Source organism: Oreochromis niloticus, linkage group LG13, assembly GCF_001858045.2.
Source record: "Oreochromis niloticus isolate F11D_XX linkage group LG13, O_niloticus_UMD_NMBU, whole genome shotgun sequence".
NCBI classification, from domain to species: Eukaryota; Metazoa; Chordata; class Actinopteri; order Cichliformes; family Cichlidae; genus Oreochromis; species Oreochromis niloticus.
Genome location: NC_031978.2, coordinates 14,182,193 through 14,242,330, shown reverse-complemented (window position 1 = coordinate 14,242,330; position 60,138 = coordinate 14,182,193). Strand labels below are relative to the sequence as shown.

General features: G+C 40.6%; 2 protein-coding genes and 2 long non-coding RNA genes across 13 annotated transcripts; 1 reads left to right on the top strand and 3 right to left on the bottom strand.

The window, feature by feature from the left end:
- The first annotated feature begins 725 nt into the window (after nt 1–725).
- On the top strand, nt 726–4,525 carry LOC112841997 (uncharacterized). Its single transcript, XR_003213547.1, has 3 exons — nt 726–889; nt 1,107–1,182; nt 3,865–4,525. It is a non-coding gene; the product is annotated as an uncharacterized LOC112841997 (long non-coding RNA).
- A 5,298-nt stretch (nt 4,526–9,823) lies between these two features.
- On the bottom strand, nt 9,824–21,002 carry LOC106098250 (uncharacterized). Of its 3 annotated transcripts, XR_001224404.2 has the most exons (5): nt 20,871–21,002; nt 18,807–18,912; nt 16,715–16,788; nt 15,887–16,143; nt 9,824–10,116 (listed from the first exon to the last, which is right to left on the bottom strand). It is a non-coding gene; the product is annotated as an uncharacterized LOC106098250 (long non-coding RNA). The 3 variants fall into 3 exon arrangements; XR_003213545.1 differs by lacking the exons at nt 9,824–10,116; nt 18,807–18,912 and adding an exon at nt 13,194–13,301; XR_003213546.1 differs by lacking the exons at nt 9,824–10,116; nt 18,807–18,912; nt 20,871–21,002 and adding exons at nt 13,194–13,301; nt 18,257–18,285.
- A 7,664-nt stretch (nt 21,003–28,666) lies between these two features.
- gnrh3 (gonadotropin-releasing hormone 3) lies at nt 28,667–29,794 on the bottom strand. Of its 3 annotated transcripts, none has more exons than XM_025897673.1 (4): nt 29,772–29,794; nt 29,427–29,665; nt 29,208–29,288; nt 28,667–28,875 (listed from the first exon to the last, which is right to left on the bottom strand). In XM_025897673.1, the coding sequence occupies exons 2-4, from the start codon at nt 29,562–29,564 to the stop codon at nt 28,828–28,830; spliced, it is 267 nt and encodes an 88-aa protein (XP_025753458.1). In that variant the 5' UTR covers nt 29,565–29,665; nt 29,772–29,794; the 3' UTR covers nt 28,667–28,827. The 3 variants fall into 3 exon arrangements, with proteins under 3 accessions (XP_025753458.1, XP_005474297.1, XP_025753457.1); XM_005474240.2 differs by having other exon boundaries at nt 28,671–28,875; nt 29,427–29,569; nt 29,772–29,780; XM_025897672.1 differs by lacking the exon at nt 29,772–29,794 and having other exon boundaries at nt 28,671–28,875; nt 29,427–29,569; nt 29,641–29,665.
- Nucleotides 29,795–31,590: 1,796 nt separating this feature from the next.
- Nucleotides 31,591–54,402, bottom strand: LOC100702149 (receptor-type tyrosine-protein phosphatase epsilon). Of its 6 annotated transcripts, none has more exons than XM_005474243.4 (22): nt 53,995–54,402; nt 47,293–48,128; nt 45,146–45,427; nt 41,688–41,759; nt 40,303–40,399; nt 39,817–39,890; nt 39,263–39,399; nt 39,020–39,110; nt 38,786–38,862; nt 38,660–38,696; nt 38,479–38,576; nt 37,783–37,902; nt 36,229–36,392; nt 35,403–35,538; nt 35,065–35,214; nt 34,508–34,601; nt 34,059–34,135; nt 33,786–33,920; nt 33,435–33,560; nt 33,105–33,256; nt 32,033–32,168; nt 31,591–31,936 (listed from the first exon to the last, which is right to left on the bottom strand). In XM_005474243.4, the coding sequence occupies exons 3-22, from the start codon at nt 45,333–45,335 to the stop codon at nt 31,862–31,864; spliced, it is 2,238 nt and encodes a 745-aa protein (XP_005474300.1). In that variant the 5' UTR covers nt 45,336–45,427; nt 47,293–48,128; nt 53,995–54,402; the 3' UTR covers nt 31,591–31,861. The 6 variants fall into 6 exon arrangements, with proteins under 6 accessions (XP_005474300.1, XP_019222655.1, XP_019222656.1 ...); XM_019367110.2 differs by having other exon boundaries at nt 47,897–48,128; XM_019367111.2 differs by having other exon boundaries at nt 45,146–48,128; nt 53,995–54,092; nt 54,191–54,401.
- Between the last annotated feature and the right edge of the window lie 5,736 nt (nt 54,403–60,138).

Sequence of the window (60,138 nt, the reverse complement as noted above, 5' to 3'; positions counted from 1 at the left end):
GCGCACGCTTGGCTCGTGCATCACATGTGAGCCGAGGTTTGAGCCCTCCGCAGGCTTCTTTATGACGACAGTCGGTGAGATCTGCTGATCCCATCTCCAATGGGCCTCTGTAAACCCCTTTGTAACATTAGGCAAAAAACGCTAAATCAAAGTGTGGAGTCAGCCCAGTGTGTGTGTTTAACGTCCCCCTGCTCCTGTCACCAATGACCAGGGGCGGGCCGCCACGTGTCCTTGCCCTATCCCCCGGTGTCCTATCACTCCTTTATCTGTCCACAGGGCATGGCCGCTCTCCCAAAGACAACCACACATGCATGCTCAAGAAGGGCCCTTTTTTATTCATCTCAACACCCACAGAGAAAATCAGACATCCCAAATTGTTCCCCTAAAGCAGTTGTTTTATTCATGGTTGCGTCTCAGAGCTTTTTTCCACACTCACATTTAAACATATATCTACAATAATGATCATTTATATAAAGCAATGATTAAAAAATGGATATCCTTATAGTGAATTAGACAAATTTAGCAAAAACACAAACTCACGTTTAAAAATATGATGCAGAAATGTTTTCGAAACTGCAGCAAACTTATGTAGGACACTGACCTGTATTTCATTTTGAAGAGCAAAAGAAAAAAAATATACTTTTAAAACTCTGAAGTTCTTATGGGAAAACAATAACAGACAGTATGTTTATTTGCGATGAAGCTACACAGCACAAAGAAAGAGCAACCATACCAAGGGATTTTCCTGACTCTTGAGAAGGGTACAACCAATATTCCCAAAACCATGCCAGGACTTGTGATTTCGCTGTATACTTTTTTCCCCCCCTCTCTCCTTTATGAAGAATGATCAAATCAAGCATGGAAGTGTGTTTCATCAGTCTGTTGGAGGGTAAAGAGAGACTTTCAAAATAATCCCTTAAGTAGATGAGATTTTTTTTTTTTTACGTATTGCTTTTTATTGTAAGATGATGCATGTTTCGAGATAGCAGAGGAAATGACAATTATGTCGAGATGCTATGTTCCTGAATGGCAGGACCTTTTTCTGGAACCACGCACAAGACTGGATTGCAAGTCCGCACATCTGATCTAACAGTGTTATTATTCAGTCTCTTGACAGGTCATATTTTGTCAAATGAAATGCTGAATTGCTTCATTCTCTACACGGAAGCTGAAGTGATACATGTAAGTAGAATTAAATTACTCTATAGTATATTACAGCCACAGTGGGATTGTGGCTGTTCCTCCATTTTTAATAAGTGCTTATTTCCCAGGGGGCCTTGTTGGGCACCATGGGTCAACAGTGTCCAAGAGGGCAAAGCTTGTTCACCACATTCTAGAGCCCTTTAATTGCTTGAGGTTATGTGTGCTATTATCTTCCTTTTTCTCTTTCATTATGGAGGTGCAGAGGTTCGGATTGACCCATCCTCTCAATTTTGAAAGCACTCGCTGCGTTTAGCGCACTTCAATTAAGTGTGCAGAGGAGTGCTGTGATGAGATTTATTTAATTAATTATTCCACTTCTGTTTTGGCCCATGCATATATTCCTTTTTAAATCTTTCCTTGGGTGTCCCGGGTCCGCTCTTATTTATTCTGTTGTGATAATGTTACAACTGTAACAGCAATATTTTCGGTACTCCCAGGAGTGCTTGGTCTGACTCAAACATAATAACCCACGGCAGTGTCTGTCTGACTCTCAGCCATTCTCATTCCTGCTTGCAGCTGATGCCGTAACCCTGGCCCCTTCCCTGCAGGCTGTGCTGACGGCTGGCTCGGAGCAGCCACACACGCACACACGTATATGGAAAAAGACCTGTAGACCCACATTTGCATGGACACAAATGTTCACATGCAAACATATGCAAATGCGCTCATGTACATGCCAGTGTAGGCAGTAACACACAAGCGCGCACATGTCTTGATTCCCTTCCTCTGGTTTTAAATGAAAGACCTACACTATCGTACACTGTGGAGACACCAAAGTCGTTCCAAAGTTGTGCTAGGAGACCAGTTCAATGGTGGAAATTGTTGTGGTGCTCATTTAACTCCAAAGCGTAGCACTTGCGGGCAAACATTGTTCCCAAGTAAAGGATTTCACAGTACAGAGCTGTGGCTTCATAAGGGGATTTGATCACTTTTACCTGTACTGACAAGTCTTCCCTTCAGTTCAAAAGAAGCAAAAACAGATGACTGATCAATATAAATGCAGGTGTTTAGAGAGATGGGGATTGATCAGTAATAGTCCCTCAAACTGAAAAAAAGAACAAATCACAGGAAAGAAAGTGAAAAGTTAAGTAGGACACTGTCAGGGATTCCCTGGGCACGAGTCTTGGAAAAACTGCACAGCACAAATGAAAAAGAACAGAGGAGAGCTGGTTGGGGAATTCAAAAAAGAATAATTAAAAACTCAAATCGGGTTCTTAACTGTGAGAAAGAGAGAGAGAGGGAGCGAGAGTGGGTTTTTTAAATCCACCAACAAGAATACACTTGGATGATAACTACCTCAGCCGTAGGCTATTAAAATATTAACCACCGCTGTCCGAGCTGGGACTTTCCAAACGGTACTGAGCAGTATCCTCCCCGGATACTGGGCCTGAGAGAAAGGCTCTGCTCCTGTTCGTTGCCCTGTGGGAGGCTCGGGCTTGCATGAGGAAGTGTTTTAATGTTTCTCAGATGCCTGGCTTACTGAGAGAGCTTTGACAAGGCAACTATCCTGGGTGTGATTTAAAGGTGTGCACAGAGGGAACCAGGTACTGGAGCTGAGGGCCTGTTAAGCTACCGGGTGCCTTTCTAGAGAAAAAAAGCAAACTTAAAAAAAAAAAAAATTCCCCAGCTGCTGAGCAGACCTTGGTCCCTTAAATCCAAACCATTCATATGATATTAAACAAAAACTGTAATGGTTCTGCTATTTACGTTAATGTGCATCTGACAGTGTAATACTTACAGGATATACGTTTACAGTACATTAACTTGTTGCCAAAGATAAATATGTGAAATACCGTGAAACGTTCAGAAAATGAAAAGAAACCATAATATTGATATCTAAATGATTTTGGGCCAAAACTGCATTTGCATGTGTGTCTATTTCCTTGCAATTTAGTTCAATGACTGATGCTTCCAATAGCCTGCAATTGCCTGGAGCTTATTACACTCATAATGTATAAGCAGATACTTAGTGAGCGTATATCTAAATCATTTAGCGGGACTTCGTTTAGGGGGGAACACATGGCGAGGAGTGCACTCTTATCTCAAATAGTGCAATTGTAGAGGTTTTATTGACTCTAACAGATAACAGCAATTATTTCTCTGAGTGTGCTTTCTGGTGTCTGCCAAATGTGAGCTGGCAGATTATTAAAAAGACAAGTGGTCTCTTTGATACTGAGACAAAATACAAGGGTGTATTTTTAGCAACTGTAAAGGGTTGCCAGCTTTGTTCAGGTGAAATCTCTTCACAGAATGTAATATACGTTCATGTGCCGCTTGTAGCAAAAAGTCGCCGATTGAGATAGGGTGATTGAAAAGTTGTTGAATATTCAGAGTGGCAGGTTCTTTGAATGTTTTATGAGATTACAGAGCCACGGCATGTATCGTGGCATTGACTTAAATTGTTAAAGTAGCCTGAAGATCATTGAAATGGTCAAATCTCTAATTTTTTATTCCCCAGCTGTATAGCAGGGGAATCTCTGTCTATCCCACTCTTGTCTTGCCGTCCGGTGCCTGACACCCACCCATTCTTCGGTCCGGCTTTGCTCCCACTCCAGCATCAACCTGTGTCATTCTGCCTCGTCTCGGTTCTTCACACTTTCCCCCGTTCACTCCTGCTGTCTCCTCTGTTGTCTCACATCCCCTTCTCCCCACTTCTCCCAGTAATGTCCCGTCTCTCCCTGGAATCAGAAGCTTGGCTGCTTGGCAAGCAGATGGGACAGATGAGGATGGCAGGGATTGGCTAATCCCTAATCTGCTGTCTCCTTGCCATTCTGGACCACAGAGGAGAGAGGGAAGCAAGCAAGAGAGAGAGAGTGAGAGAGAAAGAGACGGAGAGGGTGATGGAGCCAGCTAGATGGAGCCAGCTGTCAGATGGAGAGTCTTTCATGGTCCTGCGCACACAACAGCTGCACAGGGCCCGCCTGCACGGCTCTGCATTATTAAGCATCTTTTTAGTTGGTTCCAGATGCAGACCTAGCTGTGTTTACCCAGGCTTTGTGCTTTCTTGCTCCCCCACCCCACTCTCCACCTCCTCTTCCTACTTCACTGTCCTGTCATTTCCTCATTCCCTTGTTGCTTTGTTGCTTGATGTGGTCAAAATCATTGGACTTTTCCTACATGTTTTTTTTTTGTTCTTAAAAAGTAATGTGATGTTGAAGCCTGTGACCCCCGTGCATGAAGGTAGCATTAGCGCCTCAATAGTTTAGCCCCATTAGATATTTCCATTTAGAAGTATTTGAATCATTTAAACATGTGGGGACTTTTTTGGGTCGATGTGTTTTCCTTCTTACGGTGAATTAATGAAAGTTAAGCTGTGGTGCAGCCCTGCCAAATAGTTGCAATGATATCTAATGACATCAAATGAAAAAGAAATCTTTGCTGTCGACACATATGGTAATGGCAGAGAAGTAAAATGTAATTACAACATAATTAAATGGTTTCATCGCTGTAATTACATACCGTTTAATGTGCGGCTGTCATTACGACTGTACATGTCTGCATATAGTATGTGCAAACAGGCAAACTTGTTTAAACACAAATGCACAGGCACACACAAACACACCAACATATGCGCGCACACACTCACACACGCACCACTTCACACCAATGTTCGCATATTCACAGCAACCTTTTGCAAAAGCCAGCTTTGAGAGGCTAATCTGTGCCTCGGTCCTGTCTCTTGTCAAGTTCAAGAGGGTTAACAAATCTTTACCTCCAGAACAGCCCTCCTCTTCCCCCTTTCATGTCCACATTTGTTCGCTGTATGTCCAAAAATCTACAGAGGCCCGTCCCGACTCAGTTGGGATTGGTTTAGCTGAAGAGCTGGAGGCTTTTCAGTTGCTGGCATCTGTTGTTCCTCTTCCCAGAGCTGCTGGCAGTCAGTTAATGGCCATGCTTGGGACCCAGAGAGAGAGAACAGTGGCTGATTTCCCCATTGCCATCGCACCAATCCCGGCACACCACCAACTGCAGATGAGCCACCAGCAGCTAGAAACATTCAGGCTAATGCTCCGCTTCTCTGAGAGTTCGGGGCAGATGTTCCACACTTTTTGTGTTTTGTCACGTAACTTAACACTGTCAAGTTTGTCTTTTCATTTAGAGTGTTCGCAGATTTTTTCTGTTTTTTCGGTTTATCTAGTAAAAATAGCATCGTGATTAAAAGAACATTTGAAATCTTTATACCCCGTACGTTTTTACTAACCACAGCGATACCGACCGACCGACCTCCCCGGAGTTTAAAGTTTAATGACAAAATCAACAAGTTGTATTTTTTCTGCCTTTCGTTCCTATGACCAATACATGGTTAATTTTGACTCAGTGTGGATCATGCATCTTATTATTACAGGCACTGTGGGCTTACTGCTCTGCATCTGCATAATACTGAAGGAGGTTGCTACAGTTTAATCAGTATCTTGTTACTCTAGAGAGTAAGGCTGGATATGTTATCACTAAGGAGGAAGTTCAAATGAAGCTCGATAAATAAATTAATGCCTTGATGATTAGCTGTCACATAAGCAATTAAAATGACTTCAAATTATTCATTTTCAAACAGGTGCAGTGAAAGGAGGGTGTGATTGTTGTAGTAATTGTCAAAATCAAACAATTTGTTTTGATGAACCTTCCATATGCACCTCTTATGAAGAATTCAACGTGGTGTGCACAAAATAATTCAAAGGTATAGAATAACAGATTTCCATATAGTGTTTGCATCATGGTGTTTTTTAAATATATATATATATATATATATATATATATATATCTGTTGTTTCGGTCTTTCCTGGGCCTTTATTTTCTCTCCTCCCTCACGCTGCTGCTATAAATGTTCTGGGCTCTGAAAATCGCCACGACAAAACTGTGTATAAAACTCAATCACATTCTTTTAGCAAATTATTAATTGTGACTGTCATAGTCACAGCATCCTCCTGACAATCACACAACTGCCTCAGAAAAATACACTTGACAGCTCAGGACCCCAAATCCCACAATGAATTCGTCCTTGACACATCCTTAATGACGATCATCTTGATGATTGTAAATACATTATCATATCAGATCACGTCTGTGTTGCAATCATCACCTCCATTTCCTTTTAATTAAACAGCAAAGCTGACACCACATCTGTCAAAAAGGAAGTGAGACTTTTTTGAAATCGGTGTGAACTTCTCCTTTTTTCCTTATTCCTGTTCCACAGCAAACAATAGAGAGGGAAATAGCTTTGAAAATAACAAGCTCTATCAGTGCCTATCTCCTCCTTGCCCTCTCCGTCTTTCTTCCTTTACCCCTTTCTCCTCCCCCCCTCTTTCTCCCTCTCACACACTCTCACCCTTTCTCCCATCTCTTTTCTCTCCGTCTCTCCCTTTCTCCCACCACTTGAAAGGCAGGGTAATGAGACAGCTAGAGAGCAAAGGAAGGTGTCCGCGGAGCATCAGTTGTGCACGGAAGAAGTGAAAATTTACTGCAAATGAGACGATGCCAGTAAATTCATTTTTATTCAGATTACTGTCATCATACATTACGGCTTCCCTTGTAAACATTTGGCCTCGGTCTTTGTGATGAGGTGTCATTATTTGCCAGATTACGTTATTAAGCTATTAACACGTCAAGCACGGCGGGCAACAATACAGGGGCACGCTTAAACAAGCTGAAGAGAATGGAGGAGGTGTCACTGGCTTGACATATGAAGGCACTTAATAGCTACTGCTCTGAGGACAGACGAGAGAAATTAAATAGACAGCTTTCAGTGGAGAATGGAGAGCGCTATTCACAAGTACTCAGAGCTGACTGAACTGTCGTTACAGGGTGATTATTTACCAGGCCAGCAAATAAAATGCCGCAATTTAAGTCTATGGAAAACATATTTCCTTTCACATGTATGTTTATAGCACCTATTTACATGTTATTGGTGTCATTATTAAAAAGACGGCTGAGTTTGTTTGGAATTTGAAGGCCCAGGAATTCAGCTGTTGGCTTTTATTGCACTCTGAATGATGTGGTGCAATCTTTTAAAACGTAAAAAGAGGTTTTTTTCAATTAATTTTGTTAAAAAAATTAAGTTAACATGAAAACGGCGGTTTTAGGTTGTGCTGTTTAAAACTGTGCAACTGACGAAAAAGTTTCTCTTTGTGTGTGTTGTTGTGTTGAACTTTAATTTTTCATCAAATCTTCTCAAAAAAAATGTCAGCGTTATGAAATAAACAGAGGTCCCACTGGTGACATGAAGAGGCTGAACATGGACAGCCAAGTCAGCGGTTTTGAGTGGATAAATCCATGGTAACCTATTGAAATGGTTCAACCACAGCCAAAATCGGCTACGACAGCCGACGGAGCCAGAGCCCCCGTTCAGCCAGCACAGCAGCTTAGCAGTCTTAACAGAGAATCCACCACTTATCATCATCGGCATCCAGCGCCACAACACTCCACCATGAAGAGGCTTGAGTTAAGCCGGTTAAAATAACACGAGACAATACATCAACAACAGCTTCCTCTTCCCTTTTGATGCCTGCTTAATTTGAATGGTACAATGGGCTGAATCCTGTTCTGGTGCTCGACCAGAGGACCACAGAGCTCTGTCCATCTCTCCTTCACATCAGAGGCTGCTGGAGGAGCGGGGGGCCCCCTGATACTGTGTGGGGTTGGCTGATAAAGGCCTTATTTCAGGGTCTTCCAGTGAGGGGCTGGATTCTACTCCCCAGCAGGGACGGCATGGACCGTGCCGGTTAAGGGAGATGCTAGAAACTGCAGTTAGAGCTGAAACACTGAGAGGGGAGGGTGGGACGGAGAAAGTAAAAGGGGAAAGCAGGAGAAGAGATTGAGGGAAGAGGCTGAGTGAAAGAGAGAGGTGTTGACTGATAATAGATGCTACCAGGAGAGTTTGCCATGCATATGACACCTTTGAGCTATAAATTGGAGAGTTTAAAAGTTCAATCTTTTCACTTTCTCTTTTGTTTTGGGAGCCTATAAATGCGGCCTCATGGTATTTGACTTTTCTTGCAGGCGCTGACACATGACTGAGGTCCCATTACCTCCAACCCTGTTTGCTATTGAGGCAAACGATACCCATTGACCGGTACGGGCCCTGTGAAGCATTTTACCTTAGACTCATCCAGGACTTGACATGACCTTTGAACCTGAGGAGCACAGCTGTCAAATGTCTCTCCTGTCATTCCCTTTGGAGACCCACTGATTCTTCACAAGAAATGACACACACACACACACTCTGTTGCCATGAATCAACAACACACACACACACAATTTCACCACATTTCTTGCGTTGGACTAAGAAGCTCACATACATCAAGTAGAAAATCAAGATTAGGCATACAGTGCATATGGAGCAACATTAACCATTAAAAACATGTTAATGCTGCACTGAAATTCTAAATCTGAAAATACTGAGCATACATACATTCACTTTTTCTTAATTTTGCAAAATGCGCTGTAGTGGGACTTCATGAATATCTTCCATCATCTTAAACATGTACATGTAGTGGGAGGGGAAGACGTGTATCGGCTAATGAAAAGTGGGTGTGAAAGACTTCTAAAATTAGCAACAGCAAATACAAGTTTCTATTGCAAAAGAGGCGAAAGGAAAAACAATTTCTCAAACATGTCTTGCTCTAAAAATCTAAATTTGCATCATTGTGTTTTGTGTTTCCAACGCGGTTTGGAAACTGCCGAGAGTGTATTTATGCGAGTCACAGAGATATCCAAGCTTGTGAATTTACTGTGACAGGAGCACCACCAACTGGTCAAAACACGCCTCACCATTAAATACCTTACTACTCTCTCCTCTGATGTGCATTGAAAGATTAGTCACATGCATCCAGTTGCAACCTCTACATTTAAACAGTCTTGATTTATTCTTAGTGTGATCTGAAAAACAAGCAAGGTTTTTTTTTTTCTTCCACCTCAAAACCCCCTCGGAGAGGTTGACTTCACGGTATCCATCATCATGCATCTTTAATGACGTCAGGCCAGGAGCATGGGGTAAAATCACAGTAGTGGCCCGAGGCTAAAACCAGCTAAAATGAGGTTCCTCTTACCCCTTCCCACGCAGCGAGAGCTCCACATAGGCCGAGAGGGAGGGTACATCGCACCCATCGATCGCTGAGGCGGCTTGGCGGCTGGCGGCCACTCGGTGGGGTTGATGGATACATTTGTGCCGTAAAAACTCAGAGTTGAACGCGGTGGGCCTGAGCAACGAGCTGGGAGACAGAGGTGTGACAAACGATGGATGCCTTGATTTATGGGTGCTTCTGTGAAACTGAGAAAAGGACAATCTTCTTTCACCCAATTTGATTTAACTGTAAAGGGTCTTTGGGGACCCACGGCACAAAGCCTAAAAAGTAGAGAAACTTCTCTATATTCAAAACACATGTCAGAAACTGGAGCACTGTAGTAACACTAAGCTTTTATCCCAGCCTCCACCTTCCCCATTAGCTGTAATTCTATTAGTCACTGCAAATTCACAGACGAAAAAAACCCCTATATATTTTGACGTATATATATATATATATATGAATGTAGTTTTTCACATTATAGAGAAAACAAATAGACTAGAGCTCAACTCAATTACATATGGTAACCCTCAAACAAATAAGTCAAATATAGCTCAGGGCCAAAATGCATTTTATATCACAGAGAGCAAAACAAAAGAGCAAGCAATAAAAAGATCTCCCACATTTCACAGCGTACAGTATTTCTAAGCTATTTCCTGTAAAACTCTATGATAGTCTGAGTGTGGCTTGGAAACATCTTTCAGTTGCCGAGCCCCCAGCCTTGACCTCAGGGGTCAAAGTCAGTCAGGCTCTTCCTGTCTGTGGCTTTTCCCAGGATCCCCTGCCTGTCGGCATGTCAGCACCTCTCCTGTCTCCTCACCAACTCAGGATGTTGCTTTTGCCTTCCAAGAGTTTCCTGAAACCGGAGGAAAAAAAAAAGATCGGTTTCCATGCAGGGGTCACTTGATGTGAAAAAAGAAACGCCATTAAATACTGCTGTTTTGTATATTTGACTCAATTTTACAAACTCACTGCCCTTTGACTTGTGCCTATTTGTGGAAGTGAGGATGTGTTAGCCTGTGGGGAATGAAATGTGAATAGAAAGAAATGTTTTTATGAAGGGTAAACACAAGATCCACCTTCCCTATTTTCATATTTTTTTTCACACAGCAGCTTCTCATTCACCTTAGCTGCTTTTTCAACATGTAATATGCATTGCAAACGATTTTTTTTTATCTAGTGTGGAACAAGATGTCTTTAATGTTTAAGCATGAATCTAATGGAGACCATGCAAAAAACCTTCGCGATACTAGTCCTTATAATAATTAAGTGAACACTAAAACAGGGTCATGTTCTGATTAGAGGGCATGATGGACAATTAAGGGTGACGCTGCTAAAAAAGTGGACTGCTTTTGAGCAGAGGTGACTGGAAATGGGGCACATTATTAAATGGGATGTAGGTGCCTCTCTCTTTCTTTCTTTCTTTCTTTCTCCAGGTACTGAGAGGAGGAATGAGGGCTAAATGACAAGGTTGCACCCCCGGCAACAGACGTCCTGATTACTTTTTGTCTCAAGCTTCACAGCAGACCCAAATAAACCAAAGGCACTAAACCTATACACTCAATTAAAAGCCATGTTTATGATGCAGAAGTTAGCTATGCACACCTTTGTCTAAACTTTGATATTAAGTCTGTCATGGATGCTTAAAAATTCTTCTTAGCCCCTCCAGTATACCCGTAACTCTTATTCCCTTGTTGAGCAGCCCAAAGAGTATGTGTGTATAAATGGAAGGCCTGTCATTTCACATTCATTAAAAGTGAAGTTCCAAAATTAATAATGTAAAAATATGGGTTTTAATTAGTCTTCTATTCTGCCCAATGTACTTAAATTGGATCATCTGGTCCCCGATGCCCTTTCACTTAATAAAGAATTAGCCTGTGATGTTCTGAGCTTGACAGGTAGGATAAAGTGGAGAAAATCACTGCTGTTATATAAAGGATATATCCGTTTGTACGTAATTTGCAGCTTAGTCAATTTGACAGGGGGGAGGTTCCCAGCCATGGATCCCATGCAGGTTTCCATTTAATGCATTTCTATCATGTTATGGCGTGACCACACCAGCGCCTTGCATCGTTCAGTTCTGCCATATAATTAGTGACATTAATCCAATTTGATTGGATATCTGCCTCAGTCTGGTAAGAGTATTACTTCTGAGTAAAAGCTGTACCTACATGTAGAAGGTTACTGCTAAGTGTGATCAAGTGTGTTAAAGCTCTATTTAAAATTTTGAGTTTTCGTGTAGCATGCAAAAAAAAAAAAAAACAGCCTCATTTAATTATTTTTTATGATGCAGAAGCGAGAGAGTATGCATTTTATATACTGCAGCCATGCTTTGAACATGCAGAGATTAAAAAAAAGGGAAAAAAAAGCAGCTTCTCCTCATGATCGTCCAAAGCTTGAAGGTTGTTGTATCTTAAAGGTTAAACGGTAGAGGGGGGGGGTTAAAAGGAGGCTTCAGTTGAAAGCATATGGCATCCATGAGTGATCCTTTACATTCAGTGGTCATATACTGGTGTTTGTGTACGGGTGAGTGGGTGTTGTCGCGTTATTCTCAGGCAACAGACAGCCCTCACCCTCTCCTTTCCTCTCTCTCTCTTTCTTACTCTCTCTCTCTCACTCCCTTGCGCGGGACAGGCACAGCTGTCAGATCAAAATCAATCGCATTTTAAAGGACGTGCGAGCTAAATATTTCATTCTTGCCTTGGGAACCAATTAAGTGCTACATATGAAGTCAGAAGGACTGGTTGAGCCGGAGTCGTACTGGTGCGTACCAGCTGCTCCATTGCTTACACCAACCCCCCTTTACCCCATGCAAATGTGTCAGTGTGAACATTCGAGTTCAATTACCTAGTGATGTTTTAAAAATGCACCAAAGCCAGACTGGCAGTCCGGAATTGGAGGGGATCCACCCCAGGTATGTTGTTTATTTAGTTGTTGTCTGTTGTGCTGGCTGTAACCCATTTGCCCTGATTGCAGATGTAAAGGATAGCAGCGATAGGAGGGACCGAGGCCTTCAAAGTGCCATGTGTCAGAGAACACCTCACACCGGATGGCAGGGAGAACTGGCATCCATTCCTCAAACCTTAACCCCTGCCTCCAGCTCCCATTACACAGCATCAAGAATCTTAAAAATTAAGTTCTTTCCGAACTTAAGCTAAGTGAACGTTTCCTCTACGTGCCCTTTATATTTTTTTCTCATGCTCATTTTAGTCCTTTTTATTTGCTCTTTTGTCCACTTCTCCATTTCTTCTTCACTTTATTCCCTGGGCATGATAAATCACGGTCTATTTATTCCTGCTGAAGTTGGAACAACGTATCATGTCCTTCCAGAGCATCTGCTTTGTCAATTTAAAGGACAAGTAAAAAACATTTTTTTAATTTAACTAAAAGTTTGTACTAAGACTGGAGCATGGTAGGGGTGAAACAGATTAGAGAGCAAAGAAAGAAAAAAATAAGTCACACTAGGAAGGTTAAAGTGTGTATATGTGAGGGAGGGGGGGAGCTGAAGGCACGTACAGAATGTGACTGAAAACGAAAGAGCTGGTTGTCTAAGTGGAAAAGAGGATATCTGAGAGAGCTAAGAGAAAAAGTGAGAGGAAAAACAAAAGCAGAGAGTAGAACAGGGAAATACAGAGAATGAGGTAAAGTGAGAGACAGTGCAAAAAGGAAACAGTGTGAAAGAGAGAGTGGGAGAGAGGAAAAGTGGTAGAGAAAGAGAAAGAGAGACAGGGAGGGAGTATGATTGATAACGGTGCTGACAGAACCCCTCTGGCCATGCTCTCTGTGGCAGTTTGGGGAGACAGGGCCTCCCCGCGTGAGACCGAGCTGCCCCTCGCCACTGTCCCAGCACACACTCCACATCTGGTGGGATCGCCCACGCTAGGTCAGGGGTCACGGCACCATGGGGCTACTTTCGGACTCACATCCCCAGAATGCTTGGAGAAAAACACAAGGCCTGTCGGGTCCCTGCAATAATCAGCATTTTGAAAGTACAAGCATGAGCCTAATCAGTCCTCAGGAATATCTTGGCTTTGCACTGACCTGAGGAAAAGGTAGAAGGAAAAACAACGAGAGAAAAAAATGATTATTTTTTTTGTAGCTAAATCATGATGACATCGTGTATCACAAAAACAAAAGCACAGTTGAAGGTAAGCAGAGATTAATGTGCTGATGTGCAGTGTGGGTCCTGCGTGTGTGTGCATGTGTGCGCTCACATTGAGTATGTGTGTGCATTACTGCCCGTGTGCAAGGAGAAAACACTGATGAATTAGAGATAAATAATGAAGTAGCTCAGGGACTGATTTGTGATAGCAAGTGGGCCCATCAACAGAGAACACTAATACTTTTGAATGCTATGCCGTTTGATGTTGATCAAGTTCAACTCGGCTGACAGGGCTGAGAAGACTGTGGGGAGCACAGGGACCATACTAGAGAACCTACTCAGACAGGTGAAAGAGGAGAGGGACAATACCACTCAGACACACTCACGTACGCTGCTACTCACACATACAAACACACACCCGATGACTCACACACATACACGAATACAGAGAAACCCTTATCCAGTGTACAGTTATTTAAGCATTTTAAACAGGAAAAGGTCAGCATGTCATTTGTGTACTAAAAGTTAATTTCTTCCTCTGCAGAGGTTTTTTTTTTGTTAATTAACTTTGTTAAATTCTTAAAAAAAAAAAAAAACAAGCTCAAATTAAATGGCATAGTCCCCTATCATTTTCTGTCCATAGACATTCATGACATGCCACTGTTCCTCCATCGCTTGGGGCATGGGTCATTTTGAAAGTGTCACCATTTAACCAGGGGGAGGGCTGGGTCTCCATACCTCCAGCATTAGCCCATGTGGGCAGAGTTCGGATGTGTGGAGAGCGTGGCCTCATTATGAAGGAGATAAAGACCGTTAAGGCTGTTTGGTCTTGGGCCGGCTCCAGCCCCTATGGTGAAACACACCTGCTCCCCTCTTTAAAAAGCCCTGCTCCAGTTTAGCTCTTGGCCACGGACGAGTAATGACCTATCCAGGGGGCCGTAACGCCCGCTTCGTTTAGCCTGTCGTTAAGACCCAGAGTCAGCAGCATACTGCGGCACAGTACCGTGCCAAAACTCAGTACAGGGTGTCCTTGCCAAAGATCTAACATCAAGCCTACTCTGTTAGAATATGGATAACTAACTAGCTAACCACATTAATGAAATGGCAGAATAAATTTGGCAGCATTACGCTCCACTTGAAGAATTTCTTTTAGACATATTGTCAGATGGGTTTGATACTTTGATAATTCAACTGAATCATCAACATGAATATAAATCAAAAAAGAGGCCCTTGTATCTCAGCCAATAGGAACACACTCAAGAATACAGTATCCACTTAGTAATTAGAGAACATAAAGTTGCAGCTTGACACTGCTTGGTTTCCCATTGTTGTCCTGTCTTTGTTGTTACGCACACGCGGGCTCTCACAGACATGCACAATCGCACTCACTGAATGGCACATGAATGCATAGACATGCCTGAGCAGAACACGCGCGCGTGCGCACGCACACAAACACAGACACGCGCACGCATGCATGTGCTTTTACACACACAAATGCACTCACACACATATAAAGATTTCCCAGTTTCCCAGTTATGTTTTCATCAAAGCTTTTCTTTGGCACTACAGAGCAGCGTCAGTATGGTAATGTGTTGTGCTGCCTGGAAAGCTGTCAAAAAGCTCCCACCTTGGATGAGAGACCACGGTAATTCAACTGGGCTCCTGTCTTCTGTGTGTTCAGGTCTCCTCATTATTCCGCTTTGCGGGGTAATGGCGTCTTGCACTGTTTTATCTGTCAGCTCACAGCAAACTATAGTTTTTTAGCCCTGTATATTAGATGCTAACATCAAAGGCAGCTGTCTTGACACAGGAGAGAAAGAAAAAAATTGTTGCGTAAAAAAAATGGAAACACTCCCGGTAGGCGAAAATTGAATCTCTTTACGTCTAGGGTGATGTGTGTATTGAGAATAGATTTGCTGGTTGGCGTCTATGTGTTTGTTCTCAAGTAAACAGCAAGGCTTGTTTGGGTGTAACTGTCAGGTATATGCGTGTGCCCCGTGTGAAAATGGGTTTGTTGGCAAAGTGGGAGTTAGGAAAAAACAGCAACACAAATTCACTCTAGCTGTCTGATCAATGGGGATTTAAGTTACCAGTGACAACTGCACAGCAGATGTCAAGAGACACAGACCCTTCGCATAGCGTAGCAATGCTAGCCGCATATTCTATCCGCAGGTTTTGTGACTTGTCTCTTTTTACCCAGCTGAACGCCTCTGAAAAGTGATTTGTACAGGCACTGGTTTGATCATCAGAGCAAGTTTCAAGAAAAGTGTGCCTCCAAAACTATAGTCTGGCACCATCCTGTTATCCCCCTCCTCTGCACTCACCTCTATTTGGGCATGTGGGGCTTTTGCCCCCTTGGGTGGTGGCAGACTTGTATACAGTATGTGTGTTTATTGCAAGTGTGTGTAACATGAGGTAAGTTTATAGGAATAGATGAATGTGTGTGCATGTCTGTGTGTGTGTGTGTGTGTGTGGTGGGGGTAGGGTTCTTCAGAAGACGCGGGTAGAGCAAATTAAAACTCACCGCAGGAAATGAGCGCCCTTGGCACTCCTCTTCCCAAGCAGCTGCACACACCCCAACCATCATCTGCCATTTTGACACATCCACGGGGCGTAGCAGGCAGCGACAAGGGTGGGGTGAGGTGGGGTTGGGGGAGGCCGAGGGGTGCCAGCGCGACACCCACGGCTGCAAGCATCGCCGGGCCGCAGCCTCCAGCCAAACAGGTGTGTGACATCATGCCGCTGGTTCCTCTTCGGGGGCCCGGGGAGCTGGCTGGGGGACTGGAGCAGAGAGGGGGGTGTGGGAGGAAACAAAGGGAGGTTAGGTCTCTACCTGACAAGCTCATTGATAACGTTTGGGACAAGAGCCCTGAAGTCGATGGCAAATTGCCTCTAATGTCTCCCGGAGATCACGGGCCAAAGTCAGGTGCTGGGCGCTAAATGGGCTCATTAGTTATGATTTTTTTCTTTCTTTTTTGGACTTTGCAAGGAGTTTTACACACACGTACACACACACATACATGCACACGCACACACATCAGAGATAGTTGAAGCCAGAGGGCTTTTGCAAACTTGGGACGTCATCATAACTCAAGACAGGGTTATAGCTGAGCCCAAGTGTTGAGACCTTTTCCTCACAGCTTTTGTAGCACTTACACGAGACATTTTCGGTTTGGAGTTTGACTATATCAACAGCTGAGACACGCAGAGTTACACCTGGGGAATACACAAGTGAATTCAAAAATGATCTGAAATCAATCCCACACAGGAGGTGAACACTGTAATTTTTTTTTTCATCAAATTTGTAACCAGAACAAAACTTTACACAGAGATAAATGAAATCAGCACGTACCTATTTAGAATTCTCAGCATGTCTCCTGCATACACCCCTCTTCACACTTCAGTCGAATCCCCCAGCGACAGATCCTGTAACAGAGGAGAAGGAGGCTGTGAGTAGCCTGGGGGGTTCCTAAAGGCACCCGTCTGGGACCTGCTTCATAATCAGTGGACAGAGAGGATAGTGGTGGTACGGCTTCCCAGAGCCACTCTCTCCCCCTGGCTGCCCGGACTATGTTAAGCACCCCAGGGCTACCTGTTAAGGTGTTCCCCCTGGTCCAGTCTCTCTTCCTGGGCAAAAAAACTCACATGTAGGCTGCTGTCGTGAACACGATCTAAGGTCTGACTGCATGAAGGTGTTTTTGCGTGTACGTAAAGGTGCATTATGCATGTGTGACCAATGCGTCCACGTATACAGATACACAGCAGACACACACACACATTCCAAGTGTGCCTCTACACATCTTGTGTGTGATTTCTTGCGCTATTAAGAGGAGGTGTATTATTGTTAGTTGTCAAGGAGACATTGCAAGGGAGCTAGAATTACTCACCCACATGGACATAACTGCATGCCAAGAAATAGCCTGGACAATACAAGTCTCTCTGCAGACCTCTTTGGCCCTTATCAACAATAATAGTTGTAAAATGGCTCTAATTAGTCTGCAGTGAAGTTAAGTGCTGTAGTCCAATAACAAATGCTCTTCTCGATAATAAGATAAAAATGCATATTAAAAAAATATTAAAAAAGACAGCAGCTAAGAAATTACAAACCCTAAACTTAAAATTAAATCTGTGGCTGTTGGATTTTTATTTTTTTAGCTTCTTAAAAAAGTACATTATGACATGTTGTCTGGGATCTGTTTTATCTGTCTGGGTTTTTATTGTAGTTACTGTAGGTATATGTAACATTGGCTGTTTCTGTTTCCATAGTCAGGTAGAATATTCCCTTGACTATGCCTCAGGGTATCTCCTCCTTTCCGCTTTTCCACAGCAGACCTCAACATCACTGCTGTTGTAGATGCAGAAAACTGTGTAGTGGTAAGCAACCAGGGAGGCAGGTCTGGGGTTGCAGCCGTGGACTTTCTAATTCAGGCCCTGGCCAAGGGATCTGGGAGACATCGTCGATTTTAACAAACACACTGGCCATTTCCAAATCTGCCTTGTGTGCTCAGCCGTCCATGGTTCTCCAAGATATCTGGAGGAGAGGGAGGGTGGGCGTGAGGCTTCTGGGAGGAGGGGTGTACAAGGCGGAGAGAGCCAGGACTGTGCCGTCTCTCCAGTTTGGTTTGGTCCAAGCACAGAGCCAGCTGGCCTCATTAGGACTTGATGGGAGGCGGGCTGGCATGAGACGTGCACATGCATGCACACATCAACAAATGTAGTGTGAAGCGTGGCCTGATGCCCGTGAAAGACCCACACGAAAGTTTTTTTTTTCTCCCCCCCCCCATCTTTCTTTTTTTTTTTTATTGAGTGCACAGTGGCTTATGGGCAGAGAGAGTGCATGATGTGGGAAAACATGATCATTAGTTTATGTCTCTCTTTAAGGTGCTGTCTTTACCTGGCTCACCTGGGCGATCACAGTGCGCTTGAGTGCTTGTTTGAGAAAAGAGCGAACCATGAACAGGGGCGATGAGGGCTGGGTTGGATGGAGTGGAGTGGGTATAAAGGGACGAGAGAATATGATTCATGGTAGGGTGGGTTCATCACGAGAGACGGCCACTGACCTACAGTCTGAGGGCCATTGGACCGGAACCAAGGCCTTGTTCCGACAGAGCGAGTGTAGCGTGAGCTGTGACGGATGGCGCCGGTCTGTTTGAGAGCCCCTGAGCAGGTGTGTGTCTCGCTCACATCTGCAGGCAAGCACAGTGAACCGAGACCAAATGGCAGACGCATGGGGCCCATCGGGTACCTGTGCACTGAGACACACTAATGATTATGGATGCAGGCCTATTAACGGTCACATCTGTAAGGGAGAACAACAACCAGCGCACTGGGAGTGAGTCAGCAGTTTTAACTCCCCTCTGAAACATAGACATGCTGGTGTCAATGTTGGGATAAAAACTCAAGTCAAAATGCTGCCTTAGCCTGAGCTCAGGTACAGACCTTACCTCTGCTCGGGCTCTGCTGAAAATGAGGAGGCTCTCTGGCCTCCTTGAGAGAAGACTTCAGGAAGTTTACTTGTTGAACTTGAAAACTGACACATGCTGAAGGACACTGTAAGTAGCAAAAAAAAAAGGAAAGAAAGAAAAAAAAGGCTTCCTGTTACAACTCAACACTAAATTATCTAATGAATTCATCAACTTAAAAACAGCGTTAAATATTCATTCTAAGAGTATAGGTAATAAATTAAATATTACTCATTGACTCATTATTTAAAAATGCATAATATGATTTGCATAGTTTTATCCTGATAGGAAATAATAATGGGTAGTTGTCTTGTAGCGTCTTTCATGACGGATGAAGCTTGCGTCTTTTTGTTCCCTCATCATCCCTCTATCCTACTTGCTTCTCATTAAAGTTTTAACGGAGGCTGTTTTAATTGTCAATCCTTTGACAGGTTGATAAAAGCAACTTGACAATTAAGTTCATTGGCTCTGCTATGCATATTAATTAGGTCTTATTTGGGTTTCTATTGTTATTGGAAGGAGCACTCATGGTGTAGCAAAATGTCATCCATTAACTTCTCTCTTCTCAGAACTTAATGTAATTAAGCTTGCTATTGTATGACTACGAGAGGAGACTCTAGAGAGAGGAACTTTTAGTATTCATTGTATAAATGAGTAATGCCATTCCTGTGACACTGCAACAACGCTGTTTCCCCAAAAATCAGCCATTCACAACTTTATTATCTGTAACAAGTGCTGCCTGCTCTTGTTTGGTTAATGAACAAAGGGGGCTTGCTTTCATGTCGCTACATGTGTGTACGCACATGTGCGTGCGCTGCATGTGCGTGTGCGCTTGTGCGTCTGCACATGGGTTTGTTTATGCCTGTGCAAAGCAGGGATGAAGCGAGAGAGGGAGCGCGTGTCAGAGGGGAAAACGGGGCAGGACATAAAGGGTGCGGAGAGGCTCGGCATTGGGAGGGAGGGGAAAGAAAAATGAAGTAGCGCTGGGGCTCGAGGTGGGATGGGTGTGTTCTAGCAGATTACCCAGTGCACCTTGCTCAACTCTGCAGGCCCACACACTCACATCAAAGTGGTACCCCCTATCTGCCCGAGGCTTAGTCGGCCCCTGTCCACCCCCCGTGTCACTCCATACATCCTCGTGTTCGTGTTGAATAATTGACAGTTCTGTTTTACATGCTCAGCATTTGCCAGGACATGGAAGTGTGGCTCCAAACAGGGCATGACTCTGAGAGGTGCCGCGTGTTGGTTTGACTTCATTAGAATGTGCCCTACTAATGCTCTGCACGCACCCTGAGCTGAATACCATCAAGCATAATCCACAGAGGAATGTCTGTGGAATCAACAAGGTGGTTGCGGTAATAAAGATGCGTTTTTGCTGCGCTTTTATCGCAACTTAATTGTCCACATAGCTTAAAGAGTTTCCCCTTCCCACATGTGAGCAGACAGCAGGTTTCATTTCCAAGCCAGGTTTATGAAGGGAGCAGCACCTCCCTTCATTACAATGGGACTGTTTCAGCTCCTTCTTTGAAGATACTACGTACTGTCTGGTGTGCACTTACATTCGGAATCTGCTGAACTTGTTGGATGTCACTCAAGACTGCCAGAATGGCCGTGCATAGCAAAGGACAATGACTGCCATGGGTATCTGAAGGGGCTAGAGTGTTTGTGCCAGGGCGATCTCTGAAGTCAAATAAGCCATTATCAGTCTGTCAAGCCAGGTCTCATTTCAGGTCTCTTAATAACAGTTAGGCAGTTTGGTGAAGTCTCTATCAATGCCCCAGTAATTGCTTTTTACAACTACTGTAGAGAAATGAGACAAAGAACTGAAGCGATAAAGCATGGTTGCAACAGGGTGGTGAGATTATAATCTCTTCTTGTGTTTGAACTGAAATAAGTAAAACAAATCTTAAGGAATGCATGTGGTTCTGACTTTGGATCACACAGGTCTGTACGGAAACTTAAGTGTAACAGTAGGAGTGTAGTATGGTATAGCCTAGTACTCAAAGCAAAGAAGGGAAAGGCCTGGCTGTTCATTTGATAGTTTACCTTGACCCCTGAAGTGTGTCGCTCACACCCCGAGGGCTTGGGCTGGCAAAACCTTTCTCAGTCCCCCCTGGGAATGATAATCTCAACGTGGGCGTTTACCACGGACACCAGACACAACACCATTAGCCACAGCTCCGCTGCTGCTCATTAGGACCCCCCGATCGATATAGGCGGCCACAGAAATCGCCAGCGCTGCGGAACCAGCTATCACTCTTCAGAGTTATTATCGTAAACAGCTCTGGCCAAGATTTAGGGCAGTACCCCACTTTTGCTGCTTCTATTGAAAATAGAGGGTTGGGAGGACCATAACAGAGTGACCGAGACCTTTCTAAGGACATTATATTGTATGACTTGTTCTCAAACTTTGTGCTGTGTGGAGTCATTGCCTTGCTATAAAATTAGAAGCAGTCAGGAATCATTACAGTGTACGCTGCGCTGTTCTCTGGGGCCTGGTATTATGACATGGTTGAAGCAGAAAAACACTGACACAGAGGAAGTTCACTCATTACTGCAAAGATATCTGAGCTCTGATGTCTCCCTTATTGAGTGTCAAAAATAAAGGATTCAGTTTAAGCACAGCTACACAATCTGCTGAGTTTGCAAAGCAACTTTCTTAATGGCATATATATGTATATATATATATATATATATATATATGTATAGGGTTAAAAAGGGAGCAAGTAAATGTAGAATGACTGGGTGCTTTCAAAATGTTTCTCCACGCACGCTCTGTTTGATATCAACATGACAAGATAATTTAATTATTTTCCCATTCTTTCCCTTGAAACACGAGGTGTGGAGACATTAGTCACAGGAAATTGTAGATGAAAAGACAAAAAAAACAGGATAACCCATTGGTTTCTGGCAGTAGGAGAGAATAATATTGAGGCAAAATTGTGAAAATAAGAAAAAGGGGAGATGTATTGATTTTTGGTGGAGCCAGGGAAAGAAAAGAGAGGGAATAAAGAAGTGCTCTTTGGCCGATGTGTCCAAATGATGTCTCAGGGGAGGTTCTTAATGGTAGGGGGAGGGGTGGAGGGGGTTAAGGGGGTGAGGTGGGGGTGACGGGGGCAGGTGCCTACCCTGACTAAGGCATGGAACTGCCCTTAGGCTAGGGCTAATGGTATTGGCTGAGCTTACTTTAAGCAGCTCTTTCCTAATGGCCAACTATGAGTGTGCCACAGGATAGACAGGTATTGATTGGTTCAAATGCTCTTGAGTTGACAAGAACTGAAAGTCCCTCAAGCATATACAATCTTGCAGCAAATTATGTCACATGGAAAGGTGATTAAAAACAGAAGCTTGGAGCAGGCACACTCATTAAAAGTGTATATAATATTTCTCTTGTTGTCCTTGTATCACTGTCTCTTGTTTGTGTTTACTCTTTTTTTTTTCTTTTTGTTGCAGGGATGAGGGGGGGCAAAGCGTTTGTCTCTCTGGTGTTAGTATGTGTTTTCTGAGAAATGTCTGTTTGTACAATGTGGAATTCCACTAGCAACACAGTTTTCAAGCCTATTTTCCATCATAGGGATCCACTGCATTGACGGTTGAACCTCCATTGCATCAGTCAAAGCGGTGCACACATTGTAGTTATGCACTTCATCAGCTGGGCTCAAAATTGTCATTTGAGCAGAGTCAAATGGTCAGACACTCCCCCTCCTCACCATTTAAATGTATGCAGGTGTGATGGTTATATTCACTTTTAAAAAAAAGGTGCAGCATACGGGTATAGTATACAGAGAACAATGCCATATATTTGCTTTGTTGTCATGCCCCCCTTCCTCATACACACATACAAAAAATGCTGTGTACAAGATTTTCTCTTATTCACAAGGGGCGCTTTCTAGACTGCTTGAGGCATCTGCTTTGATTGCATAATTCCCAAGAGACGAACAACACAAAACAAAAATACTGACTGAATTCAGACTTATAATATACCGAACAAATAACATACCAGCTCCACTCTTCAAAACCATAGTTCTCTAAAGAAAAGGAATTGGAGAGTAAATTCAAAGTTGAAAGCTTAGCTCTTTCGTGGTGAATGCAGGGATGAGGGTAAAAGATGAAACAAACTTTTTCTCCTGGCTGAAAATGTGCAGTATTACTAAAACAAATAGGCGATAGCATACACATTTGCGTACACTTAAACTTAAGAGGCACATATCAGAGATACTATAAAACCCTTTTTAAGCCTTAAATGGTGCAGATATTTCAGGAATGGAAGCCGAGGAAATGTATTATGATGCGGGGGTAACACAACAGGTCCTTTATGTCATCTGGTGCTTTGCCAAATGTAGCATGACAGTTTCAAACAAAGTAAACACTGTTGGTGAAATGAAAATTAAATTAAATGACAGGTCCATTTTCTTCAGGAAAACTCAAAAAAAGAAAAAAAAAGTAGGGGAGATTTTCTGCATCCAAATGATACGGCTGCTCTCAAAGCTCACAGTTTTCTTCTCTTTCGATTAAATGCTCTTTCTCTGGCTGTTTGTGCTTTACAGTGGAGTGTGCTACATCGCTACTTTCTTCTCTACAGGGGCCCCTGGGCTCCCCAAGCAATAGGAGTAAATTAGAGTGCACCTGTTCCAGCTCCAAGATAAGCCATCTCCAGAGGATTTCCTCTGAGTAAAATGAAGTGAGTGAAGAATAAACAGAATATCACAGCATTACTCCGCCAAGGTGAAGTTGCTGCTGCTCTGGGGACACGGTTCGTTTTGCACAACACCCAGCAAAATATCCTCTATAAACCTCTGGATGTAAGACTGTAGGAATGGTCTCTGCTCACAGCGGAGAGAATAGGTGCTGCACTTTTGTGTTCCAACCAAGGCAGCGCGTCTGCTTCTCAACTGTATCTACTCACAACCTTGACTTGAAATGCTGTTATTTGTGGTCTGGGTTTTGTGGTTTGTTTCCAGCATGTTTTGACTCTGTGTCAACACATCTGCGATAGTCAAACATCAAACCACATACTTTCCCTTTTTCCGTTCCTGTACCGCTGCCAAACATTTCTGAAAGTATCTAATTAAGTCAACTAAGAAAATTGTCAGTACATCTTTCCCCTCTTCCCATCAGCTTAGCCACATGAGTAACTCCTTGTATGTTTCTTAGAGGAAATAAAAGCTGTAACCCCAGTGTGATGCCCAAAGACCACTGACCGTAGATGTCTAGAATGCAAAATTCACTCAGTTGGTTTACACATAAAAGGCACGGATAATTAGAGGAAAAATGTAATTCATCATACGTTTGATAATCAGTCTGATTTGGTCTCCTATCTGCACTAGGGCATTCAAATAACCCCCCTACTATTAGCACCCCTCTCTCCCTCACACCAGTAGTCTGTTTTACCCTCTCTTTGTTCCCCTACAACACATTATCATTATTGTAGCTAATTGCATGGTTTGCCTTGAAGTCGGGCTGGAGACTCATGATCTGGGGTTGAAACGTGGACAGGGATCCAGTCTTCTCCACAGCTTGCTTTACTCTGCTAATTGCTGTTACCACAGGATAAGGCGTGCTCCTCGCTGTGGCCAGCCGGACAAGGCTGGAACAAGCATGGGGTGGGTTGGGTGGAGGGATACTATCACACAAGGGTGGTAAGATGTGGGAGGGAGAGCCAAGGGTGGCATAACTGACGTGGGATGGGTAGACCAGATTGGGGAGGGAAAGGATAGCGGTTGGAGGTAAGCGGGGGGGATGGAGCCGGTGTTAGATGTAGGTCAGCAGGAGTGGAGAACCCTAAAGATTACAGTCGGTTAGTGCGACCCCTCTCTGACAGGATCTGAGACCTTATTCCCAGCAGAGGTGGAGCCTGGCATTTGGGGAACCCAGCTATTAGTGAGGCTAATAAAGCCCATGCAGAAAGTTTTGAACCTCCAGTAGCCCAGAGACATTGTCCTGACATGAGTCCAAAGGCTGAATCTTAGTTAATATAAACCTAAATGACTAAAGAGAGTCTTTAAATGACTGTTAATTAGACAGCCGAGCCGTGCTGCGGAGTAAAACACATCTATAGGCACCCATTCTCATTTACAGTCTCTCTTAATAATTGTTTTTACGAGCACCTCTTTTTATTATCGTTGTTTATTAAAGAAGAGTAATTTAAAAGATGAGTTCATCTAACTCTAAAAATCTGAAATCTCTCTGAGCGCTGACAGTTTCCTAATTCATATGGGAATGTTAGTTTTACACCACAGTATCAGCTTCCAACTTTAAAATGAGTCAGAGCTCCCCGATGGGGTTTTAGAAAAGGAAATGGAATCACAGACATAACGAGTGACAAAGCCTCCATCACCTCATATAAGATCTCATTCCATCTGTGAGAACTTTGGGTCTACCCTAGAAAAATAATAAATATCCCCCTCTCATGGCTGCCGCTCTTTTTGTTCAAAAGGTGTTTTCAAGACCAAACAAAAGAAATGGTGTCATTAATGATATATATTATGAACTAGGGCCTCTTAGAACAGTTTCCTACAAATGCATGGATAAGGGGTTGATCTCTCTCCTAACAAAGGATCTCTAAAATATGAAGTGAAAAGCTACCCAAGATGAAGCTGGTAAAGAAACAAGCGAGGAAGAGCCTATTTCCACAACACAAACAGATTTCCTGGCCTTTAGCAGTCTCTTACTGGGATACTTTGAGACATATCCATCAAAACACAGCTGTATTCATTCATATTTCATATCTCCTCCTTCTCCCAGTGCTTTAACACTGTTCTTTGATCAAAGGAGAGAAGTCGGATCACAACAGGAAGGTTCCCTGCCAGCCAAGAAGGAGAAGGAAGGCCAATCCACTACTGTACATGTTACCATATAGCTAGCTGTAGTTGAAGACTTCACTCAATGAAACAAGGGGAGAAAAGTAGAATAAAATAAATGAATGTCTTGCAAATGCAAAACTAAGAACACTTCAGAAATTCATGACTTTCCATAGATGAAATACGAATTTCCACATTTTACAGAGAGCTTAGCTCTCGGCCGTGTGCAGGCCTGCTGCAAAACCGTGCAAAATAAAACACAAACTCAGACACTCGGATCAAAAATGAGCAATTTTCGCAGAGTTTGGGATGATTGAATGAAGCCTTTGTTAGATTTAGAGGAATAACAGTTTCTCCAACTTAAGTGATGGAATTGCTGAGAGATGGGCATCCAGGAGCTGGTTCAAAACACACAGCTCAAGAGTGTCACCATGTGGAGATGAGGCGACATAGCAAAAAAAGGTCCCCGAGCAGCTGTCTACACAAATGCTTTACCTCAGAACGTGGCTCTAGAAAAGCATTAATATTTTCATTTCTTCTATTAACCTTTCCCTAGTCTTTAAAATACATTTTCTCCAATTAAATTTCACCTGTTTTACATTAAGCCTTCAGCCACTCTCTTTACCTGACGTCTACCATATCAATTCCAAGACACAGCCGTTCCAAAGACCCTTTTCAGTAAGGCTCTGGGAAAAAAGTGTTTGAAGACCTCCCTGACATTTAGACTCTCTCTGAAGATGACTTTGCCTTCTACTATAGCCTGCGGGAACATAGTAAGACCCACACTAAACTTCAATTGATATGCAGTGCCAGATTCCTCCAGGGGAAATTATCATTCTGTTCATAATAAGAGCCACAACAAGCACCTGGAAAATGACTTTATTATACACTCCGCTTCAATAAAAGTTTCCTATGACCCATCAGAAACACACACGGTGCAAGGGGCATAATAGTGATGAAATGAAAACTATATTATGCATATGATAGAATGCTTATTTGATGGTAGGCAGCGCGAGGATGCACATCTGCTCGGATGTGCTTGATTGGCAGGTGTGTTAATGCTGCGCCGTAGCCTTGGATGGTGGTGCTCTGAGACCCCCTTTTTCCTGAAGCCATTATCCAAATATGTTCTGTTTTTCAAACAAATGAATGGCACAAAAATCAAAGTATCAAAAATGTATTGCCCTTCATAATGGAATTCCCTCTGAGCAAGGACATGTAACAATGGGCCATTCTCAGCTTCCTGTGCTTTCCCTCTCTATGCCAATGGACGTGACCTCCACTGCTTTAACAATGGGGCATCCAGCAGCATAAGCACTTGGCTTCTCTCGCCGCAGCCACTACATGCAGTAAAGCTGCTTTCATCTTTGTTGTTATATTTAAGGATGACATCCTAGCCTGTCGGCCTCTACTATTGTCTTCGCCGTGATTATTTTCTATCCGTTGTTTAGCCCCAGTTGTGGCTCTTTGATGAAAAGGTCGCCACTCAATTGGAAAACAGTCATTAAAATGCGGTGGGTACTATTCACCAGTGTGCATGGGGGAACCAACTCAACTGAGCTGGTTAATCAAAAGTTAATTATATAATTTTCATGCAGATGAGGGAAACATTCAAATGAATCCCAACTCTACAATCATTACAAAAAATAAATAAAGAAATAATTCTAAAATGCTATAAAATGTTCAGGGACCAGGAGGCTGTAAACAATATGAAGTTTAATTTGAGGTAAACAAAGTGAATATCCACCAGGGGGTCTGGGAAGGAGAAAGTGAGGTTAAATCAAATTTGGAAACATAGATACCAGCAGGTTTTGTTGTCCTGATATACGTGCAATTAGGCAGGTCCTTGATGAGGACACTGGGAGGGAGAAAGTTGGCTTTCACGGCAAATGCTTTGGGATTATTTAAAGGGAATTTATGGGATTTTATGTTTTATCTGTAAACATTAATTATCCCCACAAAAGTGTACCAAATTGAATAAAAACAGTATTTTAGGAAATGTTATAAAAGCACGATTATCTTTTATGAAGATGTTGCAAAATTACTGAAAACGCCACGAAGCATAAACTCAAGTAAATCAATTCAAGGAAGTCTCATCGTGACTTTCAGAAGAAAATACCCAGGATAATAGTTTCCCCCGTAACTTTGTCAAAGGAGCTAAAGTATAATATAACACTTCAAAAATACTTAAGTCTTTCCTCATCAAAGGAAATGATTGTGCTATGCAAAGTACGACCATGAATATTAAACCAATGACGGGAAGTATCACAAATGAACAAGCATTGTTCTGGAAGTGCAATGGAATGTGGTTTAATTTCTCTTTAATTCTATGTGCTTTTATAATGTTCACCTTTTCCCAGTTGTGCCAGCGGGTTTGGGTTCATTGGTGTGCATTACAACCACGCTCTAACAATGCCGGGCCTCCCCGGTGTCAGCACAGTTCATGAATCCTAGCCCCTTATGCACCAGGCGATTAGTATGGTGCTCTGTCTGTGGGGCTTTGCCAGAAAATGAGTTCTCTTTAAAACATATGCCCCCTGCTGATTCTTTTCCTTTCCTGATATGAAATTCCAATTTTTTTAATGAACACCAATTTCCTGTACAGAGAGGGGGGGAAAAAAAAGTTCTACTCTTGGTCTGTTTTGGATGACTGCAGTTATCCTAAATTAGCAGAAAGCAGTTGCGGACATTAAAAGCAGAAAATATTTAGGTAGGTGTCTAATCAATATTCAAGTGTGAGCAGGAAAATCAGCTGGTGAGATTTTCCATATTGCATATGCAAGTGACTGGTGTGGCAGAAAATGGAATTACCAAAACTGTGACAAATTCAATTAAGTCATTGATTTCTAATAAATTGGCTTAATCACCAGCTGTTGTCATGCTAAGATTGTTGTGTCACAAGTTTGTCATGCTTGTCGGTCGTGTCTGCTTTACAAAGGCAGCTGAATCTATTTAAAGGCTTTAAAAGAGCATTTTATATCATTTAATCTCCAATAACAAGATCAACAAGATCTATAAAAAACCACACTGAGCAATACACAATTAGCTAATCTGGATTTTAAAGTTTATTACAGTTTTACAAGGCTTTAACCACCGATAACAAATAATTAACATCTGCGTGACAAATGATTTGCTGAAGTCACCATCTTGTTGCCGGGCGATCTTTCCCTTGTGCTGCTGATAATGATGTAGCTCTTCAATTATTAGGGAACCTTTTTTTTTCGGTCAAAGTGACTGGAATCATCATTAATCTGAAGAGATTAAAATTAAACACGAGTCAGTCATTCGAGCTGCTTCTTTAAATATTTAATCTAAAAATATTTCAATTTGAATTGATATGTAGGCGCAGTTGATACCAAACAAGAGAGAAAAATTTGCACTACATCTATCACCACTCCCAAAACTAAAAGGAGTCACACCCATATTCTTTCATGCAAAGAGGGAAAAATAAAAACAGTCACTGAGCAGTTTGTATATTGTCATTGCCGCTTTGGAACACACTGGCACACAGTGGTGTAGTGTACATTAATATTGTACAATTGAACTAGACATTGGTGATAAATTATGCATAATAGGCACTTACTATATTGTATGGTCTAAGTCTCTCTTGGGTTTGGGCATTTGCCTCATCGGGAAGAGACACCACCTCTCCTGTGCCCATCATCTATGTAGAGTAAAAGAGAATTTAGAAGATGTACCAATCTGATCCCATTAACAGCAGGTTTGAAGTGTTTTAGTCGTTCCTGTTACATTTTGCCCTTATTTAACATTTCATTCAGTTCCACATGTAATAATTACTCACCCTAATGGTTGCCTCAAGCTCTCCCACACTTCTCTTTCCACCTGGTAGCCATCCATAGGACCAGTGCTGGGACAGGGTGACCTGAACCACCAACGCCAGCAACAACACCTGCATTATAACTCTGCTGCCTGCTTCCATTAGAACTGCAGGGGAAGCCAAAACTGTAGTAAAACCCCCCAAAAAGAAACAGTAATGCCACAGTATCCTTACTCACAGCTCCTTGGCTTGCAGAGCAGGGACTGTAAAGCATCACCAGACACTAGTAAACATTTTAGATAGTAATTAAGGAGAGGAGTACTTTTAACTTAATGAACATTGAACAAATTTAAGTGACTACTGACTCACCTCTGTATTTGCCTTGTTAGCATGTGTCGCATTAGGCAGTGGGGGGATTTTATAGGTGTTGTACAAGGCTGCTGTCAGGATTATAATCCCCATCTGCAGGTGTGACACATTCACTGACTAATGGGACACAAAATACTACTAATGGAGTTGGCTAAGTGCTCAGATATGCTGACATCACCGCGACAGTTCACACAGCATTAAAAATATAACAACAAACATCACTGCGCTTGCAGTAAAGAGGCAGACAAAAAGACAACATTAAGATGAACTCCGATGTTCTTTACCATCAATTATTTATTGGATTCAGCTTTCAGAAAACAACGTTCAAATCCATACAGATGGAAAAGGCAGAAACATCACTGAAACAAGATGCTTGTGCATTTCTAACATCTGCAGCAAGGTCTCACTGTCAATACCTTTACTTCATATTATTTCTTCTGCATGACAAAAGATTAAAGTCAACATTGCAGTAAACCTTAGTGATGATCACTGGCCACTAGTATTTATGTACAGACTAAATTAACTGAAGAAAATGATCAGTGTGTCATGTATGAATCAATCTTACAAAGTTAAGATAATGAAAGTACAAACACAGTAGAAAGCTCTTCACCAAAACTCCCGAGCATACTGTTGAAAAATAATTAAGTAGAAGCCTTGCAAAAATATACGCTTTGTTTTTGCCATTTAAATATGAAACCAAGACAACTGTAGCTATTACAGTCAAAAAACGCCAGCGTGTGCATGATTCATATTTTGCCCGAGCATTGTTATTTGAGATCAATGCTTTCTTCTCGCTTCTTGCTTCCTGTGAATGAAAAAGGTTTAGCTGCATCAATTATCAGCTGTTTCTACTGTGTTTTTCCTTTCTTTTCTTACACACTTATATATATAATTTATATTCTGAAAAGTGTCTCTACAAACAGTTAGCCGATGATCCATACATGAGACCACCATTGAAAAACAATGCATTTTTAAAAATGTATATATAATATCTAAATTAAACATACAGTAAACATCTGTCTTATCTTTATTAAAATTGTGTCACTTGGTGACAAGTCTTTCACGACTAGAACTTCTAATCAGTATGGCACTGCTTTATGCAAACATGCAAAAAGGTGTATAAAAATGTTTTTTTTTAAGTAAAATGTGACTGCAATGATACATCTGAATTCATGTAATAATACAATATTTTCTGCCTGTTCCAATGTGGGCTAATTACATTTTGCAGAGTCAGGCATGAATCCACTAAGTAATATTGCCACAGGCAAAAAGAAAGTTGGTGAAGTTGAATAATATTGCAGCAGGCAGCAGCTGTTAAGTTATTCCCAGACAGAAGTGAGGTAATTTGCAGCGTCTAACAGAATGAAATGTGTCTGAAATTTTATGTTTTACTTTGAAATAAAAGTAGATCATAAATACTAGTTACACATACTGGTCAATATTATTTTTGAAAAAATATTATTAATTGTATCCTACTTTATTTGTGAAACACACTTTTTTGCTCTTTACACCTATTAAACATATTAAGTGTGCAACATAAAGAACAATGTAAACCCAAGGCATTGTGGTCAGTAACTAAAATGAAAAACTGGTGCACTGTACAATGCACTGGGTATTTTTCCAGGTTAGAAAATACCTATACACACACACACATATATATATATGTGTATATATATATATATATATATATATATATATATACATACATACATATGTATACATATACATATACATATATTATTTATATATGTTGATAATGTTGCAGTTCAATTAATACTCCCTTTAACAATTCTAAAATGTTGTATTTTTGCATTATAAATTTTTTTTTTTTTTTTTTTTTTTTACAATTTATCCAAGCCATTTAGTAAAATTACTACATTTTACATTGGGGTACTTGAAGATCAAACATTCTCATAACAGACAGACTTTTTTGTGGACCACATGTTTTCAGTTATATTAAAGTATATTACACCATTTAGTTTAAATCTGTACTCAAGTGCAAAATACTAAAATTGCTTGCTTTAGAAAACAACATTCAGAAAAAAATTGCATATGTTAATTTGACACAAAGCATACAGAGCATTATTACACTATTTGAAATTGGCGTAGTCTGAGAAAATGTCAACAAAATCCTGGACCACTCTGTAGCAGAAGTCGTATTGCTCCTGCAGAGAAAAGCGAAAGAAAAAGTGTCACCGTGCAGAATGATTTCAAACATGTTTATGCACAGCAGGTTTGATGTTATGTAGTTTTTCACCTACCACGGTCTGAACCATGTGTGGTCTCTGCATGCGTAAACTCTTGACTGTCTGAAAAACGTCCAGGAGGCCTTCAGCTTTCACTCTTTCCAGAATGTTACTGAGGGCTATGAAGGTCCCCGTCCGTCCTGCACCGGCACTGAGGTCATTAGGACAAAAATATTAGGAATCTCATCATAAAATGTGGACATTAAAACTGTGCAGAGGAACTACAGATAATTATGAAACACACCGCAGAAGATGAACAACAAGAAAAGGAATTCTAACAAACATTTCTTAAGAGTAAAACTGCAATGAAACTCTTGTAATCTCACCACATCCTTTTTCCATTTAACTAAAAAAAGTTAGCGGGAGAAAAAGGTGACCTCTGTGTAATGGTGCTAATAATTATCCCCACTTAAAGAGAGGCTAATCCAAACGCTAACACTAATCAGTCTGGAAGCTCAGTGTTTGACTGAGTCAATGTTTACAATGATGGTGGGATGGAGGGAGAAAGACAGAGAGAGACAAGGAGTGAGCGCGAGAGCGATGTGCGATTTGGAAGAGAAGTGCAGAGAGACGTTAGGGATTGCAGCGGGTTAGCCCCATTCCCAAGAGACAGAGAAAAAGCTTTAAAAAGCCCCTCTTAGACAAGTGGTGATGAAGGAATAGAAGAGAGTGATGACACCATTTCCTGTCGTTAGCTCATCTTATCAGATTAATCATAGTGGGAGTCAGAGGAGATTTCACTTTGAGAGGTTTTAATTGACTGTGAATCAGTGGATTGGATCAATCCCACAGGGGCATGCTGCTTTAGAATCACTTCACCTGAAGCTAGGTTCTGATCAAAGCTTTCACAGCTAAGTCTTTATAAGGGATCACATAAGTGGTTTAGGCATAGAACACCAAGCCTACTGAGGAGAGGAAAAATGTACAATTTATTGTAACAGACATTTGTAGGAGCAAAAAGTAGGGAAAATGAAACGGGTTATATTAAAAAGCATGAGTGGACAGCCACAAAGTGTAATATAGTGTATATAATTTCCATCTGATGATGTGCACCACGCTGCAGAATTCTCAAATTGAAGTTCCTCACCTGCAGTGCACAATTATGGGACGGTTTCCAGACTGCTGCTGCTGCCTCTGCACAGCGGCAATAATGTCAATCATCCCTCTTCCCTCGGCTGGTATTCCAATCTCAGGCCATCCGTGGAAGTGGAAGTGTCGGACATGTTGTGACTGCTTTTCCTGGTGTTGGGAAAATCTGATTGTTATTTTCATCTAATTAAAAAATGTAAATGGAATGAAATGACATGAACTTTAATTTGCTTTGATGATAACAGCACAAAGAAAACAGGGTGGGAAATTTGTTCAAGTGAAATGTCAATTTTAATATTGTTAAGTGTTTTAATTAAACATTACGCACTGGTCTGTAGGTGAGAACCATGTCTTTGAGAGTGAAGGTTTCACACTGTGTGTCTCCAGTCAGCTCCACCGTATAATCTCCAAATGTTACACTGCCCTCTGATGGCCAATACCGGTAACACTTTTCCTGGTTGAAGAGTTCAAATGGAAACGCAGTTAGACTACAGTTAACTGGTTTATATAGTGTTTGGTTATTATAACATGGAAATTAATAAAGACAAAACCACAACACACACTGACAATTATGCAAACTGTATGGAAAATAAAAATGAAAAGTTGAATAATAAACACATGGTTTAAATGTTCAACTCTGCTTTTCAACCTGTACTTTTGCAAGAACACCATACTGTACCTGCTCCCTCTCTTTGAGTTCGGTGAGCATAACGATTGAATGGCACCTCCACTCCCACACCATCCTCCAGAAGTCCTCCACTGTGTGAGACAGTGGGCCCTGGGTTGCGATAAAATAGTCCTTCTGCCTGTAGCCCTGGAGGGCAGATCATCTGGTAAACAACACTTGAGAGTGCAGCAAACATAATATTTTGCATTGTTTGTAAAGGAAACAATGAGCTTTATATATACTTCTATGGGAAATCTATACAGGAGGTCGTGAGGGAGTGCTTACATCAATAAAGGAGGCATTGATGTAGTCGGTGAACTCCTGTCCTCTTTTCACTGAGAGTATTACTCGGTTGAAATCATCTGCAAACAGAAAAAAGGAAAATGAAACTTTTCACAAGTGATTCCTAATAAAATAAAACTTTGAAAGGGCTGACGAAAAAAAAAGAAAATCCTAGCCGAGCTAAAACTTTAGCTGTGTTATTAAGGCCAAACGCGCTGCAGTCTATATCTGTTTTCAGTGTAAAAAGTTGTACCCAGGCTTACTTTTCCTACTCCGACTGCAACATAAAGTAAAGATAGAAGCCCAATTTAAATGTTACTGATCACAGAGACATGAGCTGATTATCCAGATATCTGTGTACGGCATCTATAAAATCACCAGCAGGGTGATACTTTGATGTTACTTAGATGTGATGTATTATGAAACTGTTCCGAGTATGAGTGAGTCCTTACACGGAATGATCTGAAGCACACGGTTCTTCTTCATGTTGGCAGGAAGGTTCCCAGTTCTCATGTTCTCCTTCATTATGCGAACGTTGGTCAGCTTCTGAAGGGAGAAAACACGCACAGACGGAAATGATGAAAAAGTACATATAGAAAAGTACAATGCTAATAAAGCTGGTGATTTTTTTTAAAAGCAGATGACGCTGGAACATTTCCATACTTGTAACAAGTAAAACCCAAGAAGCTGGACAAAAAACATTAAGGTAGAGACGAAGAAGAGGTGAAGAAGAGGCATTGGGGAATAATTCCTTCTAGTGTGTAGGGAACTGTGAAGATACTTTGTAGCAAAAACGTGAAATTTTCACAGAGCTACAGTAAATTCTATGAGGCAGATGGTGGTGCCTTATAAAGTTTAGTTGATCCAAAGCATTGTTATTTATGTTACTACTGCCAAGAGCTGCACCCTGGGCAAGTTTTCCATGAAAATATACCCATGCAGGGCGCAGGGTGATGGGGACGATTCATTACTGACTGAAATGTTTAAGAGAGAGCTTCTTTCTTCGTACCCTGAACTCCTCCTCCAGGCCCAGCCTGTCGTGGGGAGCCCTGGTGTTGTGAAGCCTCTGCAGATGGCCCTCCAGAGAGCACACATCTAGCTCTGTATCTCCATACAGATAGTACTCCAGCAGAGCCTGGTAGATAAAGGAGTACTGCATCTAAGAAAGAGGAAGACAAGAAGACGAAGTTGTAGAAGTAGTTGCTTTGGTTTGCCAAACTATTTCCCACTATTTTTGCATCACAGACATTGTTGTTTCCTATGCCCTCGCTTGTTTATGCCACGACCAGAGCAGCGAGTTGAGCTGTCAGTCCAAGGTACAACAGGTCGGAAAGGGTCAATACTTACATCTGTCTGGATCAGTTGACAGCGCTGTTCTCGTATTCTGCTCACAAACCCAAAGACATCCACTCTCTGTTCTATGTGCATCATGTCGATCATGCTGTCAATGACAATGAATGTCCCAGTCCGCCCAACCCCGGCACTGAGGAAACACAAACAAGAAGCCTCAAGGTCTTCTCTGTAACAAACAGCAAAGTGTACAGAACACCGAAAAATGTGTTTGGAAAGGGTTGAATGTAACATTATATTTACATGTGCAAGAGCCTTCACAGGAGTGAATGTATACATAACACAAACACCTGAACATTTCATTTTCTAAGCGCCTTTTTTTTGGCATACGCTATTATATTTCTCTCAACATAGAAGTCAATTGTGAACAGCTACAACCATATGTAGAAGTACTTCACCTCTGAAGCCCAAGCACAGCCCTAATAAATTTACAGGGGTCATTTCAGCAGACGACACCTCTGGGAGCACAGAGCTTGGATTCCACGGTGGGGTGTTGAGGTCTTTTCAATGGGCCCCATTCAAGAACAACAGTTCCACCTCCCTGAGCACCTGTTGCAGCAGTTGCTACAGTTGGCTGCAGATTTCTTTGGTGGGGCTTAACACCGGTTGGTCAGGCAACATATACACACCCTATGCAAGGAGTTTTATTCGTCCACAATGGGCTTAACTGTAGTTTTTATTAAATTTGTTACCTTTACTCATAACTATGAGCACTGAAAAAGTCTTTCCTGCACCCTAACAATGAAATGCATCAACTCACACCGGATTTATATAACTGTGCTCAGATGCCTTCTTCTGGCTTCCTTTTTACTGCACATTTTACCTGCAGTGCACAACAATAGGTCCAGCGTAGGATGGGTTGACAGCTTTGACCTTCTTGAGGAATTTCAGCATGCCGATGGGTGAGAATGGCACTCCGAAGTCTGGCCAGCTGGTAAAGTGAAGCTGGGTGACCAGTCGGGGAGCTCTGGGACCATCGCTGCCCTGCTGTGAAGCAAAGACGCACAAGGTTCATATCGGTGCATAAATAATGCTTTGAAGGCACAAATAAGTCATCTGTCTTTTTATTTTTTACAAAAGCAGCCAACCACAAACTGATACCTACTAGAAAAGGAACTTCAGTTTTATTGATTTTTTTGTCATTTTGCTTTTTGGGGTAGAATGTAATTATTAAACACTTTGCCTCACTTTCATTTCTCATCGATACTCTAGAGATCAGAATTTCATTCTCTTGAACACTTGGTAGCTTTGTGTTCTGAGAGCTGAATGTTAAAGCACCCAGTCTGTCAGCTTGTACTGAAGAGCTACAGCAGTCACAGTTTTTAGAGTCAGAGAGGATATCTGTGCTCGTCTAGCTTCAGATGGAGAGGGAACAAAGTGAATTTTGGAATCTGAAGGCTTCGCAGTACACTGAGTTGGCATCCAACTCGACAGTCAAAAAGACAAGAAAAAATACAGATACTGTATGTGTACGAATTTCGAAAGATAAAATGACGGAGCCAAACACTGCATATTAATACAGTTCTCGCTGTATTTTAAATACACCTACATATTTATAATTTATGCTGTGTCTGTTATCTGTAGCCTTTGATATTCTCTAATATGTTTCCATACTGGTTTTTCATTTATTTATTATATTTTGGATCCTATTAACGTTTGCTAAAATGCTCCAATTACCCCATGGGGACCATTTTTGCACCATCTCAACGCAGCTTAGTTTCATCTTCAATATTTAATAAGAATCTAGCAACTACACACATAGGTTGTTACATTATTACAGTAATTAAGAAGAATATTAAGAATAACTTGTAAAATTACACTATTACTTTTAAACCATGTGTAGATGTTTAAATAAAAGCAGTAATGTAAGTTTATTTTTCTTTTCCTTACAGTAGAATATTTAACAGCTGCAAAACCATATCACACATGCACACCAGTGTGTGAAATATACTCCTGGAAACACCTACTCTACCAGGAATTACCACAAAGATGTTTTTCAGTACTTTGGCAGGTGTTTATACACTATATGGACAAAAGTGTTGGGTCACACCTCTTAATTTGTGAATTTGGGTGTTTTCAGTCCCATTGCCACGGCTGTATAAAATCAAGCACCTCGTCATGAAGCTTTTGCAATTTCTTCCCTCCTAGATATTCTGCTATCACGTATAAGTACTACAGTTTAACTACAAAGCAAATGCTAAGGTGCATAGTGTGTAAAAGACTCCAACGCTGTGCTGACTTTAAAACTAATAGTTTCTAAACCTCTGTGCACTCTGTGCTTCGTGCCATGGTTTACATGGCCCAGCAGCTCCTGTAAGACTAACGTGCAGGTGGTCAGTACATTTGTAGTATATGTAGATTCACATATTTTACTTACATATTGAACACAGAATTTTCTAATGGTGTAGTCCACCAGTACAATGACATCCTCTAACGCCACCCTGATGTTCCCGTACATCCAGCAGCCTTTTTCTGGCCAGTACTGATAACATTTTTCCTGGTAATGGAGAAAAACAATACACATTATTTTTGTGGTACTGGAAGGAAAATGAATGCCTCTAAAAATGCATAGGAGTTCATTTGTCCTTGCAATTGTAGCTATAGACATGCATCTATTTTGTACATACTATAGCTACATATAAAACTATCTATTTGATGTGTGCATTTTAACAAATTCAAAGGCACTCACTGCGACTTTGTGCTACTCTTTCAGTCAATAAGATCTTCACAATGACGTTTCAACTCATTAAATACATTCTCAGACTAATTATCATGAAGCCTCCTAGGATCTTATCAACAATTATTTCATCATTGATCCCCATTGCCTCTATTCTGCCCCATCAAACCTGCTGTTGAGCGCTCAATTGATCATCCCTTTGAGGCAAAATTTAATGCGATGCTAAGTAATCTGCTGGGTGACACTTTGCATGGATTCTCAGTTAAGAGAGGGGGTCGAATAAATTATGTCCATGACTTTGGGTCTTGAGAACTTAAAAGGGTTTTCACTAAACGTGCATCGGAGGCACGGGGATTTTAGATTTCTTTAGAATAATGCAGTGCAGAGAGAGAATACCTCCTTCCTTTCTTTTAAATTCGTCAGCATTACTATAGTTGCTGTTTTCTGTTCCCAAATCATCCGCCAGAAGTCAGCCACTGTCTCAGGTTTTGGACCTGAAACAGAACCAAGAAATGTAGTAAAACCAAAGTGAGAATGGTTATAAACTTGGGTAAGATGAGAGAAAATGTGCATTTACCTTGAGCTGCAATGAATTTGTTCTTTTCTTTATAACCCTATAGTGATAAAAAAACGAAACAGTAGTGAATGAACATTTTGATGAGGATATTTATTCACTTTATAGCTTAACGTAATTACTACTCACATCTATGTAAGATGCATTTATGTAGTCTGAGCACAAGTGTCCATCGAGATGACTTAACACCACCCTTGAATGATCGTCTGTGGAACAGAGGGGAAAAAAGGTAAATAAAAGTGGTTCTTAATTTTCATTTCAGCCCACAGCACGTTTCCTTATGTTGGCTATCAATAAGTCTGCAAGCCAGAGGGCTTTTTCAGAAATACTGTCTTCAACTGCAGAATATAGATCCTCACTCACATGGTAAAATATTTGGATATCTGTTTTTCTCTCTGTTGTGCTCTCTGCTCGCCTCCTCAAAGGACCCATGGTGGTAGTAACACGGCAGTGACTATAAAGAGAGAATCCAATCCTCATGAGATAAAAATAAAACCAAGGGTACAAAGGCTGCTAACATATAATCTTAGTACTGTTTTTGTACACTTTTTGCTGTATGGTTGCAGAACAAAGATCTCAATCCACACCAAATAAATGCATGCTTACATTGAACTCTTCTCTGAAGAGCTTGCCATCATCTGCAGAGCGTATCCGGTACTCCTCCTCCAATGAGTCCAAAGGGATAGGGAAGTACCTCTTGGATGGTGAAGGAGATCTGGGGAGGAGGACCACTGTCTGCTCTCCTGTGGTTAAAAGAATATATGGTGGTCAGACTGCTAATGTCTCCCTGTAGAGAACATTACAAGCTCTTACAGCACCTGCAAAAACAAGCCTGATAGCTATTAAGATTTCCTACTTCAGGGGGTATATCACGACAGAAATGATTTCTTAAGCCATAAACATGCCGCTGCTGCACAAAACTGTCTTAACTCAGAATTTGGCCTTTCTGTTTATTTATGTCGTTTTTTTACTTGAAGTGAAACTTCATATGGTTCCCTACAGGGTAAGAGCCTTCACAGCTACTTTGGACTCCAGATCGTGAAATCTTTCTTGTCCATAAAGAGATTGAATTTACAAACCAAATAAAAAAAGGCTTAAAAAGCAAAAAGGTTGCTTTATATTTTCATGCAGTGGTTATATTGAGTACAGCACAGACGTACCTTGCTCCTCCAAGAAGCCGTTAGGAATTTTTTTATCCACTGAGGTAACCAGAGCTTTCCTGTGGTTTTTGAACCTACAGTAAAGACAGGGTGAGAGGTGAAGAAAAGCACAACCATCTATTAAAGAGGGAAAAAAGAGCTAAGTTTGATCTCTACAATGGTGCCACTAAGCACATAAGTAAACAACAAATACCAAAACCAATATCAACCATCTCATAGCACCAAAGCTGCTCCTCCTCATGTTGTTGTCAGCTGGCTGGTCAGTGAATGAGTGTCTCTGGCATGACTTGACCTAGCTGTCTTTGTTTACTGTCTTAGTGGAAGAGCAGCTGTTTATCCATAAGCCACCGCTGACCGCCTATTTAAAAACCACCCCACCCCGATGCCCCGACTTGATGTATTCACCCTGATGCTCGCGCACATACACGTTAAAAGGGAGCTGGAATGAGTGAGAAAGTGTTAATGTGTATGTACAGATTTATTCACCTCAGGCAGTAGATTGTCAGCAGGACAACGATGATAAGAAGAAGGGATAAAACCAGTGTTGAAGGCAGCACATGCGCACCCTGATGGGTGGAGTTTCCTAGATAAAAACAAAGTGAACAAAGTATATTAGTTTACAACAAAACAAGCTTTTAATTTAGATATCATATTAAGGAATATACTATATCAGGGATGTCAAGGGCTACATGTAGCCCACTTTGATCGCTTTCTGTCAGTGTGAAGACATTTAACAACACATTTAAAGTGCAATTTGAACAGTACATCTCAGTTTTTCTACTTGATAAACAAATGTTGGTTTAGTAAATGAAATAAATGTGTCATTCGGAATAAAAAAATATAAGTGTAAAAATTTTAAAAGTTCTGGTAGCTCATTGTCCAGACTCTCCTGTAATTTCAAAACTGAAAGTAAGTTATGGATTTTTTTTTACTGTTGACCCATTGTAAAAAGAAACAGACATGTCTATAGTACAGTAATGAAAAAACAGAAACTCTTCTGTCTTTTATCTATTATTAATCTATTACTTAACTACTTTAGTGTAGCATTAATGGCAATGGGGAGGTCTTCATGAATAGGAAAAGCTATAAAACTTATGAAAATACAATCAAAAGTCCAAAATCTATGCTCGCCTTCACATTTTCCAAAGCCATCCAGCTGGCCAGATTGGAGTCTTTGCTCAGTTGATTCTGGCCCCCGGGGCTTACTGTGTGTTTGACAACCCTGGACTATATTAAAGAAATATACTGCAAATACATTATTTGCACATGAAGCAGAGCTTAGCTCGGTTTTGTTCTTCAAAGGTTGAAATCAACTTTTTTTTTAACCTTTAAAGATCACTCATTCACAATTTATTTTTTCCTCGTTTTATTTAAATTTAATTCAAATTAATTTGTAAAGTGGTTTTAAGGGCATTTCCTGGACTATTTTTTACTGGAAGTCACTAATCACTGTCTAGAAATAGTCAGTGCAATTTTGTGCTCATCTAACTGGTGCTAGTATTAGATTTGACAGACAGATGTGAAAATGATCAGTCCATCTAACTTAAGAAAGAACATTATTATGTGAAATGTGAATCTTTTCTATACAGCATGACTTTGTACATTTTTGAAACATCGTAACTGAAGCCATAAATGACAATGGCACATAAAATAGTGTAAAATATAGGGTAACAGAAAAGATCAGCAATATATGTCTCAAGTTTGTTAACTAAGGCATAAGGTACGAGACATACAAGATCGAGTAAAGGTGAATTCAAGTCAGTTTATCTAGTTTTCCTTTATATGTGAAAAGAAAAATCGTATCCTTCTAGAGTCTGGCTTTAACATTTTTTTCTTAGACAATATAATTGCTCAGTTGTTTCATCAGTTACCTGCAGTTTGGTTCTCATGAGAAGAATTATTCACAGGAATAGAGATCCCAATCAGAAACAACACCATTGTCACTGTGGATAAAAGAAAAAAAACCCAAAGCAGTCACTTCAACAGAAAAAAACAAAAAATAACAGAATAAATCCTGCAATTCTACACAACCTCCACTAGACGGCACCAAACTGACATGAAATGCACCTACAGCTGGATACAAAACATAGAGGGCACAAAGGGGAGCTGGGCTTTGAAGATGTCTCTCTGCTGAGCAGTTAAAGTACTTGTGGGAAATCTGCTTGCTGTCTTGTCCTGTCAGGCTGACTTGAAAGAGCAGCATCAAATAACCTAATATTCAGACATCAAACCAGAGAGGAGGCTTTAACCCACAGGTGACAGTAACCATATACCCTATGGACCTAGAGGATTTGGCAGTGGAGCTGAGCTCAAGTAGTATTTGTTGGAGACCATCTTGTTTTGCTGTGCTCTGTTTGATGTACAGCACTATGCAAAGCTCAGCGGCAACAAGACATACGTGCTGTACTCACTGTACTTTGTATTTTTATAAAAGTAAGTTCATGTTGCACATTTAAATAGGTTACACTTCTGCCTCACTGAACCTTCTCCCATATTCTCCATCTTTCACCGTTTCTTTCTCCACTGAACCATAATTTTACTCTAAACTATATTCTAACTCTTTCCTTTGGCTTTATAGCTGAAAGCTTTTAGTGATGTATTTGGGGCAGAGTGCCACAGAGTGTCCTTACAAAAAGGAAAACAGTATGTCAAATTCCTTACAACTTCGCCAGAATTAAATTAATTCCAACACATTATTTCTGTCTTTTTTTTATCTACAAAGTACCAATTTCTCCAAAATCATATCCATTTCTTCTTTCTTTCCCATCCTCCAAATGAGAGGGTATAAAAATCACAGAATAAATTGGGCAAATGGGGCAAATCTGTCTAAATGGCTTTGATGGAATAAATGGGAGAAGCAAGAATTGAGTGTCCTAATTTATCCTCTGTTCTACCTCCCCGTCTTGTTATAGAGGCCACAAGACTGGATGGAATAATTCATTGTGTCAATTTAGTTCTTCTAGAAATGGGTCATCTAGGGGCCTAATTTGTGATGTTTGAGAGAATTTTTTGCACATAACCCAAGGGGGGTTTTATATAACTATGGCTCCCAAAGCTTTTGTAGAAAAATGAGCTACATAATAATCTTCTAACAATGTTCCCAAAACAAAATGTATGCCAAAACCTATAAAGTACTATTGGACAACAAATAAGGGGCTGTGTTTTGTTTGTATTTCAATTTCTCTCTGCAGTAACACGCTACACAACACCTACGATTGAGACACATTTACACAGAAAGTTGAGGCTCCTGTGCATTTTTTTTTAACCTGAATAATCCCCGGGAAGACAAATCAAATAAATCCACCCAATCAATGGCCCAGAAGCCTGACTGTGTGCAATGCACATACGCTCACTGCCTTTTCACATGTACGCATGCCTGCACATAATGTACGCCCCACAGCCAAAGGCAATGTGTTGCATATGTGCAGCACTCTGTCGAAGGAGCCACTTCTCTACCCAGTGTTAACAAGCTGACAGTGCCAGCACCTGTTCCCCGCTCTCCCCCACGAGGCAAGTCACATTCACTCACATCGTACATCCCGCAACTAGATGTTGTAAGGCATATTGCGCGTATGGGGGTCACCGCACAGGTCATTGCATATCTGTCATATTCTGGCAGCTCCTGTATATACAGCCAGGAAATTGAAGAAAAGAGTTTCATTGTGAAAAGATGTCAAATGCTCTGTTACCTTGAGCAAAATCATAAAAAGAAGAAACAGTAAGTCATATCTTTCTGTATCACTAAAGAGAAAAGCAGAAGTGGAAAATAGAACAGTGTGAATGAATTTTAAGATAAGATAAGCAACTCTAGTGTGACCAACAGAGGAACAGCACATCTTACATACTGTACTGACATGCTGTAGCATTACAAAAAGACATTTTTAACTTTTTAACCTTACGGCTGGCGATATATTTCATAATTAGTAGACCCAGTCATTTAACCCTCATAGAAAGGGGAACTTGCTGAACTTTGTTGCCTAACCCAATTTTAAATAACTGATTGTGTCATTCCTAGCATCGTCCTAGGTATTGCATCGTTCACTCCAGATGCCTGCTTTTTCTCTTCAATGAAATACTTGCAGCAGTGTGATTGCTTCAACCTGCAGCACCTGGTTGACATAAATGTTCCCAGGAAATAAAATTATACCGCATCACTTATGTTGGGAGCGCAGACGCAAATCATCCCATCCACGCATGATGTAATGCAAAGACTCAGAACGCACACTTCTTGGGCTCCTCCTTGAGGGCAATATTTTTGGCCATTAGTATGCATTATTCATCAGTGATCCACTTTGCTTTGTGAGCACAAAGGAGACGATGATCAGCACATGAAAATAAATGTGTGTGGCAGCTGCAGAAACAGACCCTGCTGGATTTCAGCAGTATAAACTTCAAATCACTCCCCTCCTGGAGTTATGATATCCTAAAAGATCTGTTTCCAACAATAAAACAAAAAAACACACAAAACAAAGAAAGAAAAACTGTTGCTAACCTGGGTAAGAGAATTTCCTAGTTCTGTTATCAAAATGATTGTCTTCACTCTTAATTAGTATTGTATTTATTCTCACAGCTGTGGCCAGGCAACGTCTTCTTAAATAAAACAGCAGCTGTATTAAGCCACCACAAATATGTTCCCTATTGTTGCTGTTTATTTGTGCAAATGCTGGTGAAAAATTTCGCATATTTTAAATAAAGCAGAGCATCACAGCTCGAGGCTTACCATCTGACGTCAGTTAAACTCCTTTTTATAAATAATTTACTATATTCACAGATCAGAGGGAATAAAATAATATGAAGGTTTGAAAAAATCTGATTTTCTTATTTGTATTGATTTCTATAGATAGATACAGCAACTTCAAAATTATTTATTACAGTCCACATTTCCTAGGCCTGGCTCTGGGGTGGGGCTTTTGTGACCCTCTCATGAACAGGGTAACTTGCTCGCTTTATTGGCTTTCTTTACATGGGGGTTCACTGAATTTGTCTTTTTCTGGCCCCTCACCCAGGAACAATTTGCCTTGGGAGAGCCTATCAGGAGCAAATTGCCCCGATCGACACAGCTCCTGGGGTTACTAGGGTAAAAAACCTCCCCAAGGTGGCGATTCAGCTACAGCCACAAGCTGTGACTATAGGACTGAGGTTCCAGAAATGAACAACCTGCGAAGGGTGTCTGGGCTCAGTTTTAGTGATAGGGTAAGGAGCTCGGTCATTCTGAACGGGTTAACAGTAGAGGTGCTACTCCTCAACATCAAAAAGGTTGAGGTGGTCTGGGCATCTGACCAGAATGTCTCCCAAGTGCCTTCTAAGTGAGATTATATCTCTCGCTCACCTTGGGAATGCCTCAGGATCACACCCAGATGAGCTGAAGTAGGTATCCTGGGGAGAGGGAGGCCTGGGATTCTCTGTTTAAACTTCTGCTGGGTCTGTGACCCAGACTCAGATAAGCAGGAGGAAGATATATATGTTGATTTGTCCTGACCCAGACCCAAATTGTAATATCTGTCAACTGTAATGTCCATTCATGCAAGCATAATGAGTTTTAGATTATTTAAGTAATCATGTTTCCATAATGTGATGCTGTGCTGCTATTCATAATTATGGGAGATTGAGTCTACAAGAAAAAGGAGAGAAAAGGAGAAAAGATACATACAAATTAGTGTGAGGCCACTTGAATCTCTCAAATCTTTTAAGGCAGTTTCTGAGTGTTCACACAGAAACTGAACATTTCATTCATGCACTTCCTCTGTCGTCTAACCTCTGTGGTCACTGTTTTTGCTCTGTTATTTTACTATATATACTTTCATTCTGCACTGGTATGAAACAAACAATACATTTCAGGTGTTTATTTCTGTGTAATCTATTCAACATAACAGCTAATTGGACTGAGCTGGCATTTACAGGAGGTTTTAGCAGACAGTCTTTAATACAATGCCACTATTTAAATTTGCTGACGTCAACCATGTCTATTGTTGCACATACAGTATGTGCTACTCAACCCTGATTGCATCTCTGCATAAATCAGCTTTTATAGTCGCAACACATCTGTTTCTGCTCATACAGCTTTTCTTTTCTTTACCAAAGTCAACACTCGACTTTGATTTCACTTGATTTCTGTGCCGTTCAGCTCAGCAGCACACTGTCAATGTCAAATGCATGTAGATAAAACTATTTTAATCCAAATGCAGTCACAGCCTAGCCACTGTGTGGTTAAACAAGGCTAACAGCCTAAAGCCTCTGTGACTATACTTACATCAGCATGCTTTAACATGACCAAAATGACAGCATTAACATATGTGCAGCTCTCTTTCGGGCTCGCCACAGCAGATCATCTCCCTCTATTTCACCCTATCCCTAACATCTTCATCAGTCACAGCAAACCTCTGCATTTCCTCCTTCCTTACATCCATTAATCTTCACTGAGGTCTCCCTCATTTCCTACTTTGATCCCGCTTTTGTCTTAGTTTAGTTTTGGCACTTTAACAGCCAATATAAGCCGCACTTTTCTTTCATACCATTTGACTTCATTTCCTGCATTTGGGCTCCACACATGCTATACTGTGACAGTTTTCAGGGTTTTTATCAAATACAGTTAACTACATAATAACCAATCACAGCAAGGGCCCTTGCATTGCCTCCCAAAGTACTCTCCAAATGCCTCCAACTGATCCAATTAAAACCAACTGTAATGTATAGTCTGCCATTTGGAGCATAGCTAGCATGCTGGCATTTGTAATTAGTACTATGAAAGAAAATGTGAATGCCTAAAATGTATTTGATGTCAAGGATGTTGGGGCATTTCACTCATAAATGACTTGTTTAAGCATTATTCACCGAAAAGGACATTCAGATCAACATTGCCTCTGGACACTTACAAAGTATAGCACTTTCTTCTATTACACTGGGGTCATTTACTTTTTAACTACAGTTGACACTCTATATTACAACTATGCAGTCTGTATGCCTGGTTAACAAATAGCAGGTACACTGAGCTGACCCTGCTGAAAGCTTACTGCCACTGAAAACACCACTGCTTTGAAAAATGCATGCATTTGTAAATTATTCAACATGTTCCATCAATGACACTGTGTAGAGGGCATCTATGGCTGTTTGCCAGATGCAGTGCTTATTGAACTATGTTTTCTAATCTGAAACAAGAGAAGTGCTAGAGAAGAGCAGTGCATGACTATATATTTGTACCCAACACAGTTTAAGGTGTTTAAAGAATATGGATAGTATTTACTGCAAACTTAACTTTTTTTATAAGAAATATAAAAACTGTTCATAAACAAAAACAAAAAAATCCAAATAGATAGCTACATCCAATTGTGTCTCAGTTTCCTCAGATCGATAAAAATTCCAAGATAGATTCACATTGTGTGCTCGGCATAAAAGGATAAAAAGGATAAAAAGATCTTTTTTGGTTTCCAGGGAACAGAAGAACAAAGGCAGTGCAAAAAAAGAAAAAGAAACAAATACCAGAAACAGCCACCACTTCCGTTGTCAAGCGCCAAGGAAAAGGATGGAATGAGAGCACAAACACATGTCAGTAAAGTGTGACAGCAGAGAGGCAGGAGACATGAAAGAAGAGATGAGATGAGAAGAGGGAGGAGAGGAGTTGAGCTGCAGGAGATAAATGTCAAGATTCTGGGTTCACAGATAACAATCATAATGGAAGACATCCTTACTATACAGAGGTAGTAAAAAGAATGATGCTTCACAGGTTTGGGGAAATCACTGCCATATCTTTAAATGCAACTTTTCAAAATACACCTGTCACAGATTTTTATAAAACATCATATTACAACAGCTTTTTTTATCAAAAAGACGTTTAACCTAACAGTGGGAATCCTATTGTATCTTTATCTCAACGTTTAAACCATGTTTATAGCTCAAATCCCTGCCTGTTGCATAGTAATGACTGAAAGAATCAATTTGGAGAAACAATTTGAAATTAAATTAATCTCATCTGCAAAGAGGACACAATCATCATTTAATTATTTCCCATTAATAAATTGAATTGTAATTGATCCTCTTAAAGATAATTGACCTGCTCTGTGGTCAGATGCAATAAAAGACTTACACTTCCAAGCAAAGCCACACTGATCTGCTTTCAGCTGACTCGTCAGTCCATACCAACCATGTGATCCTAGTTCCTTTTCCTTTTCTCTGTTGGCTTTATGGGGATTTTCTACCCAGTCCTTCTCCTACACATCATTTAAGACACCGATAATAGTGTTGAATCAAGAGATCACAGAGGTCGTTGGCAGTGCCTGAGGTTACTCTCAGCTTTGGGTCAAGTCACAAGAGAAAACCTGGAAAATAAAGCAAAAATACAATAGTTAGACACGTATTAACCATCCTGCTGTTATGCAGTATGTACTGTATTATATTCTTAAACAATAATGAATGTAGCTTTTCTATGACTCATGTTTTACAGGTGACTCAAACACATGAGAAATGCACGAGTGCACAATAAAAGGCAGGGTTAATGAGTAGGGTTTGCATCTGTAAAATACGTCAGAGAAAATGAATATGCATTGCATTTAATCAGCTGAATGAGTATATGTATGTGCAGCTATCTTTACTGTGCATGCCCAGCATTCATATACTGTATAGTCCTCTCTTTTATAACATCCTACTGCAAACCAAAACTGTTAAGATGTTATTGATTTCTGACCAAACATATCTTCTTCAATTCCAACAAGGTGTTGGTTACAAACAGGACTGTCCAATAAAGCTGTCACCACACACGGCCTTGTACCCATCCACGGATGTGCCTACACAATAATAACCGCCACACAAAATGTTTTGGAATTATTTCTTTACTGTTTTCACAAAGATATAAAAGTGATGATATTCTATTGTCCTGAAGTCAGAGAAAGAAAACATGGCCTTTTTGCGCACTCACTCCTACTTTCCCAGTATTCCACTGCCCACAGGTGTGAGACACAAAGGCATATTGTTAACACTTGCCACTGTAACACAGCTTAATAGAGCACAAGGAGAAGAGATGAATTAGTCACCTTATCCAGCTGGATAAGCCCACTCAGTCCGTCTGAGCTGCGGTGAGGAAAATGAATGAACAAGGTTTGGAAAACACCTCTTTTACCCCTTGAAGTAGGAGCAAGTTTTCCAAATGCTTTACAGCTGCTGGCATTTTGACCTGAGAACTGCAACGCCTTTGTATCTGAGACTTTAGTAATCAGTAATGGTTTTGAACTGCATGTCAATAAAGATGGAAGATCTTCAAGAAATACACCATAGTTTTTCTGTTTTTTCAAGGGACACAAATGCCAAATTAGTCCACTTCCTGAACAAGATAGTGTCACAAAGTAACTTACATTTCTGCTTATGTTTACAGTATTTTAGCTGGCAGGTTTGTCATTGCAGTGAACATTAATTTCCCACCACAGATATTAAATTTGTGAAAGTGCGTCTTTAAGGCTCTATAGGCCTTATATATGGCACTAAATTATGTGCTATATTGTTTTAAAGTCCCAAACGGACAGACTTTTAAATCTATAAACCTTAGGACAAATTAAAAAGATTTTTTATAACTTAAAAGAAAGAACTGGCAAATGTAAATAATATGTCAATTAGAAGACTGTGTTCTTATAGCACTCCTAAATCTGTATTTTGCTGGCTGGCATTTCCAGGAGAAGCTCAATTCTGGAGACATTCGGTGACAATACAGCTAAAATGAGACTGACAGATCATTTCAGGTAATATGTTTTTGCCACTTTAAACCAGTTAGTAGATTTGATTTGATCCTGCCTGGTTAACACATTCGAATCTGAGCTCCTTGGGGCTCTCTGGTAGAAATCCCAGCTGTCTATCTATAAAAAAATACTGTTTCAGAGGGTTTAAGAAAAGTGTAGTTATTAAGCAGTGGTAAAAAAAAAAAGATATTAATAATGGATAAAAATAGGTGTGTGTTATACTGAAGTTATACACTCTAAAGAATTATGTTGGGTTTTTCACAATGTTAATATATTGTTATGAATGTTAAAAAGCCTGAGTTAAATTATAATAGGTATAAAAAATGTATGAAATGTGCTAAGTTATTCATACTGTATTTCATGTGTTTAAAGGTCTCTTCGGAGATAGTTAGGCAATCATTTTCAACTTTTCAGCCTTAGTATTTTGGTCCTTTCAGCCCTGAACATTCAGTCCAAAGAAAAGCGAGACATGCTCAGGGCATGCGATTTATTCCAGGCACAAGCACTTTCTGTGCCGCTCTGCCCATTGACTAACAGAGGAAACATGCACGTCATTAAAATTTGATGTGAGTGCATCATCACCCAGCACTCTGTGATTCAATCATTAATTCATACCACAATGGGCAACCCTGGGAACTGTAGCTAAGCAGTTTTGAAGTAAATAATCTGTTCATTATTATCATTATTAGTAGTAATAGTAGTAGTATTATAATGTGATGAAAATATTTATAATCCCCATTCAAAAATGATGGGTGCTTTTCACATACTCTCGATTTTAAATGATCATGCTATTTAAATCCTGCTTTCCTAAGCCATTAATATAAAATTGATGGCTTTGATATCTGAGGCCCATGTGGTTCCCTGTTATGATGACTCCTTGATTTCATGTTTAAAGCAGGTCTTCGGAGGGCATATAACTGTCTGCAGGCACCTTCATTCATAATGCTTAGTGTGGAGAGCCAGCTGAGGTTGTATTTTGCTAGTTGTCTGTTGGAAAATTTGATTTCACGCAGATCACACAGCCTGTCTGTTTGCAAATTTGATTTCATTTGTGTGTGGGGCTGCCCACTGAAAAACTGCCAGGACGACAAGACAAAACGCTGATTTTGCAGCAAGAGAAAAAGGAAGTTAGAATGCCTCCTATGTGTTTATTTAAAGCATAGCAAGTCTGAGACTTTTCATAACCTCTCTGCTCACACTAACCATAAACCTTTAACGACTTGTTCACTGAGCATGTCAGTATTGCCTGAGCCTCAAACACCAGTGCTTTGAAATTAGCAATTACTACCAAGGGAAATAGCTGTGAAATATTATTTTTATACACCCATATCAGAGAATGAGCAGAGTAATCTCCAGCCTGCAGTTTGAGGACACTGAAAGTGACACTTCTAGGGCACAGTATAGGTAAAACCAGGGACAAGAGATGGTAATCACTGCAATTACAGCATCGCCACTCGTTCTTCTGCTGCTCAGCCAAGGATAATGAGTTAGCTTCTTTTACTGGAGTCCACTACAAGTGGCATAAAGTGTGAGCAAACAGAGCAAAACTGCTTTAGGCTATCATATACTTAAACCTAAACTTAGAGCGTACGGTACATATTGCTAGACACATCATTTTATTTAGCTTTCAGCTTCATTTTAACACACCAAACTGCTCATCTAATTAATATGGCTCTCTTCAGATTTGCTTTATGCAGGTGTATTCTCTGACTCCCTCACCATGAGAGTTGCCTGAAACAGTCTTTGTGTTTAAGTGCAGTGTCTCATTAAAATGAAAAATGGCTTTCTTCCCCCACTAACAGACAGACTGACAAGGCTAGCACTTCCTCTTCTCACAGCAAGCTGCACCTCAAATCATGGTTTACTTAAGAAACCCTGAGTGAGCATGGCAAGTAGCTGAGCTTGAAATAGACTCTGTGATTATATCAATTCTATAAACAAAAAACAGATTTGAGTCATAAGATAAATTTGAGCAGGCTTCTTTGTTTAAAAATGGTCTGTCAAGATGCAGACCTCATAAATAAATGTGTATAGGTGTGCCTTAAGTGCATATGTAAGAATGACAGTCACTGTCATTCGACACACTTCATCATAATCATGACTGAAGAGAGTGCGGTCATCTACACACAACTGTAATGTTTTACGAGGTTATGAGGTCTCTTGCAACCAATTGGTCCAAAAAGCATCTCATAGTGCTAAGTGCACACATGCAATCCATAGAATGAAATATAAGCCTCTTTTATCAGTATAAAATATGATGTCAACAGCAAGGTTAGACCATTTCGATAAGAGAACAATAAAGCAGCTGCACAAGCGCAAGATAAAAAGAAGTTGGACTTAAGTAAGGCAACAAAGAAGGGTTGCTTTGCACAAATCCTCACTGGTTTCAATATAGATATATATATATCGGCATGAATCACAGGTTTTCTCTACATTAAAAATCATTATCACAGACTGTATATAATAGATTGATAAAGTACCGTAAATCTGAAACAGTTTCCAATGGTTAGCAACCTCAGCTTCTTCAATCTATGACCTCAGTTAAAGCTTTCCTGGGGAACTTTTGAACTCAGCTGCTAGTTTCAAGTATTAATGTATCCAACATGATGGTTTGTTTTTTTTTGTAAATTATAATTGCTAAAGTCCAAAAAAGTGACTAAAGAAAGGCATTCTTCAGTATGATAGCCAAGTCATTACCATACAAGCATGTAGTGTTGTTCAGTTTTTTAGTTTGATGACCAAGATGGTGAAAATGTTCTGCTCAAGGTTTAACAATGGGACAGTCTGTGGCTACAACTATGGATACAAACCAAGTACAATCAACTTCAGGGGACATATGTGCCCACCTTTAAACAGCATATGTATGTAGGATTTTAAAATAAACTAAGTGCATGTATTGTTATGTATTAGCGATTGTTTATATCCACAGCTTTATGTCCCCCCAGACTTTTTCTCTATTTTCCTTCACCAATGGTGTTCAGCACGTGTCTCACATCACATGACACCAGCGAAACCCCAAATTAGGTTTTACAAATTCCAACTGAGAGAGCATCTATGGCAACCGCTGAATTGGTCCTCAAGGATGTCACTTTGGCCAAACAATAACAGAAAAGTGGATAATGTTGTAATATTCACTCAACAATAACATGTTTTCTACACATACAGTTGCCATATCAGTGTTCACCACTTCAGTTAATGTTCAGCTTTATAACCAGGCACCCGTTTCATCCATCCATGCAAAACACTTAACATTACTTTCAGCTATGCAAACCTGTTTTAAAAAGGCCAGAATCTACCATTTTTAGCATCATTCTTACCTTAGGATACTGAAAAGTCATCATCGGCAAATTAACTTTTTTTTTATTAACATGTGTCTAACTATAGCTCGTGTATTCCCAAGGTGAAAAAGATGTGGGCTAAGTAGCTTGATACTCACCCAACAGATGGGGAATGTGAGGTAATACCAAAATTCCCATTAGCTTTTACTGGCCCATTTAATCAGGGATGGAACTGGAGGTTAAGTTATTGTGAATGAGGTTATGGTGAATGAGGGGCATTTATAATTCATGTTTGAACACAAGGCGTTTGAATCAGAGTTCCTTAATGCAATTATAGAGACCCTATTCTCTCATTCACCCATTTAAACAGTACCATCCAAACATCTTCACCAGCTACACAGAAGCTCCCTGCCCGCACTGTGCTCACTTGTTCTTAATTCCTACTGCAGCATTTTCATATTAGCTCACAATTAGCAAAACAAGCTATTTAATTTCGAAAATGTCATTTTAGAACTCAAAATCAGAGCACAGCATGTCCTTTCATCAAAACAGCCACATACAAAACAGATCAAGCTACAGCATGGTGTGCAACTGCAAAGGAGCTTAGAGGCCTGCCTACTACTGCATGTGTACTCATCCCTTTATATATATATTTTCAGTCTAGAGCAGCGAGGATGCTGCTGCAAGTACAAAAACTGTGACTGAAGAATTACCTATACGTAAAATATCTAAATAAATGATAAAAGACACTGCAGATCGCCGTATAATGAATATAAAAGAAATTATTTTATAAATACATATAAATCACATGGGGCATCCTGGTGGTAGCAGGGTGCATAGTATTGCTCCACTAACCCACATTTACTGTAGTCCATGTTGCCAATGTTCAGGAATGACACCGTAGAAGAAATATAATGTCCAGTCTCCGTGACCTGCGAGCGGTTCCCCTCTCTGGATTGCTGCTCTTGCAGATGCTTTTTATTATTTTTGCATGATGCACAGTGTGATACACACGGGCAGTGGGATGCACGCAAGCTACGCTGACAACCGGGAGCGGTTGGAAAGCTTTGCTTAATAACCGAGAGTAAACAGTCGGTGTTTACGCATAAACACGCAAACGGAATAATAAAAAAAAAAAAATGAGCCTGCCTGGTTTCGCTGTGTTTTTCAGCGTATCTTACCGCGGTACTGCGGTGACCTCGCCTCACACGTAGCGGCGGCTGATATCGGCTTGTGTCGTTCTGCACGGTTCGTCCGGACCCCGGTCTCTTCTTATGTCCTTTGGAGAAAAGCACAAAACGCACTCAGTTGTGGAATCATCTGACAGGATCCGAAGAATGCGTTTAGGTTCCCCTGATGATCATGTTTCTAGCAGACCTCTCTGAGGATGTGCTTCCCCCTCCTGCCTGTCTACATGAGCTGAGCCGTATTATGGCAGCCAGAGTGGAGACTGGAGACCCTCCCCCGGGCGCAGAGCAGTATCAGGTGGACGCTCAGCATCCTTCACATTCCTGCATCACTGAAGGATAAAGGGCAGGCCTTTGCATATAAATGCTCAGCCGGCCTTAGTTTGTCTCCTTCCTTATGGCACGTTTTACGGTTGGCATCTTAGGTTGATGTTTGCTCAAAAGAATGCTCTAAAAGCCTTCCTTTAGTATTCTTCTGAGGGTTCTACATTAGGAGTTCAGAAGTGACCTTATTTAACTTTATGATGTTTCTACACATTAACCTCGGCTATATGATGCTATAGATACGACGAATTTCTGACAAAAGGTTTATACATCTTAGTTTTTCTCTCATATTAGCAAGTCATCCAACACTTTATTTCAGTTTTTTGTATAAAGTAATGGAACACTCGTGAATAATGCATTATATTGAGTTTATGTGTACACTGGGCATGGCATGTAGATGTTAGTGTACGAATTAATATTGCATAAATCATCCCTAATGTATATGTCTTCAGCCCACTGTTGCTCAGAAAATGTTTGCAGTCACATTGCGTTAACATTAATTCCTGCACAGCAAGTGGCATTTGCATGGGAGTCATTATGACTCATGAGCTCCAAGGTAAAAATTTGAAGGGCGTCTGTGTAAAGTGTCCCTCAGACCCGTAGATTTGAAGGTAAATTTCAAGTATGCAGAAGCTGTTGAATATTATGGTGATAATAATGACCTTTTGTACATATAAAACAAACAAACCATTATGTAGACATACATATATACACACACATACGTGCATATACATGTATACATAAATATGTATACGCATACATACACATGTGCAAACAAGATCAAAAAAATCTATATTATAAGAATTAGTTGTGACCAAAAATGTGCCTCTTAAAGATTTTCTAATGGAATAATCCTCTGTGGCATCATAACGTGAAAACATTTAATATAAATGGGCAGCTTTGCTGACCTCTTGTGGAAGGTATATAAGTTAATAGAATAAAAAGTCTTAAGCTATGGAAAATGAATTCTGTCAATAAATGTGTTAATGATGTGGGATAAATAATAAATGATTATGGAGTATCTTTGTTTTGAGGTTTGTCCTTCAATTTTAAAGCTGCATTTGATGTGTTAATAGGACTTGTAGACAGACAACTGAGGGCTGACAATAACACTTTAGACTGGCTCACAAATTAGAGGAAAGCTATGTGGCAGACCTGTTATAAAATCTGTGTCTCCAGAAAATTAGCTCGTGCTTTCCAATTTTATATAAACGTAATTTTAGTTTTGTTCATTTCACTGAAAACGATTCCACTTGCTGCATTCAGACTCAGTCATACTTCATACCTCCAAAATGGAAATGGCCACAGACACGTTCGCTTGGATTGAGACAATTAACATTGTTCTGGGTGGATGCCTGCAGAAAAATATGTAATGTAATATACAACTTCTCTTTAGAATAGAAGGTACAGTTAAAAAAATAGAGCCTTTAGTGTTTAGATATAAATCTATAACTAAGCAGATGGCAAAATATATAATTAATAATAATGCACTTCATTATCTTTATGCATTTTATGTTACATATACATATTACATATAATGAAAACAGATTCAACTGCTGTGTAATTCTGATGACTCGTTTATTTTGCAGGATTTGCAAACATAATGTAGCTTCTGAACTGAGAATAAGTTGCAACTCTGTTTTTGGAATAATCATGACAATTCAAAAGTTCCAAAGAATTGAAGAAGCTCTCATTTCATGTTCTTTATGCATTATCATCTTAAAGGCATTTTTAATATATGTGTGCCATTTAAACACTAGCCGTCCTTTTGAAATGTGTTGAACACCAGTTGCACATGACACATTCAGCTGGGGGCAGTGTTGCTCTATAAATTCTGCATCGAGCACTGCTAATGCTGAGCCGTGCTTAGTGAGTCATTAAGACTTGTGTGTGTGTGCAACAATGACCCAATCACTCAGATTTACTTAATCACACAATAATATATTTTTGGTTCACTCCACAGAAAGTAAAAGAAAGCGATCCAGCTGTCATGCTCTGTGCTCATTAACCAAACTGAACTGTGTTTGAATCATGAGGATTGTGCGCCCAGATGTTAGTTGCCACAGAAGAAACACTTAAACCACTTCTTTCTTTTTTTTAAAAAAGGAAGACTGATCCTTTAAATATAGCTACTTTAAAATTATTTATTTGTCTCATTCTCATTAAGTTTTATCACTTGATGGCCTTTGCTCTGTTTCGGCTTCTCTCACAAAAGTTTGCACCTTTACAGTGAACAGGACCGAGGCTTTTAGCGAAGGTCATTTTTCCAGTGGACAATGAGACACTATGCTGTATGTACATTCACTTCCTCAAGGCTCAGGAGACCTTTAGGGAGGAAAATGTTTCCCACCTGCATGTCAAATAGACTTCTGTCCCGAAAAACACCTCAGTCTGACCTTCATCACTTCTTTTCACCCCATGTGAAGAACCGATTTCATCACATCATGACTTTAAGCCTTTAATATCACAGTTTCTTTTTTATTTCTTTAGATTGCTTAGTTACAGTGTTGATTTCGTTCATTGATGCCTAACATGGGAATGCTGCTTGCAGTCCGTGGCAAATCCAAGCTGCACATCTTAAGCGGTGTCCTTGTACTTGAAACATCTGCAGCTTGGCACTAGCGGGCATATTGTTCTGAAATAGGCCATCGTGACAAGTTGTTCACTAGTGACCGCTGGCAGTGATATAAATTTTTCTTTCTGTCCTGCCTGTTGGGTCTAATGCCAGAGCAAGAGAAAAGGTGCTGCTGTGAGCTTTATGACAAAATGCTTTATCCCCCATTAACCTTCACAGAGTGAATATCAGGAGGGGATTTCAGGTGGAATAAAGCACCAGTGTCAATAGGCAGGTGTGTTGCTGAGCTCAAGGAAGAAGACAGGCTAACATAAGGCGCCCTCCGTCCTTCATTTCTCCTTTTTCTTTTGGGGTCATTCCTTAGCTGGGCGCTGACAGCAACCACTGATAAGAAAATGATTAAGTATCATGGACTCAACCACAATCCAATTCACATTCCCAGCTGCTCTGCAGACTGCAAAAAAGCTGCATCAGAGAATTTTTTTTTCTTCACAGGCTAGAAGTTCTTTTCTTTTAAAAAAAATTAGTCTTCATATAAGCTTCATGTGTGTACAGCTGCCTGACATACTGTAAAGTCTGTAACCCATTTTCAGTACATTGTGTTTCTGAATGATCCACAACTTCCAGACATGATAGAGCTGTGAAACTCAGATCAGGATCAAAGAAGTCAGTGAGACAATTCAGGATAAACTCGCCAAAGTATCTGAAATGGATTAGTTTTGGCTCACCTACTCTAAAAATCAAACACATAAATGCACACGCTGTGTATGTGTTTGAACAACAGATTTAGTCCACAGGGATCAGCAGTCAGCTGTAACAAACCTTCCCCACGTGAAGCATCTGGGCACCCATGGAAATGGCAGCGCCTGAACAGTTGATAGGGACCAATCTGTTTCCTCATCAGGACTCTTCATTAAACTTGAGCAGTGTCTATTAGGCCTGTAATCCTCCTCACCCACTGCTACACACAACCTTGAGGTGTAACACTACACGCTGTTTTAATAGCTCCCGAGTTCTCACCGAGGTATACTTACTGTCAGATGAACTGCTGCTGCTGCTGGACTTCGTGGGAGAATAAGTTGTTTCGAAACGGGATTTAAGAACAATTCCTCACAGAGTCATTTGTTACATTACAGCCAATCATAGCCAGTAATTTAACGTATCCTCACGATGCTCGTCGCACAGTGTGAATTTTTCTACTACAGAATGTGATCATTTCTTGCTCACCATAGTAGCTGCTTAATTGAGCTGGATGTGCGTCAATGATTTCACTTAGAGGGGATCATCAAGATTCAGACAAGCACCTGGTCTTTTATGTGCCTGTAGAAGGCTGGCAGGAAAAACGATTACCGGCCTCATTTGTTCTCTATAGACATTTGTGACCTTTCCAATTGGCACATCCTCTTACGAATATGACAGCTTTTCTTTCCCGAAACCAGGACTGATCTTGCATTTAATATGCACATAAATTGCATTTTTGCCTATTGGGGAGCTTATACATACTGTACAGTCAGTATGGTGGGGCTTTTTGACACTGGATGTGTCAGTTAACGATGAAAGTTTCTGGGAGTCCCATGGTGCACTCCTTTCAGCTCTGATGCTATTGTTATCCAATCAAAAGATTTCTACTTGTACATGCACATGCTTATATGCATAGTTTACGGTCCATACATATAAATAACTGCAAAAGTTAATGTTCAGTGTGATGAATATATAATAATAAGTACTAGCAAGCAGTTTGAATACAGATTTGAAGAAAAGACTGACCGAGCATCATATGAGCAGAGACAGAAATGCACTTTTAGAGCTTTCTTTGCACTTTAAAATCCACTTAAAACTGCTAACAGGAAGCTGCAGAAATACAAGTAATGAAGGAAAATACACACATGTGAGATACAAAGAAAATACAGCTTTTACAGTCCATACAAAAGAAAAAAAATGGCAGCGTTTGTGCAGTGTGGCTAGATTGTATCATAAAATACATTTTTGCTGAAGAGTTTTGGACAGAAGCAAAGGGAGTGATTGCCAAAATCCTTGTTTACCTGAATGGATTACCTTTCAGAGAAACTGTTAGGATGTGCAATCACTGAAAACTATCGGTGCAGAATGAGCTGACAGGATGATCAAAATGAAAAGCTCCAATATTGAGTGGATGTGTGATTTGGAAGTGTTATCATCCTCCTCAGGGGCCATGGGATTTACAGTAAATGTTGCAGTTTTTTAATCGTAAGTTTACAGTGTCATTCCACTTGTGTTGTGTTTATCAACTAAATAGCATTAGGTATTACTGCTTTTATTCGCAAATGCACTTAGTTCATGTTGACTCAGAATCATAAATTACCATTTTTTCATCTCTTATTAAGCTTTTTCTTGAAGTGCACACACTCAGGATTTTTCGGTGATGAAAAAATAGGCTTTAAATATTATTAGAAACTTTGATTAAAAAAAGTAAAACATTGAAATCCATCAGATCTTTTTATTTGACCTTAAAATAGAAGAAGTGAATGGCATCACAGCCAAGAAAATGTGGTGTGAGGCTGACCTACAGAGCACAGCTGACAAGCCAAATTACAAGCATGATACAAAAAACTATGACTTGATTAAATGCTTTCTTTTTTTTCCCCACAGCACAAGAGAAAAGAATTCAATTTGAGCAGGTTAGAGCGAGGGATTCATCTTTCCGAATGTGAACAGAGAGAGAAAATGCAGAGGAATACATTTCAGGCACATTTTTGTCTCTCTGGGAGTGTTAATGCTGTGTGTTGTTGCCACTGTTTGTTGTACGGTGCCTGAGCTGATCAGGGTCTGCTGCCTCACAGATATCTCTGGTGACAGCGTTGTGAAGACTGTGTCTCAGATGCCCACGTGTACTCTCATACACAAATAAAGGAAAGCCCACACATTGAGTACAAACACGGAAAATGACTTCATGGAAACAAGGACACACACGCGTGCACACACAGAAATCTCACACGCTGTGTTTCAGTATTTAGACTCCTTTTTCTGCTTCTTCTAGTTGCCGTGCTTTTGCACGATGGATTCTGCTTCAAGAGTTAATCCCAATACTTCTTTAGTCATTTTATCCTAGGGCTTTTCTGTCCATCACTGCTTTCATGTCTTCAACCAAACTGGAGCCCAGTCTAAAACCGGGCCTTAGTAATGATGACCAGCGGCACAACAACCATCTGTAATGTGTCCGCTCCTCCCTTTAGGGACCCGGAGAAGGATCTGCTGTCAGT

Coding starts and splice junctions, on each gene's coding strand:
- gnrh3 (XM_025897673.1), bottom strand. CDS start 29,564: ATGGAAGCAGGCAGCAGAGTTATAATGCAGGTGTTGTTGCTGGCGTTG. Junction 29,289..29,426: donor AGCTTGAGGCAACCATTAGG/GTGAGTAATTAT, acceptor TACTCTACATAG/ATGATGGGCACAGGAGAGGT. Junction 28,876..29,207: donor GACTTAGACCATACAATATA/GTAAGTGCCTAT, acceptor TAATCTCTTCAG/ATTAATGATGATTCCAGTCA.
- LOC100702149 (XM_005474243.4), bottom strand. CDS start 45,335: ATGGACATTACAGTTGACAGATATTACAATTTGGGTCTGGGTCAGGAC. Junction 38,697..38,785: donor TAAATGCATCTTACATAGAT/GTGAGTAGTAAT, acceptor TTATCACTATAG/GGTTATAAAGAAAAGAACAA. Junction 35,539..36,228: donor CCTATTGTTGTGCACTGCAG/GTAAAATGTGCA, acceptor GTGTTTCCTCAG/TGCCGGGGTTGGGCGGACTG.